The sequence below is a fragment of the Papilio polytes genome, unplaced genomic scaffold (assembly GCF_000836215.1).
Source record: "Papilio polytes unplaced genomic scaffold, Ppol_1.0 DF824191.1, whole genome shotgun sequence".
Lineage (NCBI taxonomy): Eukaryota > Metazoa > Arthropoda > Insecta > Lepidoptera > Papilionidae > Papilio > Papilio polytes.
The window spans coordinates 3,480,136-3,534,611 of record NW_013525013.1 but is presented as its reverse complement, the minus strand read 5'-3'; the positions used below and the strand labels follow the sequence as shown (position 1 = coordinate 3,534,611).

Sequence of the window (54,476 nt, the reverse complement as noted above, 5' to 3'; positions counted from 1 at the left end):
GAAATAAAATTTGAGCTCACAATTGTGTTACAAATACCTTGAACTGGACCTTGTAATGTCCAACCAAACTTTGTTGGTATTGCTACCAAATCCACAACAGTACGTAAACTGAAAAAAAATGTCGCGATTCTGAAAGATGATTTTCTTTTTATATTTATTAAACTTTTCCAACATTTTGGATTAAATTGCTTGTTTTATGACCGAAAAGTGCTTAACTAAATAGATCTGTATTTCCGTAGGTAATTTTGGTTCATGTAGAAGCAAATTAAAAGTTCTTTATGGCAACACAGTCCTTTCAAACTTCACTTCTTTTAGAAAATTGTGACCATGGCGGTAGGTTGATTTCATTTACCGGAATATAAAATCGTTTTGAATCGCAGATTTACCAATGAATAAACTCTTTATTAGTGGTGCAATATGTGAAATATTATGTTCTCTAAGATGTAAATCAATTATTTTTGGTGTCCTTGTATTTTACACAGTGTTGTGTTGTTATAACCTATCTCGATGTTTCAAATGTTAGTATTTGTAATTTGTTTAAGTGTTATTGAATTATCATTGTTCAAATGGTTTTCAGCGTGTACCACCGCCCGCACCTAAGAAAGATAAAAAGGAGAAGAAACCTCCTAAAGACAACTCCAAAAATGTTATGAGAAATCTGCATATCAGGAAGTTATGCCTGAACATCTGTGTAGGAGAGTCTGGAGACAGACTGACACGTGCTGCTAAGGTTTGTTATTGATTGTATAAGTTAACATACAATTTCTTAAAGTGTAAATGTGAAATGAAGTTTAAGTTGCACTAGTTATCTATGTAAAGAATCATAAAAAAAATTTTATGTTTCTTCTTAATTTGTGCAATATAAATATTTTGAATTGCAACTTCTGGGAACTATGCATTACTTTCCAGAATACTAACAGAAATAACATTTGTAAAAAACTTTTTGAATAACGAATTTAAAAGTGAATTGTAAGTAAGGTGACAAAAATCGTTGGTTTCAGGTGTTGGAACAACTGACTGGTCAGCAGCCAGTGTTCTCCAAAGCGAGGTACACTGTCAGATCTTTTGGTATCCGTCGTAATGAAAAGATTGCTGTTCATTGCACGGTCCGTGGAGCCAAAGCTGAGGAAATCCTTGAAAGGGGCCTTAAAGTATGTACATTTTTAAAAGAAGTATACATTTTTACTCAGTATATAAAATCTAGTATATGTGTATACTCTATATGGAGTTGGTAGATGCTAACCACAACTCCCAAGATTCATTTAGCCATTCTAGTTGTAACAAACTCCATCCATACAAACTTGCATTATTACTAAGAATGATATGATTATTTGTTTTTAATAACTTGTATTATAATGTCTTTAATGTTTTAGCATGATTTGTTCAAGGATTATCATATAATATGTTTTCCTTTGTAAAATACATGCAATAGTAAAAATTTTCTCGCAACTTTTGAGTACCATGTTTCATACTGCTCAAAATTCTAATGGAAATGACATTTGTAAACTTAACAATCTCATATATCGCAACTAAAATTTGGTGATAAACAAGATTACAAATAATGAGATTTAATTAAATTGTTTTAATGTTATGGTGTTACTAAAGTTTTCAATGGAGGGTGTAATGATTTGATTCTCTTGAAAGCTTATCTTTATATAGTAAAACTGATGAAATAATTTTATGCATTTTCTTCAAGGTAAGGGAATATGAATTGAGAAGGGACAACTTCTCCGCCACTGGCAACTTTGGTTTTGGTATTCAGGAACACATTGACTTGGGTATCAAGTATGATCCTTCTATTGGTATCTATGGTCTTGACTTCTATGTCGTTCTAGGAAGGCCAGGTATGTAACATTATTAAATTGTTTCATGGTAACAAACCATACTATTATACAACATAGTATTAATTTAAAATTGAGTCATGTCGTAATATTAAAAAAATGTTTTTAGTTTTAAACTATTTGATAAACATGTTCATAAGATATTTGTATATAGTTTTAATATTCAGCACATAGGTTCAGGAGTGAAAATATCCTAATTTTTACTCTGTAATACATGTGCAATATTAATCTTATCTCATTGAGGGTTTTGACTGATTCATTGCCCTCATTGAGGCTGAGGTACAGTTTTTTTATTTAAGAAATTGATAAACTTTGTAGTCTGCATTCTTGCAGACTATCATCTATATGTCAAATTTCATGGAGATCTGTTCAGCTGTTCTGATATAGAAGTATATGGATGGCTTTGAAGAGAATTATTTTATTAAATTTTATTAAAAAAGTAAAATTTACAATGTAAAAATATTTGCATCAATTTTTACTTTGTTTTTTAAACAGTGCAATTATATTTCCCATGTTTTGAACGTTATTAAAAATTTACTGTGTTTGTTCTAGGTTTCAATGTTGCCCACAGAAGACGCAAAACTGGCAAGGTTGGTTTCCCCCATCGCCTCACGAAGGAGGATGCCATGAAGTGGTTCCAACAGAAATACGATGGTATCATCCTTAACAGCAAAAAGTAAAATAAGTAATAATAAAAAATTTATAAAGATCCTACTTTGTTTTATTGTTTAAACTTTTTAATGAATTACAAATGAAAACATTTTTTTTTATCATGTATAAACCAGCGCTTGACCACTATCCCACCTAGACCAAAGTGATGATGTGGTCGAAGTTTAGTAAGTACCTACCAATATACACTGGCGAAACATGTCTAATAAAAGATAGTTAAAAGTTGTTGTAATTCATTTATAACAACACTTATCTGTTTTTCTTTCTAGAAAATGAGACTGGTAGAATGAGAATGAGTCGCTGAATTTTTGCATACATTAGTGTGAAAACTAACGTGATGTACATATACTAAAAAAACTGATGTTTCATAAGAAATATGAAAATGGTATAAGTAATTTTAAAGATAGTATTCCTCTTCCTATCCCCCTAAAACAGGGAGGTGATGTTTAACATAGTTTAGAATGTTTGTCTACTGAATGAAGGCTATTTTTTTTTTATTTTATCAAAATTGTCACCATGACAACAATCAAACATCAGATAAACGTTTTGATTTTTTTACGCGTAGTAAAGTGGATATATTTTTGTTAATGTAATGGCTGGAAACTTTAGAGGGTTTGACGAGGAAGAAGACGTACTTGCACCTAAAGAACCGCAAGTCACTTCGCAGGACCCCAATGAACGTAAAGCTGGGAGAGCCTTGCGTATAAAACGAAGGCAAGAAGCTCTTAAAAGGTAAACAATGTTAAGTAGTGAAATAAGAGACATATACTAAACTCTTGCTTTTTTTTTGCGCCAGTTTCCAAGGCAGCTTTATTTCTGGGATTGACTTTCTTTAGAACCATAGGACCCATAGCATTAGCACTTTGTGGTAGATACAAACTTGTCAAGGTGGTCATAAAGGGTTAACGACTAAAAGACGTCTCCCCTTAAAGCAGCCTTACCTATCTATGTAGTATAAAATATATTTGGGTTAGAGCGGAGCAAGCCGCCGAGGAGGTAAGAGCGGAGGAAGAACCTGGGCCTATAGAGCAGGCGACTGCGACTGCGGCAGAGGAACTCCAGCGATTAACGCTAGATGGTGCGGCTAAAGTTACCAATGTAAGGGTTACGACTGATGAACGCGAAGTTCTACGACGTGAGCTGTTCTCGGAAAAGATGAAAGGTAAATATGAATTAATAATTAAGAAATTCAAAAATTTCTTCGTCAATCCTAGAAGGCTAATCCATATATTTATTACAGAGGCATTAGAAAAAATCGAGGAAGAAGCAGCAGAAGCACAACTACAATATGACGCTATCACCTCTAACTGGGATGCAATGCTAAAGATTAAGGACCCTTTGGATATCGATTTGGAAATTAATGAACAGAGAAAGAAATGCGATGCGTTGTTAGAACAGAAGAATAAACTAATTGAAGATTTAAAACACGAATTGAAACGTACAGATGACGCTTATTACGATGATTTGGATAAACAGGTAAGAATAACTAACAGGAAGTTTTCACTACCAAAATACTGGTACAAAAATATGTCGTTATCTTATTTATTCTTCTTGAAGAAACTGAGATACCAGAATTTTTAGCACAGATGTTTTATCGATGGAAACTTACAAGGGCAATATTTATTCTTGATTTACCATAAAAGGATATACACTACATGAACTTTTAGTCAATTTTTGCACTTATCTCAAAACTAGTTCCTTTTATGTGTATGAATTTTGTTATAGGATAAAGAAATTAAAGAGCTGTCTGATCGAATTGAGAAGCAAGTGACGATAATGCAAAGGGCTTATGAGAAGCAGTTGTCTCTGATAGAGCAAGCTATAAACTTGGAGCGCGACGCGTTGGTGGAGCACAACAACAAGCGTTGGGAAGCGCTCTACAAGCAGAGGGACAAGGAGGAACTTGTACATATGGAGTACAAATATGAACAAGTATGTTTCAAATCCTACATTTCACAAACAAAACTTATTTGCTATGATATTTCGAACGTCCAGTTCTGACGAATATATTAGTCGTTACATTGTTGATTACTGGTTAACGCACTCGCCTAGAGAATAAAACACTGATTTTTTCTCGAATATTCAATTTCTTCTTTTTTGGATTGCAGTTAGAGGAGCATAAGAAAGAAGTGGAAGCCATTATGTGGGACCACCATACTAAATATCGCGAGGCAAGAATTGAACTTGAAAACTTGATTCAAGAATTGCAAAAGGAACAAGAGAAATTGAAAACCACATGTCTTATAAATACGGAAAAAATCGGATACAATTATCAGGTAAACTTGCCCTCGTGTAATAAACATTTATTATTGCGATTTTTGTGTCTTTATTCACTATTGTTTAAAATTCCCAGGTTTTAAAAAAAAGGGAAGAAGAAAACGTATTTGTTCGATCTCAACAGAAACGTAAATTAAACAAGATGTCTGACGTCGCGAACAGTTTGCGCGCCAAAATTCGAAAAGCGGCCGAAGATGGCGCTATAGAGGAGATGAAAGCTGACGCGGAGATCATAAAACTGATGCAGGCGATGGATGATTTGGAGAAGAAATGTAGACATTTCTCCAAAGTGAATAATTACAAGTTTACTCAAGTGTGGCGAATGTCGGAGTCGCAATGTGCGCAGCTCAGCCGCGACATTCGTAATACGGAGGTGGCGCTGCACGCGCACATCTTAGCGGAGCCTCCGCCACCGCCGCCTCCAAAATTCCCTAAAAACCCTTTAACTAAATATGGTAACTACAATAAGTAAACCTTGTTCTAAGAGTTGCGACAATAATTAAAACATTAGCTGTCCCTGTTACCTTTACCTTACTTCATCTCACTTTATCTTGTAAGTTTCTGGTTCGTCCATTTCTAAATGTATTTATTACTTTCATAAATTGTAGAATATGAAGGACCACCGATAGTTCGTCGCGAGACAAATGAAGGCAGTGTTAATGCGGTTACCAAAGAAGCTAAAGATAAATTGGTAAAAATTTTATATATTTAACATGATGATATTGTTAAAGTCCGTCTATCATATAAACGTTAAGTTCTAAAATATTCTTTTGTAAAAAACATTGATAAAAATTGGTATTTTTGTGCTAATATTAGATAAAATACTTCTTTATTTTGACACTGACTTGTTTCAGATTCAGCATATACTGAAATTAGTATCGGACAATTCTGGGTTTTTGGTGGAGGATCGTTTATTAAAATTAATCGAAAAACATCAACCTTCTTCTAGAAATTTATGTACACTGGATTCAATATTTATGGTAAACATTATCGAGAAAACTGAACGCTCCTTACGGCTAGTATACATCGCTTAGGAAGGATTAACTGATATATTAATTTACACTAAGGATTGCTTAAGTGAATGTTTTCAACTTTAAATGTAGTAAATGTGTGAATATTGAATTTTAAATTGATTATTTTAAGGCATTGGAGATTCAAGCTGAAGAAGACATCGAGCTGCTTTGCAAGACTTTTTTGAATTATGCGTTTTGTTCGATTTGCGTTGGAATGGAATTTGGTACGATGTCAGATTCGTTGGAACAACTTTCCGGAGTTAGCATACCTGTTAAGGTTCATATTTTTAATTTCAGTTAAATTTGTAATTTTCAATTTATTTAATTAAAACATAGTAATAATGATTTTTTTATTAACAGGACGAATCACATCCTAGTGTGTATAAAGGTAGTCGAGGTATGAATTATTAAAATTCCTTTTATATTAGCCAATTAATATCCTTCACCAGTAAAGATGTGCTGGTCTTCCATACATTGTTATCAGCCGTCATATATGAATCCAATCCTTTCTTAAGCATATCTGCTATTACACAATCCATCCATACTTTATTTATCTTCAGTCTTAACACTTTCTTGTTTATGTCTACGTCGTGAATAAAACATAAACTTACTAATATTATAAATGCAAAAGTTTTGATGGATGGATGTTTGTTAGAGTTTGTAGCCTAAACGGCTGAACGGATCTCGATGAAATTTGGTATAAAAGTAGAGGGATAGTCTGGAAGAACACATAGGCTACTCACTTTTGTTTTTTTTTAATTCTACGCGGACGGAGTCGCGGGCGAAAGCTAGTTTGTAATGTATTTAAGTAATGTTTATCTTCAGTTGATAGATCTTCTACGAAGGTGAGGAGCAGTGTGATAGCACGCAGTGTGTCGGCCTCCACGTCGCGGTCTATACACGTCGGATTCAAGTATTATATATTCTTATACTTTATTAAATAAAACACATTTATCTTGTAAGTGGCAAATCTTCGCGACAAGATTTGAATCATGTGATTTGAACCTATTACAGGAAGATCGACTGTGCGTATTTTTAACTACGAGGGTATTGGCGCTTTTTTATAATCATGGCTTTGAGGTTTCGTGCCCTTTTTACTTAGTTTTTATGTAATTAAACAACGTTCATGTGGCAGGAGTCATGAGCTGTCAGCGGACGAACGTCAGCTGATGCAAGAGGCGGACGAGATCATACAGAAGTGTGGACAGCAACAAGGTTTTTATTACAAATCTTTTTTTCATAATAGAAGTTTGTTTTTGATGTAGAGCTCCATGAAGAATAATAAGACATAATTTCATCCCCATTGTATTTGAAATAGGAATGTTATGAGCTATTAATTTTACACAAGCTTCATTGTCATTTTCCTAATATCTAAACTCGAAAATTTGGATGGATGTTTATTTCTAGTTTGTAACCTAAACTGCTGAGCGGATCTCGATGATATTTAACACGGATTTAGAACGTAATCTGGAAGAATACATAGGCTACTTACTAAGTTTTTGTAAGGACAGAATAGTGAACGAAAGCAGGTATATCATACAGTTTAACCGGTCACAGTTGGTTAGTCTTGATATCTTTTATAAATGTCAGGAAGTTCAACTGCAACTGGCATAACATCAGAGACGGGCGCGTCTGCGCCGGGGAGGCGCGCGGGCCGTGGCGTTACCGTCTCTTCATTCCAGACCCTCGCCATGGACAAAGACCATCCATTCCTTTGCCCAGGTAATAGATAAAACGTGTAGCTTACGCATTCAACTTTGAACTTAATTTTTGTCAATAGATTCATTTTTCAGTGGGACATTTGCTTGAAATCGAACCCATGCAAGTACTGACTGCCCTCAATGAATTCATGTCTGTATTTGTTCCCCCCGACAGGAAGATATTGAACGACATTATGTAAGTAAAAATACATAAATCCTTTGATATTATGATTAAATATTATTCAATAAACTACTGATTTTGGAATACTTTGGCTAAATACTGCATTTGTGTTGTAGGGACAGTGTTAAACCTCCGGACTTCACAACACCGTCTCGAAGATTGACTCCAGATGAAATAGAACAGTATTGGAGTCAATGCAAAAATGTATTTTCACCTGATAAAGATCGTTTTTGGGAGGGCTTGTTGGCTGGACTAAATAGTTATCTGCCAATATTACAAGGTAAAAAATACTTTATTATTGAACCAGGTGAAAAATCTTCCGTTTACTCGAGAATTCATTTTTTACCTATGACATTTCTAATAAGTTTCAAAAGGAAGATTCTCAATTCAATCGATATTTTTTTATGTATTTACTCGATTATGTTGCGATGTATGATCCGATTTATGCCATTCATTTTTACTTGATGCAGAATAGTTGCCAGTTTTGTCCTACTTTTTTCGAAATTAAAAACTGTCCAGTCGTTTTTGAGCGTTTAAAAAGCGTTTTCATTTTTTTGTTTGTTTTTACCTGTTTGGTAGAACGAGAACGTCTGCATGAAGAAGTTGTGGAGCTGAGAGATCGCAATGCGTCGCTGCGCCGGCTGGTGCGCGGCGCTCTGCCCGAGCTGCCCGCGCCGCGCCGCCGCAGCCTGCGCCGCGTCTTCACCGCCACCATGCCAGACTTAGCGCCTCCATCCGTCTTCCCGCCTATATCATAAATTATTATTTAAAGAAACATATCAAAATTAAACGAAATTGTTAAAGTTAGCGCATTTTTCTTTGGCTAGAAGTTTTCGATGTATTTTTATTCAAGTTGTCCTGCCTGTGTTACCTGTCCAATTTTAGAGGTCAGTGCTGTTCATCGACCGAATGGCAACTGGCAACATTGAAATAAAATCAACTTGTCATGTCATTGTATGTTAGGGATGACCTATCCAAGTGCTTTATATCGATACTTTGGATGGTAATGCATTGTATCGATCTAGTATCGAATAAAATATATGTAAAGTACTGTTTTCTGGCGACGTCCACTCCTGTGGGTGGCTCGTACTCGGGTAGGAATGTTTAGCTGGCTATATTTTTAATACTCTTTAGTTGGCATAACGCAAGAACAGTAGACAACAGGTTTACCATACACTACATGTAGTTTAAAATAAGTAGTTTTTGTTTGTTTTTTAAATCATCAAATTTTTAATATATTTTTTTAGTTTTTACCAAATGTGGCTTTTCATAACATTTTTATTCACAATACAGACACAAAGTTAACTTTTAAGACAGTAGAATTTCACGGTAAAAAAAACAAATAAGAAAAGTAAGCAAGCAGTGGCACAAATACGTTTCTTGATTATTGAGATATTTTACCAAGTTACTGATTAATTCTACTATAACGATACAAAAATTGACTCGACCGTATGCTATTGGATCGATCTACTAAAGCATTGAATCGGATTGTCGGATTGTGCATCCCTATTGATTTATTATGTGCCAATTTGTCACTGTCAAAAGTTGATTTGAATTTTGTTTGGCTTGGCTTGTGTTGTAAATTTTAAGGAAATTTTATTTAAATTATAATTATTAATGAGAGTAAATAACACAAACATAACGCGTATGTCTAGTTGATTGTAGATCCGTTTTAAGTCGGTTCCACACATTTGTCGTAACTACATTATTACAAGTTTTCAATTGTTTCAGTCTGTATAATTAAAAGGACCCCATTATAATTGTACAAGATGATAAGATTAATCTTCCACATCGTTGGAGCGATACAATTTTTCTATGGGTGCTATTATGATCATACATATGTGAAAATACCGAGTACTTCTACGACTGTCACCCCATTTGCTGGCAAGTTGAAATATTTAACATTTCTGAACGCGGTAAGTGTATTTAAATAAATAAGTATTGTTCATTGTTTAAAACCAGTTTAATAGGTAACTTTAAGATTCAGATTCAAATGTTATTTTTTTTCAGATGTTACAAACTGTGTACTTCACTATTGCTGTATCAAATGATATTTTTGGTACAAATGAACCGACGCCATCACACAAACCAGTGTTGAGACGCATTAAAGATACCATGTTTAGTACCTTAGCATTTCCTATGGCTTTGTTTGTTGGTGTTACATTTTGGGGCATCTATGCTGTGAATAGGGAATTGATTCTCCCCAGAGCTTTGGATCCATTTTTCCCTATTTGGTTGAACCATGTAATGCATTCAAATATTGTATTATTTACTCTTATTGAACTTGCCACATCATTTAGAATGTATCCCAGTAAGAAGAAGGGTTTGACTATACTTTGTACATTTATGTTGTCATATGCTGTTTGGGTGCACTATATTTATTTCAGAACAGGTAGCTGGGTCTATCCGATACTCAATGCATTAAATTGGCCACTTAGAATAGCTTTCTATGTGTTCAGTTTAATCTTCATATGTGGCTTTTATTCTTTGGGTGAGAATTTAAATAAACTTGTGTGGTCTAAAGAAGTGGAATCCACTGTAAAGTCTGGGAAAAAGAAAGCTAAATAATGACATTCACGAGTCTTATTTTTAATTTAAATTTAAATTATAAAGGTGCATACTGCTGCTCAATATAAAAAATCTTATCTTATTCAATAGATATCTCATGCAAAAAGCAATAAAAATCATACAAATATTAAAAAAAATTAATATTGCACTTCTGCAAGTAATCATAATCAATATATCTTGGTGTTATAAGATGTTAGATTTAAAAGTTCTGTCTTTGTGCTTATTTGCTAGCAATTAAAAAGTTATATGGTAAAATCTATAGGGACTATAAATGTAGTTTACTATTAGCAAAATATGGCACAAGTGAATCTGAAAGTCATACTGCTGTGAGATTTATATAAAGTACTTTGTAATCTCACTTTATAAATGGAGAGATAAAATGTTTGATGTGAAGATTACATTAATATGAATACACTTTTATGCAGTAAAATATAAAATACTGTATAACAAATATATGATTATTTCAAAATATGTCACTATGATTAAGCATTTTTATGATAATTCTGTTACAAAGGTATAATTTCTTTATCAAGTAATTACTATTATTATTGTATAAAAAGTTGATGTATTAATGCAAAACCATTGTCTTATTTTTTATATTGAAGTTGTTTTTTTAACGTAAAAAAAATATAGCATTTACTTGTTTGTTTAAACTTGATTTCTGAGATTTCAAAACAACTCAGTATTAATTGCATTTTTTTTAAATTGTATAACATTGGTGGTTTACTTTTTTCGGTCTGAATGGTATTAAATGATAATAATTGATATTTTCTAGTTTAAATTCATTCAATGTTTAAGATTTTCATTTGTTATATGGTTTTTGGGACTTATCATAATTAATTTGTATTCAAAATGGTGGTTTTAAGTTGTTTTTAATATTATTATAGACTAAGATTTTTCTATTTTGTATATTTACCTGTAATTGCATTTAGTATAGATAAATTTTATCTATTTATCTTAAATTGGCATACTTACTGTTAAAAGGCTGGAGTTAGCTAATTAATAATTTTCTTTAAGAAATGTTTACCATAATTTATGGTATGCACTGGTCTATTCAATTTTAATGTCAAAATTATTATCTGTAATACTCTACATTACAAATGTCTATGTTATAGAGAGAAATGCACAATGCAACATTATCTTGCATGCACAGCTAATTATGTGGCTTCAAAAAATAAATGTAATTAATTGTAAATTGCCGCGAAATCGTCCTACGTGTCGAAATGAAATTGACAAGGAGCGAGCGAGACAAATACAACGGAGCTGGGTGTGAAAGAGAAAGCTGCGAAATTGCGGTCATCTATTGTTTTTGACCAATTTCCTGCGATTTTAAATTGTATTAACGTATTCAGTGTTTCGTAGTAACTGTTAGTAGCTTGTCATTGTACCAATGTTGAAAGCAATAATTTTTTATATTAAAATGTAATGCAGGACTTTGTTTTTTATTTCTATCCTTGAACAATTATAAGAAGTCTTTTTAACGTTTTCCTGACCGAAATAATAACAACCATTAAAAGCAACCTACGTTTTATTAAATAATATGTCACTAAATAATACATCAAATAAAATATAAAATGAATCTTTATGTACGTTGCTTACGCGATACATTTTACAATCACAGTACAAAAGGACATTAATAAATTTCATTACGGCTAAAATTTGAACAATAATTTTAATTTCTTCCAACAATCGAAATTATGGATATCATTTTAAACCAAATATTGCACACAATATAATATTAGCCGTAACACATTTTTATTATAATTCGACTAGATAATAAAATTATTATATAAAGCAATAATTAAAAATTACAAAATGCTAATAAACAATAATTAACTTACCAGTATATTTTAGGGCTAATTATATGTGGCAGTAGTGAATATGAAACTATAGTTTTTAATGAATCAAGATGTAAAAGATATTCATTCACAATATTCACATACAGGTTGTAAAAAAATAGATATAATAAAAAGAGAACAATAACCAGGTTTTACGTTAGAAAGCGAACGTAGTATTAAATATTCAAAAATCTTGGCTGCTTGGAAGTTTGTAGCAATCCCTGCACAGAATATAAAGTTTGTGTGGCAGAGCGCATAGTGATGGGAAGGCACTGCCTAGCGTACTTCTTGAGCCGCCAAGATATATACAAAAACAATATACTTTTATCTGTGAGCACCACTTGTACGAAGCAATGTTGCGATAGAAAGTGATGTTTTAGTTATTTTTTCCTATACAAATAAGTAATACCTATTTTATTAAAATACAAATCAGATTTACATAGATTATGTAGCGTTTGATAAAGAAATATACCGATGTACAAGTTACATGTGAAATTATAAGCAAATAATGTTACATATTAAAATACTTTTTGTGAGAGTAGATAAAGCAAAGTTTTTCGTTTTAATAAAATTTCACATTTTCTTACATTAAGTCTATTGTACCATTAAAACATTTATCTAGCGTTTACTATTATACATACAAATAGAATGGTATGTCTGAAATTCAAAAATACTTATCGTAATTTCACATTATTTAGAACGGAAAGTTTGGATTTGCATTAATAAGCAAACTTTATAACGTGATGCCAACATATTAAAAAAACAAAGGAACACTACAAAAGAAAAAATATTTTTTAAATTCGAATTTTGAATACTGCAATTGTTTTATCGTTAGCCTTTTTATTTACACAATTTGTGAACAGCCTCTTTGTATTTAAATTACGTCTACATATAAACTATGTATTTGACTTGTCTACGAACTATATGTATGGTTTATTTTTGTTTTTAATACTTTTTAATACTAAATGCATGCCACATCACAATTACTTCGGCATTGTGAAACTGTTTAAGCTCAAATCAAATATTTCACAGCTTAATTTCGTTTAAACACCTATTCATTTATCCCCTCCAATATTGAAGTTGTAATACTTTGAGACTGCGAGAGACCCTTTAGGGTTTCTAAAACCCTTTATCCACTAGCGCGTGTTATTTATATGAGCAACTTATGTACCATTTCCACTAGAGCAAATATGTAATGAAAAATGTTTTAGTCAGCTTAAAAAATCTACAGAGTGCTCCATTTTAATAAGAAAACAATTCTACAGGATCGTTTCTGATTGTTGTTTGAACACAACAAGAATTGTATTAACTTATTATGCTGTTTCCAACTATATAAGGGCCTGTATTATTTACACTATATAATAAATACAGGATGTTCCCTTGACACACATTATCGTTATCAATTAAATTCTATGAAAACTTCGGTAGCATAATATAGGCACATTTGTCAATAACGCCTCTTATAATATTTTAAAAACATACATTTACTAAATAAGATTTTTTTTCACCTATCAGTTATGGAATGTAATTTTGGTCAATTTTAAAATTTGCAGTGGTTTTGTCGGACTTATCTGAGATCATAACTTAAGTGTATACATATTTTAAATAATAATATATTATGTTTCTTGCAAATTTTAGTAATCCGCGGTAATTCGATATACTTTGAAAATTGTATTACAAGATATAGTAAATCCGACAAGTATTTTGTAGAAAACATGTAATTAATGTAAAATAAAACGTATTTAAAATTATCTCGGTAATAATAATTATTAAATTTCAGAAATAGATATAAAAATAAAAAATGTGGCAAAACCTATACCAATATTATGACGAAGAAAAATTTGTATTGTTATATATAAATATATTGAAATAACTCAAAAGCTACTGGGCCGTATGTAAAAAATCTTTTACAATAAATAGCTACATTACACGGACGAAGATGCTAGCAACAGCTAGTACAATATAATATAATAAATGCATATTCTACATTTGTCGGATAACCTATATTTTGTCGGATATCGGATTACCGTGGATACTATAGTTACAATTTTATAATATGTATGAACATGTAATAATTATGTTTTCACTTTACGGGAAGGTTTCAGTCCGTTCTTCTTCCATCCGTTGGCGACGACGTCCCCGTTGTTGGCGCGGCTCGAGAACAAACTCGATTTGCTCTTAGATTCGTACAACACGTCCGATTCCGTATCCGATTCTGACACGTCTTTGCTTGTAACTGAAATTTGACGTATTTAATTAATTATTTACCATTTAATTTATCAATACTAATATTATAAAGAGGAAAGATTTGTATTTTTGTATGTGTTGAAATAACTCAAGAACTACTGGGCCGATTTCAAAAATTCTTTTATCATTAGAAAGCTACGTTATCAGTAAGTATGTTTTTATTTTTATTTTTTTAAGTTCACGAAGGCGAAGTCATTTTTATGCAGTATGGGTTTATATATTAAGTGCTCGTTCTGCATGTTTACTTTTAATGCATAAAAATCCATGCCTGCTAATAATTCTTGAAATATTTTAGTGTTGTTCATTTTTCCTTGTTGGTGTATCTTAATAAATATAATATACTTTGATGTTAAGATTCAACGGCCGAATACAGAAACGTATTCTAATACTTCACTTCGTAAGCGCCGCTTATAATTTGATAAGCAAAAAAGTTGTTTGGAATAAGTGTGGCTTTAAATAATTAAAAAAATAATAATTTAAGACGCTGTTACGTATTTAAATGTCAGTATTTCAATATTCGATCGTTAGTCATATTCTAAACCGGCTTAATTAGAATTGGATAATTGATCTTAATCGATTGATTAAAAATATAATAGAGGAAGGAAAATATATAAAAAGTTTTTTTTATCATAAAATTCGGGCTCCGGCATACACACTTATCAGACGAAATGCGGAATTGTACCCACTTGACTGTCTTCTGTGTGGTCGTGGTAATGCAAAGGGCGAGTTGGCCATACAGTATGATGTTAAAGCGGGCTTTACAAGTGATATTAACGTTTTGTTATGTATGGTATACCGCGTTTCGTCTGATGAATGTGGTGGCGGAGGTCTAATTTTAGTCCCTTTTCCTTTCCAATCTTTTCTTAAGAGAATAGGAAGGGAAGGAAAAGTGGATTTGACAGTGGAGGAGACTCATAGGAAGGGGAAATATCCTGTTTATGTGTGTCTTTTTTCCGTCAATTAAAGGTAGGCAACGCATCTGCAATTGCGGATGTCTATGGGCAGCGTTCGCTTTCCATTTCGGCAGATTCAGGTGGCCGTTTGCTCGTTTGCAACCTTATAATATAAAACAGTAGTTAGTAAGAGAGTTAGAGACATGGTTTGTGTTCGTCGGCGCGCGGCAGCAGGCGGTAGTGCGGGCGCGCGCGCGGCTTGCGAGGCGCGCACACGCGGCGCAGCAGCCGCACGGCCGCGCCGCACGCCGCGCACGCTGCGCACGCCGCCGCCACGCCGCACAGGCTCGCGTACACCACAGACCACTCTGCCAACCACAATACCTCGAATCTTACTTCTTAATATCATAAATGTGAAAGTTTAGATGAATGAATGGATGGATGTTTGTTTAAAGTTTGTAGCCTACACGGCTGAACGGATCTCAATGAAATTTGGTACAGATGTTGAAGATAGTCTGGAAGAACATATAGGCTATTCACTTTTGTTTTTTTAATTCCACGCGAAGGGAGTCGCGGGCGAAAGCTAGTTTAACATATTCATTTAAAACCCACGTTTAGGTATAGACCGCAACACATGCCTGAATGAATTCATATTCTGAACAAATAAATTTATTTCTATATAGAGAAGGTATAGACAGCACTTGAAACTTTTTGAACTCGTAAAATACAAATGCGAAGTCATTTTGTGATAGTAAAATACCAAGTATGATTTAGTCTACAGTGATATCTTTTCTCCTTTTCGTTACGGTACATTTTTCTTTAAACAAATCTCTACAATTTTTGTATTTTCGTATAAGTCAAAACCTATTGAGCCGATTTCAAAAATTCTTTCAACATTAAAACCTGCGTAACTAACAGAGATTAACAGACTTTTTATCTTCACGCGAGTTAAGTAGCAAGCAACAGCTAGTATCGTGTAATAACCTAAAATGGGCAAGAGTAACGTGCGTTTATGAGTGTCTTACCGCAGTCGGGCATCGCATCAGGGTCGAACTGTGTGAAGAGGCTCTGCATCCAGAAGGCGTCGCAGCGGCAGGTGCGTGTGGCGCGGTCGCACACGCCGCGGCCCGAGCACGCACTGAGGCAGCGCAGCGAGCGCAGCCGCGCCACGCCCAGCCCGCCCGCGCCCCCGCCCACACCCCCACCCCGCAGCAGACCCAACGCGCGCACGCCCTCCACCGCCACGCCCTACACACACATTAACCATACCCTCTATCTTCTTCCTTTTTAAATGAAATAATTACAAACTAAGACATACTTAGATGTAATTTGGTAACTTCATAAAGTTTTATCTTAACAGTTCGCCTTCAGTTAAAACTGTTAGTAACAAATTAACTTATGTAACGGATTTTTTATCGCTTATTTTAGTTTGGAGTTTTAGAGTGTTCACATCTAACTAGGGGAGGAGGTCGCGAAATTAAATAAGTATAATCGATTATATCGATATAATAGACGACATTATTTTGTAATGTGGAAAAAATTAAGTGTTAAATAGTGTGTTAAATAGGTTTCAAATACATACCTTTTCCGATAAAAAGAATATAATCTGCGTATTTCCAGAGTCGACTTCGCTTCGTATTTGAGTGACATTAACTTTAATATCATCTTTGAGTAGCAACGTGATCTTCTGCACGAGGGTGTCCAGCTGACTCTTGGTGAAGGCGGAGGCGGGCGTGTGCAGCGTCAGCTCCAGTAGGTTCATCTCTAGGGGGTCCGGTTTCACTTGAACGCTGACCGCGTCCCGGTCAGACTCGCCCTGGTCGTCCGTCACTGTCAACTCGAACACGTATCTACCCGATTCTATGTTTGTTAACTGAGGGAAATAAGTGAAAATAATGTTACACAAGGTAATAACGCATACTAATATTGTACACTAGCTTTCGCCCGCGACTCTATTCACGTGGTATTAAAAAAAACCAAGTAGCCTATGTATTCTTCCAGACTATTTTCTGCATCCATGCCGAATTTCATTGAAATCCATTTAGCAGTTTAGGCTACAAACTCTAACAAACATCCATCCATCCATCTAAACTTTCACATTTATAATATTAGTATGAAGTATGATGAGAGCGTTATTTGCTCAGGGGTTTGAGCACTTATCTTGGAATCTACAGGTCCTGGCTTCGAATCCTGCCATTTAGCAACGTGTTTTTCGAACTACCTATGTACATAATTTACCGACGTCCTTACGGTGAAAAATTGTATCGTATCGTCATTACGATACGATACAATTTTTCTTACTTTACAATTACAATTTTACTTTACAATTTTTACAAGCTGCACATAAGAAGAAATTCAAAGATGTGTGTGAAGTCAACTAACCAGCAGTGGACCAGTTTGGTGGACTATCTCCTAGCCATAGCTTAGTATTATAAATGTTATTAAAAAAGTTTGGATTGATGTATTTTTAAAACGGCTTAAATTTATCAAAAGACACAAATGTAGAACATAGTCTGCAAAACCATAAAGACTACAATATGATAGTTTTATTTTAACATTTAAATACTGAGGCAAAAGCTAGTAATATAATAGTTACCATAAGCACGGGCTTGGTGTCAGAGTCGAGTATGACGGTGCCTGCGGCGAGGCCGGCGCCGGCGCGGGTCCACTTCCAGGACACGATGCGGAAGTCGTCGTGCGAGCGACTGCCGTTCAGCACCAGCACCGCCAGCGGCAGCGCCAGCACCTGGTCCCCGCCCGCCACCGCTTTTGGGGGACTGTTCTTATCTGATAACACAAAATAGACCACATTATAACACATTATAATAAAATTGAAAGGTCTGTTTGTAATATAACAAAAAATCCAGATTTCGGGAAGATGGTGTATTTGCGTTGCTGATAACGAAAATCGCATTTAAAACATTTTTGTCTCTCTGTCTGTCCACAAGCCGCGTTTGTTCCGGGTAATCTCGGAAACAGCTAGACCGACTCCGACAGGACTATCACTGAAGGGTAACTGCCATAGACGGGCATAGGCGAAATTTTTTAAATTTCCGCGCTGTTAAAATGGCGGCCGGACCGCTATCTCTAGAACAGGTGGACAGATTTAGACGGGACTTTGACTAGAAGGTAGCTGGTAAAAAGTAGATGCACGCGAGAATGTTATAGACGACCATTTTTTTTAATTCCACTCTAACGAACAAAAGTGAGTAGCCTATGTGTTCTTCCAGACTATCCTCTACATGTATACCAAATTTCATCAAAATCTGTTCAGCCATGTAGGCCACAGACTCTAACAAACATCCATCCATCTAAACTTTCGCATTTATAATGGTATGAAGTCTGATTTACTTACTCTGTGTGACAGTGACGGTGACATTCTTGGTGGCCGAGTTTCCATTGTCATCGAGCACGGTGAGCGAGAACACGTACTGTCCTTTAGTGAGTGCAGTGGCGTTAGCGAGCGACTCGTTGTGGCGGAGCAGCGTGGCGTTGGTGGGTCCCGCGACGCAACGCCACGTGTACGCCACTATGCGGTGGTCGTCATGGGAACCGGATCCGTTTAGTGTCACCCACGTTTGTGGCAGCGAGATGAACTGCAGTTATTAAAGTTTAATCAACGCTATGTTTATAAAAATACTAGCTTTCGCTCGCGACTCCGTCTGCTTGAAATTTAAAAAACAAAATAAAAATGAGTAAGTGTTCTTTCGGACTATCCTCTAAATCTATACCAAATTTCAACGAAATCTGTTCAGCAGTTTATTCTACAAACTCTAACAAACGAAGATCTAAACTTTCGCATGAATAATATTAATAAAGAATTTAAAAGTGTCTAGATAGTATTAAACCGCTTGCCCCCTCTGCCCCTCACCTTAAACCTAGCTTAGATCATCGGTTTGCGATGCTCGTGAAATATGAACATTCAACTATTGTTAAACAAACAGAGCATTCGAATGTTGTTGAGTACTTTTTTAAATTGCTAACATTAACACAAAAAAAGTCTTTTAAAATATAGCAATCACTTGTATAGATAGAAAAAAATCGTAATTAATAGAAGTCTTAGAAAGTGGCTTTAGGTATGGACTACAGAACTGGCTTTTTTGGGTTCGATTCCCAGATATCGACTATGAAAAAAATGTACTTGTGTACAAATATTTGTTTTCTCACAGTATCAGGTCCGGCGTCGGCGACGGGTGGCGTGTTGGTGGGCGGCTTCACGAACACGTGCACTTCCGCGGTCGACACCTGCCCCGACGAGTCCGTCACCTTCAGCACGAACGTGTACACGCCCTCCGATAGATTTGATAGCTGTGGAATTTAAATATTTCACTATTACTGTATTAAAACTTGACTTGAAGTGCACAGAGCAGGCATCACGATGTTTTCCTTCACCGTAAGAACGTCGGGTAAATGTACATATGTTCGAAAATCACATTGGTATATGGCAGGATTCGAACCCAAGACCTGTCGATTACAAGTCAAGTGCTCGAAACCCGAGAGCGATAGACGCTCTTAAAACTTAATAGTTTTACTTCAAACAAAATTTGCAGTATGGCAAATTTGAGAAAATGATTAAAAGTGTCACAAAATGATGGCGAAAGCTATTTTAAATATCTACTTTTTTGGAGCAAACCAGCTGGAGGTATATATGTATTTGGACCTGTAAGTATGGAGAATGCGTGTTCTGCATATCCACAGCTTTATTCTCGTCCTCGGCTGACTTCGTCCACTCCCAGGATGTGATCTCGTGGTCGTCAGTCGACAGACTGCCATTCAATGTCAAGTTGTTTTTCGGTAAATATATTATTACATCTTGACCTGTAAAATGATAAAGTTTAATAGAAAAAAAACATTCGATTTTTTTTATTTATTAAGATAAACAGGACGAAATTATGACACATACATTTTTACACAATACAATAAGTAACATGCAGATAATTTGTCCTAATTATAGGTTTACACGACATACATAGAAAAATAACAACAACAACAACAGTAACAACAGTAGACAGAAAATGTTTTTATCTTTTTTTTTATTGAACTCAAAAAGTAAAAATCAAATTTTTAATCTGAAAGAACTGTTTTTGTTATTTTTTTTTTAAAGAAAAATTGAAAATACCTGCATTAGCTTCTGGTGGATAATCAATATGATTCAAAACAGTTATATTGGCGGTTGTAAAATTTTTGACATGGTCAGAATCTTCTACGGTCAGTTTGAATGTATAATTGCCGGGCTGCTTCAAGTCTTTCAACACTAGTGTGGGTCCATCCTGCAGAGGTGGTTGGTAGCCTATAGGTCCGGCAGTTAAGTCCCAATGCCAAGATATTATTGCATCATCATCCTAGAATAAAAAAAACATATTACAGGATACAAAACATATAAACCAATATCAGCTTAAAAAAACTAAAAAAAAGCTAAAAAAAAACTTGGTCCATAAGTCGACCAAGTTTTTTTATTTCGTTTTGTAATTCTTAATGTTTGGGCTTTAGTAAGATAAGCACAAGTAATAAAATAGTAAAATATCACAAAACTTGATAATTTTCTTCACATTGTGTTTCAGAATCAAATATCCATAAGAAATATTAGTAAATTCTTCTTTCAATACGGAACTATTTCCACGTACCTTACTCGCACTGCCATCTAGCACAGCAACAGAATTGGGAAGTTTCACCGTCTGTGCTTGTGGTGTGATCACCACCAATGGCGGCGTGTTTGTCCGCTTCGGTGGTAAAACTGTTACATTCGCAAAACCTTCACCATACGAATTTGTACCGTTCACTGTCACTTTGAACCTATACTGTCCTTCGGTTAAATCTGTTAAAGTGACTGATGCTCCATTTTGATTCATATTACCTATTAGAATATAATAACATTAGTTTTACATTTTGTATGAATTAAAAAAAATCTTAGTGTGTGTGTTTAGACCATGTTCTACATCTGTGCCAAATTTTATCTGGATTTCTTAAGCTATTTTGAGAAGTAATAGCAAACATCCGTTTATTCCAGCTTCCCTATCATAGTAATCATAGTTCATACTAATATTATAAATGCGAAAGTTAAGATGGATGGATGTTTTATTAGAGTTTGTAGCTTAAACGGCTAAATGCATTTCGATAAAATTTGGCACAGATATAGAGGATAGTCTGGAAGAACACATATGCTACGCAGTTTTTTTTTTCACGTCGACGTAGTCGCGATCGACAACTAGTTTACTATATTAATATAAACAATGATTAAATAGTTCTACCAAAACAATGCATCAATTAATAATACAAAAATGTTTTAAATATTGCAGGATATGTTTAAAAAAAAAAAAGACCGTACCAGTAAAACCATCCTTAGGTTGATCTACAAGGGTCCACACATAGTTGTAATGACTACCAGTAGACTTTTCATCAGGTATTGTGTATGCTGCCAAAGTCACCTCATTATCGGGAAGTTGAACCTAAAATAATGTATTGCAAATATAATGCATGTACAAAATACACTTGTGACTGATAAACTAAAGGTTATCTTTGAATCTATACTAAGGGTGTTTCCTGTTGGGATTCAATAAATAGAATAAATGAAACCAATGGAAAATAACACCATTGGGCTTTTTATCAGCAGACAAAAACACCCTATAATCATTGTATTGTCTACATCAGTAAATTTTGTTTGAATCAATAAGAGTGTGGATACACCTGAAACTAATTTATCGCACAACTGTTTAGTCTCGTTTTGATTCCTATGACCTTAAATGGAGGTGCACACACTACTCAATTTTTAGTTGTGCAACTAATCAGTTTAATTGGCTGCAAAACAATTGACAATCGTAAAACAGTCATGCAATAGTTTTATCAAAGGTGTGTGTCCGCTTTTGAATACTAAAAGCAAGACAAAGTAATAATTACCTGTTTTGATAATATTGAAACAGTTAAATTTTGCCTAGGCGCTGGTGTATCAGATTTTGTATCACTGAGTTTTGTAACAGCTAAGTCATCATCTTTCTTTGTATCCAGTGATATTGTAGTATCTTTAGAGTATGGTCTTATTGATTGAATACAAGCACCTTGGGCATTCTCTTCAGTGCCAGCAATACATTTACATATGCCATTACGTAATTTTAACCCTAGTGAGACACATTCAGAGTTAAAAGGGCAGTCATCAGCTACACCCACAACACAGGGTACTTTTTCCAGATAATTTGTTGCATCCATTATCATTTCATTGTCAGAATTCTCTCTAAACTTGCTGAATGTTTGAGTACCCTCGTCCTCATTGTTGGGTAAGTTGTTAAGGAAATGAGAGAGAAAATCCTCATCCTCTGTCAATAGATCAGTGTATCGCCCTGTATATGGTGGGTACACTTCATCTTCTTGTGAGAAGTTGTTAGTTACTTCTCTATTATTAGATTGATCTAAAATTTCCAGCCAGTTTTCTGTAGAAAAAAAAAATAAATAAACACATGGTAAAATATGACAACTATTACTGTGATAAAGTTCTACATTTTTTTTACTGTATTCTAGACAGAAAATAACAAATTATTATTAGAGTAACATGTCACATAAATTTGCTAATATTATAAATGCAAAAGTTTAGAAGGATAGATAGATGAATGTTTGTTACTACATATCTCCAGAATGGCACAATAGATTTAGCTAAAATTTTACATAGATATAGAGCATAAATTGTAAGAACACAAAGGATACTAATTAAGTTTTGTTGTTGAGCTGACAGATATTCGGGCAACAACTACTGTTATATAAATGTAATACAAAGTTTGTATTTACCATTAGGTAAAACAGGTTTAACTAAAACCATAGCAACATGTGAATCCCACTTATGTGCCCCAGGTCGAGGCAGGGGTAGGCAGAGTTCATCACTCACACATTCTATATGATAGCATCTAGAATCCACAGTGAAGGCAACATTGCACAACTCGGCAAGGCAACAGGCCATCACACACTGCTTAACACCTTTCAATTCCTTCTTTTCTGAGAAATTTCCAGCTGTGAGATTTCCTAAAACCAGAACAATCATTTAACAATCATGAGATGTACATATGGCCTCTTTAATCTATTTTTATTGATGAACATACGAATTAAAAAAAAGTCATATTAATAGTACACTTACCAGCCGGTGAGTAGTTTCCAAAATATTTAGGATATAATTTTGGACACATATTTTCATACTTATCATTCCAAGGTTTGTTAAATTGCGAGAATGATATTCTTATATTCACAATAATAAATATTGCAAGTATTTGTACAGTATTAGTAGTAACGTACATTATAACGCACAAATATAAATTCAACAAACATAAAAACTGTAAAAATTAAATAAAATTATTGTTCAGTATCCGTTCGTTCTGATTAAACAACCGCTTTAATTATGTTGCAGCTAACATTTATCTCGTTCGGAGGAAATTAAAAGTTAAAGATAATATTTAGTATTAGCGTGGGTGTAATGATAAAACGCATATCAAATGTTTTGAAACAATAATCATTAAAAATATTACTGTTTGTAACATACGAATTACGAAAGCAATACGATTGACGTTGACTTTGACAGTATGACAGCTGTTTTCTGATCTGTGAAACAGATAGTAAAATGAAATGTTAACTTTTACTTCTTACTCTTAATATAAATGCGCTTGGATGGATGTTTATTAGAAGGTATCTTCTAATCGGCGGAATAGATCTCCATGGCACAGATGTAGTGCATAGTCTGGATGAACACCTATGTATTAACAATTTGTTTCAACGTCGCACGGGACAGAGTCGCTGACGAAAACTAGTTTTACATAATACTGAAATTATTGCACCGATTATACGATCGTTATTATTATTATTTGATACTACCATTAATCTAATAGCATACCTGCATCTCGAAGAGTAAAGGGGCTGTGCATATCTGGACTGGATGATACATGGCGAAATGGGGTAGCAGGACATTTGTGCTTACATTATGTCTTTAAACTTAATTTCCTAATAACTGCAATTCATTATTTTTTAATCTTATAATTGGTTACTTTGTTTTTTCATGGCCATGCCTTCGTAATCAAAACGATAACATTGCTTTATAATTTGTATAACGCTTACTAACTTCTGTTTCATTTAGAATCTTATTCACAACACAGGAATATTTAGATCCAAAGATGGGGGCAGGTCAGATTGGTGGAATTTCGACATTACGTAAATATTTTAATTATGTATTTTTAGAAGATAAGTCCGAATAAGGAAGTTAACTTACTGAAACATTTTTCATGCTTTTGATGCGGATAATATTTTGTCATTTTCGTTACTAACTGTTGAAACCTAATCGTTACAGTGGAAATGGATTTTAATAATGCGGCGGGTTTTCTCGGCAAGAAAGCCGACAATAATGAGGCACAGTACATTGTAAGTGGGCTTTTGGTTGTTTTCAAAAATAGACGGTTTAAAAATAAGTAAATAGCAATAGTAACCATAAGAATTTAATTTAAATAATTTTGCTTCAGGTTTATTTTTTATCGCATGCTATGGTTTTTTGCACTGGCGTCATATTAGAACCACACGTTGTGCTTACACCGGCTAGTTGTGTCTTCGGTGAAAAATATAGGTTCGATGTATTTGCTGGTACTCATATGTTTTTGGAGAAAACTGGTATTAGCAGATCGGTAAATAACCTTTGTGTACATCAAGGTGAGTTCTATTTTCTGCAAATCCTAAATAAAAAACAAACAGCTTTAATAAAATCAATTTTATTAATATTTCTGCACATTCCGCGGCATATACACTTATAACAGGATACAACCATTCGTTGCGATGGAAGGATTGTCAGCCGGATAACCTGGCATTGCTGATCTTAAGCGACCAGTTTTCATTCCATCAGCCAGAGGAAGGCGCAGATTACGTAGTAAATAAGGTCCGGTACGGAGCTGCTTCACCTCGTGTTGAAACCAGACACAGGGACCGCTCTTGCCGCCTTTACGGTTGGGGAAGCAGGAGAGGAGTAACTATAATACATTAAACTAACTATACTTGTTAATTTAACGCATATTTTTAGTTACTTATTTTCTAAACAATTATAAATCTTACAGGGTTTATTGGTCCCAGTATTAATTCATCTCTATAGAATGGAGATTACTCTGTTGCCGTCGAAATATTGCGTTAACTTGTGGAATTATGACAACAAATATCTTTGTATTCGTCAGCCACCTTGTAAGGTATGTAAATACTAAATATGCTTATAAATAATCCATAATCTAGAGGAATAGAAAGAGATCGAGCATTTCCAATTGAAGATCCAAGCACGCCTCTCGTCTTACATGTAAACACAATCTTCAGAATACGAATTAAACTTATTAAAATAAACTAAATAACGAATTCTATGCGGTCTACGAAGATAAAACAGGTGGAACCAAATTAGGTTAAGGTTAATAAAGTTATAAAAAAATTATTTACGTTTTCTAGATAAAATTGTAAATAGTAAAAATAATAATTATTTACTTCACAGAATGAAAAGTACGGAGCATTGTGTCCAGTGAGTATGGTTTTTTTTTACTTTTTCTTGATGAAGGTAACCCAGCTGATATCAACCATGTCGATACCAGTAGGTAACTAGTTACAAAGAATTGTATTATAAAATCGACATGCCCCAAATAAATACAGCTCGAAAGGAAAGTAGAATTTACATTTTTTTTTTCTTAAGTGTCTTTTTTAGTACATTATAAAGCGATATTTTCAAGGACGATATTGGTTCGGTTGTCGTGTGCTCGGGCTTCGTCCTCGGCATGATGACGTCACGTCTTGTTGATCGGCCGTGCGGCGTCGGCTTCCTCGATCTGACGAAGTACGCCAAGTACCTGACTTGCGGCGTCGACGCCTCCCGTGACGTCATCGACCACGAAGCTATCATGGAGTTCGACTATACCACGGAACCTCTTATCACACTCTATACAGTCTCTCCCGATAAGGCCAAAAAGAAGAATATTAAAAATGACACGGACGACACAAAGGAATTAAATACATAAATATATTTATTTAAGTTATAAAAAAATCAATTGTAATTAAACGTAAAACAATATATAAATAAAAGCTAACATTGTATTTTTATTTCAATTCATTAGACATGCCTAAAGTTACGTCTAAAATTTTCACATTATTATTTTTTTCTTGCGAACGGTTTCGAAAGTACAAACTCAAGGTAATAAGGCGGTTGTTTTCTACAATTAGGTAATCTAAGAAGTATTATAGTTCATCTCTTTGTAAGGCAAACTTGATGCCCATTAATAGGAAACAATAAAAGTTCCATTTTCAACGGTCCAATTTCTAAAGCTTCCATTTTGTATGATCTAACAATGCTCGAGATTAAGCTCTTCATTATAATCATACCGAAATTCCGACCTGAAAACAATATTATGATCACTTCTAACTCATAAATAAAAATAATACAAATTAAATGTTGTTAAAACTTGCCGATACAATTTCTGGATCCATAACTAAAGGGTAAAAAAGCAGCAGGGTGTCGACCAATTGATCTCTCTGGCAGAAACCTATTGGGATCAAATTCATCAGCATTCGGACCCCATTCTACTTTAGAGCGATGTACAGCGAACGCTCCTACCACCGCGCTTGTTCCAGTAGGCAATGTAACACCGGAGAAAGCTGAAAAAGATATTTTCAACAACTTTAATTTGTATGGAGTAAGAGTTACAGTGTAAAAGATCAATATTAACCGTGGGCTTTCATTGCCAAAACATCAGTACTCACGTAAATACAAGTCTCTATCGATGTTCCGAGCAACGATAGGCACCACACAGTACAGACGCATGCTTTCCTTTATCACCCTCTCTAAGCAGTGCATGTTCTGAACATCTTCTTTTGTAGCATTTCGTCTTGATTTGCCGAATATAGAAAGTTGCCTGAAATAACATTACAATTACAAAAACCTACTAAGTCTTCAAATATGTTGGTTTTGGCAATCCGTATAGAACCCTAGATACAAAGTAATGACGTACTCTTGAAAGACTTCCTCTTGTACGTTCTGATGTAGGCCAAGTAGGACCAGGGTGTACGCTGTGACAAGAGCAGTGGTGTCATTGCCAGCAATGGTGATAGAGTCGATGTGTTCTCGTAGCTGCTCGTCGGTGAATTCTATCTCCCGTCCGAACAACATGTCTAATACGACACGGAGATTGCCATCTGTTTACAAAGTATTTCTATCATAGAAGAATACAGGATGTCCGGAAAAGCGTACAATAGAATCCTTAAGAAAACATTTTTATTACCATACTTCTATCCAAAATGATTGCAATGCAGTTAAAAATTAAAATTGGTGGGATAATATTGATAAAGTTCCGCAATTGGGTAGCGTGACATGGTCCTACACAGTTAAATTACTTATGTAAAGAGTTTGAATAGCGTATTAAAATTTAAGTACCCAGAGATAATAGTCCATTAACCTATATCAAGGCACAAGGACATGTGAATTAACGGCACGCGTTACATTAGTTCACACCAAATATTTGGGCACAAAAATCATTCACACCTCACGACCATGTAAATACAATAGCTGTGATTAATATTAATTCAATCGATTTTAATGCAATATTTGATGACTAATTCCAAACCGAGGATGTTCTCAACAAGTTTGTCTTAAGAAGTAAATAAGCAAGGTGATTCTTTGATTGCATAGCGAGATGTGCCCATTGTGTACCAGTACCGTAATATGTTGTTAAATTTTACGATTTTTTCACTTACGTAAGCCGTAAATGTGTTGAATGATGTGCGACATTGTTATCTACAATGCACAGAACAGAATGTGCATGCACATAAGTGTGAACTTGATTATCTGCTAGTAAAATTGCATAGGATAATTTGTTTTGTAAATACATTGTTTACTTTTTTACTTATACCACGTTCATACATATAAAAAGTATAACTATTTAGTGGTATTTTTGTACCGTACCTGAAATTTCATTTGTCGTTTTTGTAAATTTACTTTGCTCATATCGTAGTCTTCTTTTCCGGACCACCTGTAAAAGTTGAACTTACTAATTTACCTAAGACAGAAAAGGAATGGTATTTAAAGGGACTAATCTACAATTCTTAAGTTATTGCATAGTTGATTTATTGTTTTATCTCGCTGCATTAGCAGTATCAACTGGTTCTACTGGAAGCGATAGTCGCATAAAATGATTCGTTTGATTGCTTTCTTTACGTTACAAAAGAAAACTTGAGTAACTTACCTCGTCTGTAAACTTATGTGTTAGTTTGATATTTTCGCTCTGTTGTTTAGCGTATGACGTCAAGTTGAAGAGGCAGTCTGGTTGGAGCCACACCTTGAAGAAGCGCATATTAAGTATCGTCATGACGGTGTGTCGCGCGCGCAGGTACGGCGTGTCCGGGGAATGCTGGATGTCCATGCGTTCACCCATCGCTGTTTCTGTTGGTAAATTAACAAGCGGTCATCTATGTCCCTATTTTTTAATACCGTTTATCACATGAGCGTCGTCAGTCAATGATCTAGATATAGGGATGGAGCTAGCTGCCCTTTCTAGTCTCCCTGATGACGCCCATGTTTCACGTATATCTTAAGAAAGTCTTAGATATTAAGTATATCAAATTTTAATTTTTAAAGTCAAGTTACATTACGTGATTTATTTAGCGAACACAATGCACATACTCGTATACCTATTTGTTTTAATAAACGTGATCAAACAATACTATTCCGAGTTCCGAGATTACCTTCTTATAAGAGTTAGTAAATAAACTCTATACTGCGCCTAACTTAACTAGTATAATACGGATATAATAGCGGCTAGGGCATCTCAATGCAATCAAATTTACCGATTTTGTTTTATCGAAAAATCATGTCTGGACTATTCTAACAGAAAGATATGTTAGCACTATTGCGAACCAGTAACATATCTAACTCATTTGTTCTTACCCATGTTTAAAAAACACTTACCAAATACAATGTCCAGTGTACAAGCGGTAATGTATCGAAGGATGTCGAAGTACCCCTTGCCGATTTGTTCTGAAAGTCTTTCAACCAATATGTCTGCTTGTTCGCCAATAACTCCTAAATAATCCTCTACAACTTTATTATTGAATACTGGTAACAGCACTTTTCTGTGAGTCCGCCATAAGTTAACTAAAAATATATATAATGTTAATCTAGGAGTACGAAAGGTAAAATTAAATTGCTTTTAGTCTTGTTTATACTTACGCGGGGCGACAAAAAGTCCATGTCCTAGCCACGGCCGCAGAAAACGATACACGACATCTTTGTCTAAACAATTTTCTAGAATTATCTTCGCGTCTTCTGCATTACTTACAGCTGGAAAATATTTATCAATCATGTTATATCGGATCGTATTGTTATAATAGCATTTTAGTCTTAACTGTATTACTTACCTACGTATAGTTTTGGACCAAGCCAAAGTTTTGCAGCTCCTTTATGCTTGTAACTCAATTCCGCTATATCATCAAGGGTTTTAACAATTTCTATAAAGAAGTCAGGGAAAGAATATTTTATTTAATATTTTCGGATTCAAGATACGTATAAGGAAGTTTCATCTCGTGATTCGAGATAATGCACTAGCTCTTGTGAATAAATAAAGCAAGTACTAAATAAGACGTGGGAAATGACTAATTGTTGTTTCATTACATTTTCATTAAAGGTTGTTTTTAAAAACATTAAACGTTGGCCTACCTATATTGTCTCTTTATCTAATACTAACTATATTGCTATTGCTCGCGACTTATATTGAAATAACTAAATAAATATAGTCGCTATGTTAATTACTGATAACGTAGTTTTTCAATGGTGAAAGAATTTGAATGTGAAATCAGTCATACAAAAATACAAATCGTTCCTCTTTATAATATTTGCATAGATAGATTACAGTGAGTATGTAGTTATTTCAAACTTACTTTCAGAGTTACCAATAAATAGCATAGCATTTCCCAATAGCGGCAGAGTAGGTGGGCAGGGCAGAGCGGCGGTGGCCCGGTCCAACCGCTTAGCTCCTGCGCTCCAATACCCCCAGTAGCAACAAGCGAGGATCAGCAACACAACCAAAATAATCATTGTTTTGATTTACTGGACCTAAACATCCCGGAAATTGTGAATTTGTTTAATTTTGCATTCGTATTTCCTGTCAAGTTATGATATACATATTATTACCCTCTTCCTATCATTCATTTATCTCAATACAGGGTGTATTGCGACAAATTAATGTTCAATTTGCAGATGACATTCTTTTGTTTGTTTTTCTTAATAAGTAGAAAATATTTAAATGTGAAGAAAAATAAACTAGTTATTACCTTGCGCACTAGAATGGTCCTGTAAAAGTGCAGATTTGTAAATATGTTAAGAGCATGTGATGCTACTGATGTGGAACAAACGTCGACAGTGACTATCGTATTGGTTATCAAGTTGAGCTATTTAACTACGCCATGGAACCTTAACAGATCAAATATTTAATAATGCCATGAGTAATACATAAAAGCACTTATAAAGCTATTCGAGTAAGTTTTTCTTTTAACTGCTTTTAAAACATTTGCTCAGGAAACAAGTTTATTTATCTTAAAAATGTTTATCACCGAAGAATGTGGTGTTTTATATTTATACGAGCTGTTGCCCCCAACTTCGTCCGCGTGGTATTAGAAAACATACGAACCATATAAATTATAAAAAGCTACGTATCCCTCGGAAACCGGTCACTTCTCGGGGATGAAGCTTATCCCATGTGTACTCCAGACTTTGTTTTATATCTGTGCCAAATTTCAATAAGATATGTTGAACCGTTGCAGAATGATCGAGTAAACATTAAAAAAATAAATTAATTAATTATTTAAATAATTAAAAAATAATTATTAAAAGAACCTATTCCCGGGATAAAAAGTAGCCTATGTGTTCTTCCAGACTATGCTCTAAACCTGTGCCAAATTTCATGGAGATCCGTTTAGCCGTTTAGGCTACAAACGCTAACAAACAGCCATCCATCCTCCATCTATCCATCCATCCATCTAAACTTTCGCATTTATAATATTAGTAAGATTAGTAAGATGTGGTGTTTTATATTTATATGTCTATTATTCACGTAAGAAAATACTTTTTAATCAATAGATTGGGACAATAGTCCCGTAATAATAACTAGGTATCGAAAATCAATGAAAACATTTTAAGAACTTTAACTAACTATTACGTAGGGTTGAATGGTACAAAATGATTTTTAAAGCTTTAATTTAGACGCAGATGTTGAATACGAACATAGGTCGTATACACAGTTATATCACATACCAGCTGTATATAAGTGTCTTACGTTAAAAAAATCATAAAACGAATGGCGGGGTTACTACGCCTATAGTATATATTTTTATCTAAACAAATCTTATGATCTCATCTCTTTAGAAGTGCGGATGTTGTCAGAGACCCTTGACTTCTTTTTAAAATAATAAAATTGATATACACAACTTATTCCTAAAAACGATAGAAATATTTTGCCATCCATTATATGTGGAAAAGAGTAGGAGAAACAAAATAAACGGTGAATCGATATTGTGTTGGATTAAAGCGAGAAAGGTTACTCGAAGACCATTTAAGTATGATACATATGGTGACGCGATACTTTGGACGTAAATGTTACTTTTCTAGGAGAGCCGATCTATTGCTGGACGGTCGGTGGACCTTTGTGGGACACTTCCGACAGCTGGGGCCCAAGCTGATGCGTACGGCTGCGGCACTAGGCAGGTTACTGCCGAACGTCGGCGGCCCGAAGGCGAAGTGCCAGAGACTGTTCATGGGCGTCGTTGGCTCCATGGCGCTTTACGGGAGGGCTTTTGCCCGGACCCTACCACCTTGACCGTACTCGAGTGGCGAACCAAGGGGAAGTTCGCCATTCCGATTGAGTAGCAGAGGGCGCGTGGTTCTCCGCGCAAGAGCGGTCCAAACAACCGAGGAGGCGTAACAGCCAGTCACCAACGGGGAGTGGAAGAATATTTGCTGTGTGCCCACACCCCGGTGCCCGGTGAAAAGATGGAGACAGTGGGGTTTTAGTTGGTATGCTCCCGCTTATCGGGTGTGAGTCCAACATAACCTCCGCGCCTTTCCCCTCTTAGGGCGCGGGGGTATTCGTAAAGCATTTCCCCACTATAAAAAAAAAGGAGAGCCGATCTATTCATAAAACTGTTTCTGCTCCCATATAACTTGATTTAGGTACTAGATGTGTGAAAAACTGTTTGACTTTCAAAAGATCAGCTCATATATTCTGGAACAGTTGAGTTACGGCTCAACAACTCCAGGTCAATGTCATCAATTTTTGTTGGCCTACTACATGTTGTTTCATAAGAAAAAACTTTCGTTCTAAACAAAGATATAATAAGTAGGTAGTAAGGAAGTAAATAGCTCTGATGCTGAGGTGTGCATGGTATAGACGTATTCGTATAGACCACCCATATTAATCGGTAACTCTGCAACAGATTAAGAATAGTAGAAATTGAATGTTCGCACATGGCAATACTTTTAACCAATAAAGACGTTGTCAATGTAGTTTTCTTTACAAAGTTAAAGACTGATTCCCGAAAGTGTGAAATTAAGTGAATTAAATAATTTTAAAACCAATTTACAGAAAAAACTGATATAAACACATCTTTTAAAAACAGTCACAATTTTTTCTCTCCATCGACTTCAATTTCGTTATTTTGTAATTTGTGGTTTGTCTGTGGTGAATGAACATGGCTGGCTTGGTTCGTTGGCTATGTAGTTTTCGGTAGCAATCTTTAATCTTCCCAAACTGTTTAGTTTATTCAATAGGTTAGATTACTTTGTTTTATTTTAATTCCTCTCATTCATATATACATTGTGATAAACAAAACTTTTGTGTTGTATAGTTGAAGTGAAAAGTGAAGTGTAACATGTCAACCTGTAGTTTTTAAAAACAAGGTAAGATGAAAAGAATCCTCAGTTTTACATGAATAACACTGTAGCAACTTTGTTATGAATGATTTAGTAATATAAATGTTTCTCTAATTAGGTATCGAAGTTAAAACATGGATTTCGGACATCCTCCACCAAATATGAGCATGCCTCCTCCCGGCATGGGTGGTCCTATGGGCCCACCTGGTCGTAACAACATACGCCATAATTTTAGGCCTTTCAACTACCAGATGCGCTTCCCACCTCAGGGTCCCCTCAACATGACTCAAGATGATTTCGATGGTAAACGTCTTCGTAAATCTGTTATGCGTAAAACTGTTGACTATAATGCTGCTATTATAAAGGCTTTAGAATGTCGTGTTTGGCAAAGAGACTGGCGGGACAGGCACGCACTGCAACCGGACGCTATGTACACTCCTGACCTGTTACCGCCGCCCTCTTACCCCGATAATCCTATTAACGCTGTCACAACACGTTTCGTTAAAACCGCCACTAACAAAATGCGATGTCCAATCTTCGCAGTAGCGTGGACGCCAGAAGGTCGTAGATTAATAACTGGAGCATCTTCTGGAGAATTCACATTATGGAATGGTCTTACGTTTAACTTTGAGACAATCTTACAAGCCCATGATTCCCCAGTAAGATCTATGGTATGGTCACATGGCGAAGGCTGGATGGTAACCGGTGATCATTCTGGCTTTATCAAGTACTGGCAAAGCAATATGAATAATGTTAAAATGTATCAAGCTCACAAAGAAGCAGTCAGAGGAATTAGTTTCAGCCCTAGTGATTCAAAGATAGTTACTTGTTCTGATGATGGCACATTACGTATATTTGATTTCTATAGATGTCAAGAAGAAAGAATATTGCGGGGTCATGGTGCAGATGTGAAGTGTGTTCAATGGCATCCAACAAAAGCTCTTATTGTGTCAGGAAGTAAAGATAATCAACAACCAATCAAATTGTGGGATCCTAAATCTGGAACTGCTTTATCAACTCTTCATGCTCATAAATCTACAGTTATGGATTTAAAATGGAATGATAATGGCAATTGGCTTATAACAGCTTCAAGAGATCATTTACTAAAGTTATTTGATATACGAAAACTTGGAACTGAACTGCAAGTGTTTAGAGGTCATAAGAAAGAGGCCTCAAGTGTAGTATGGCATCCAAATCATGAAGGTCTATTTTGTTCTGGAGGTTCTGATGGCGCTATTCTGTTCTGGAATGTTGGAACTGATAAAGAAGTTGGTGGCATTGAAGGTGCTCATGAGTCTATTGTATGGACTATGGCATGGCATCCCTTAGGACATATATTATGTTCAGGTTCTAATGATCACACATGTAAATTTTGGACTCGTAATCGTCCTGGAGATCAAATGAGAGACAAATATAATTTGAATACTCTACCACCAGGTGTCCAAGATGATCATGATTTAGAAGAACCAGCTGTGATTCCTGGTATGGGGCCAGAAGACAAAGTTGAAATATTTTCTTCTGACACTGATAAGGTTATACCTGGCTTAGATTTGGACACATCCTTTGTGCCCATGGAATTTGAAAAGAAAATAAAGAAAGTACCATATAGTAAACCTATACCAAGGAACTTCCAAGCACAGTGGAATCATGGCCCATCAGTGGATGAGGCCACCAGTGAAGCATTAACTCAAGCCTTAGTGGAATCAGTGCCCGGTGCTGTACCACTTCAACAATTGACACCATCTGCTATTTATATTTATGGAAAATTAATCACTGTTGAAGCTGGCTCCAAACTAGAGAAAGCAATCACAGAAGGACCTATTGCTTTAAAAAGATACATTGCAACTGGTGAAATAGAAGAATTACATGATATGATGCCTCATTTAGAACATGATGCTGATGATGAAAATTTCACACCTTTTGAATATCCTATTCAGGATCCTGATGCTGAAATTCCTGATGATGAGGGTAGAGAAAAAGAAAATTACATTGATGATCAATTCTATGATGAAGAAAATGACATTTCACTAAAAGAACAAAATAATCAAGAAGATTATAATAATTTTGATAATGGCTCAGATATGAACAACATGGGACCCATGAACAACATGCCTCAAATGGGTATGATGGGTCCCCCAATGCCTATGACTATGGGGCCAATGGGACCAATGAGTATGCCACCACCTCACTTGGGTAATATGCCTCCGATGGGTAACATGCCTCCAATGGGTAATATGCCTCCTATGGGCAACATGCCTGCTTTTCCTGACAATGGTTATAATAAAAACCATTATGATTCTGGCTTTGAAAACCAACAATTTTCTCAACAAGAAGATGAAGAATACAATGAGGAAGAAAATTTTGAACAAAATTATGGTGAGGATGGTGATAATGACATGAATGATAGTTTTAATAGAAATCAAAGGTGGGGTGGTAATTATCGAGGAAGAGGCCAAGACTATGGGAGAGGTCATGACCGTGGCCGAATTCAAGATAGAGGTAGGGGTCGTGGTATGAACGGACATCGTGGAAACCGTAGAGGAATTAGTAACCCACGTGGTTCCCCCTGGCCCCGTAGGGGTGGCGGCGCTCATCGTTCTTTTAGAAGGGGTAGCAAATCAATTTCTAACTAGCACATGTTTTTGGTAAACGCATGCACAGACTATAAATTTTTCATGAATTCAACTGTAAGTGTCTTAGTGTAAAAATATAGTGAAGGCGAAAAATGGTTGTACATAATTATTTACGGCTTTTGTTATTATGGTAAGATTGAAACATAATAAATTTATATTATGTCAAAAAATTATTTTAAAATTACATACAGGTGACCTCCTTAACTTGGAATTTCTGGTGAGTTGATCAGTTGCTTTTGTTTATTAATTATAAAATTGAAAAGTTCTTAAACTATGTTGTTACTGTGCCAGGTAATTTACACATGGAATTAGTAAATCATCTCACAAAAGCTGCAGATTGGAAGAATGAAGAACTGACCAACATTTTCGCGGAGCAAAAACCAGCCAGGGCGGAGAAGTTACTCAACGTTTTTATAGTAAGAGACTGGTATTTACTTGAATTATGTTATTAATAAAGAAATAAAAATAAAAAAAAACACCTAATTACCTTATGTAAATTATAATATACATTTTTGTTTATGTGGGAATAAATGAGTAAAAATAAAGAAAACCTGTCCAAGGAATATCCTATCCTTGTTTTCCAAATTGGTCAGTACAAAAGATCAGATTTTTTTTTCTTTTTATCTACAAAAACAAAAAATGATACTTGTGGGATAAATTGTGCATGCAATGACTAATTATTAGTAAACTCTGTTTTATGTGGTTTAGTTAATAAAATTGAATTAGGATTCTTTCATCGAAATAAGCAAGGGGATTGAATAGAATTGCCAGTTTTAAAATGAAAATATCTCAGTTACTGTTTCTAAAATAGTTTTGGTACATCAGAAGTCTACGCTACTTGTACCAATGATAAGAACCTTATTTTAAACACTTATTTCATTATTTGCTTTATTTTAAGCAATTTTGTGGTTGTAAATGATTTTGTACTGACTTTTAATGCATATCCTTATCACATTCCTTGGACAATAAACCAAACTAGACAAAGGTTTCTGTAACATGTTTAGTGCTTCGATATAGAACTTTGATTTATAGCACAATTTGTAGTGAAATAAAATTATAAAATTTTCAAGGGTTTCATTTGCTATTGCCCTCTAACACCTACATAAATAAAGGAACATTTATAAAATGAAAGTGTAGTTTTCATTTAATATTTATTTTATTTCAACCCTTTTAGTTTTTTTTTTATTTAGGCGCTCAATGAGGTGTGTTTGTTGCAGATGCTTTGGAGATGGGCGTACTGGCTGGTGACAGTTTCAGTATGTGCGGCGAGCCAATATGACACCGGAGGGGACAAAAATGCGATAACAGACATTGGAGAGAATGCAACAGAACGCTTAGAACCTATCAATGGAACACCAAACTTTAGACTGATCAAACCGGAGAAGGTTACACAATGGTTTCCAGAACGAGAAATCAAACTTGATAGTTGTGTTCGAAAAGCAAGATGTGAAACATTGGGCAAAAACACTTGTTTAGGTATTAAATTACCATACGATAAAACGAGTGTACACCTTACTTTCTATGATACGCAGAATAAAATACAAAATCAATTGGAATTGTACAGGGTGTTGATAAATGTGCCAAAATGTTGGGCTGTGATTCAACCTTTACTGTGCGCTGTGTTTATGCCAAAATGTGAACGGATACTTGGACAGGATATGGTGTATCTGCCTTCATATGAAATGTGCAAAATAACAATGGAACCTTGTGCTATTTTATACAATACTTCGTATTTCCCGTCGTTTTTAAAATGCAACACAACAAGGTTCCCCTCGAAATGTGACAATGCTGCTAGAGAAATGAAGTTTAATACAACTGGAAAATGTTTATCACCTTTAATACATACTGACAAAACTGTACATTTTTATGAAGGTAATTTTTTTACTTTATTATATTTCTTTAGTAAAATTTGCTGTAGTAATGTGTAGATACATAATTTAAAGTTTGAATTGCAGAAGTCAAGGAGACTGTTTTTTAATTTCTTTCCTATTGATATTGCTTGATAAAAAGTTTATTTTTAGTACACATTTATTTACTGTTTTAATTATTCCAGGTATATCAGGATGTGGTCTACCGTGCCGGGATCCGTTATACTCTGAAGACGAACATCAACAAATACATCGACTAGTGGCTTGGGGGGCTGGAGTCTGCTTGGCTTTCAATTTGCTGACTGTCGCCACGTTTCTTATAGACTGGCGTAGTGCTAACAAGTATCCTGCGCTTGTCATCTTTTATATCAATATGTGTTTTGCTGTTGCTTCAATGGGGTAAGATTATTGAAATTAATTTTCTGAAACAATCGTAAATTTATATCTAAACTAGCTTTCGCCCGATTTTCCGTCCGCGTGGAATTAAAAAAATATAAAAGTGAGTAGCCTTTATGTTCTTTCAGACTATCCTCTACATCTATACCTAATTTCATCGAAATCCGTTAAGCCGTTTAGGCTACATACTCTAACAAACATCCATCCATCTAAACTTTCGCATTTATAATATTAAAAATAGATTTGTCATTTGGTGTTGAATAAGTAGAAAATCTATACTAAGGTTCATCTTTTCTTTTGTTATTTGATTTTTTAATGCTTTATTGCAGTTGGTTGGTGCAGTTTGGAGTTGGTTCGAGGGATGACATAGTGTGTTCAAAGGATGGTACCAGACGACGCGGGGAGCCTTCAGCTGAGGAGAATTTGTCCTGTGTGGTCGTGTTTGTCTTGGTAAGAAAAATTACATATGAATTTTCATACTTAGACTTTTTTAAATAGTATTTTATGTGTGAAAGTGCTTGTTAGAAAAAGAGTGAATATGCTGAATCGTTTTGATTAAAAATTTCGTATTCTGACCTATTTTTGCATTTGCATTATAAGATGTGATTAAAGTGTGTGTTAATTAAATGTTTTTTTTCTTCTAGGTATATTATTTCATGATGGCTGCGTGCGTTTGGTTCGTTATTTTCACGTACGCGTGGCATATGAGTTTTAGAGCATTGGGTGAGTGAAAATATTTTTTACATACTATTTTAATTTTTAATACCATATAGGTTACTCATTTTTGCCTTTTTAATTCCACACGGACAGAGTCGCGGGCGAAAGCTTGTATGTAAATAAAAATGTCGCTAATTGCGTTTAAAGCTGCACTTTATTGATAATATTGATTACAGGCAAGATCCAAGACAGGATAGACAAGAAGGCGGCGTACTTCCACTTGGTGGCGTGGTCGCTGCCGCTGGTGCTCACCATCACCACGATGGCGTTCGGCGAGGTGGACGGCAGCAGCGTCACCGGCGTCTGCTTCGTGGGATATGTCAACCACCCAATGCGTGCCGCCTTACTGCTGGCGCCACTATCTGTTGTCTTGATACTTGGAGGATACTTCCTTTTACGTGGTAAGTAGGTTTACTTCAATCTATTCAAATTATTGTGAATTTTATATATTCCTTGTGGGGTATCTCTCAAAATGGCAATATGTTTATATTTATTCACTTTTCGCCCGCGATTGCCTTCGCGTGGAATTAAATAACTTAAAAGTAATCTGCCCATGTGTTGTTTCAGACTATCCTCTACATTTGTACTAAATCTCCGTACAGCAGTTTAGGCTACAAACGTCCATCCATCCATGTATATTTCTCATTTATAATATTAGTAAGATTACTTAGGGCCTGTCACACCGCTGCCTGATAGAGGTCCAGATAGCTTAAAAGTGACGTCACTGTCAGAGTACCAAAATCCTATACCTCCATCATATTTTATCCGTTAGGCCCTTAAAGTTTTGTATTATTTTGCGGTATTCCTTATTTAAAGAATATTATCGAAGGTCCTCGATCATCAGGCCAAAAACTTTTGATATCGTGGGTATAAATATCAGCCGCTCTTTTGAAACTGGAAATTATTTAGCCAGAATATCGATGTTCCTCATTTCTTATCGATTTGTAGTAATAAATGAATTGTGTGTTTAAGGTGTGTTTTCACTGATCGCGGTGCGTGTGTCGAGCAAGGACGTGATATCGGCGCGCGCGGCCAACAAGATCCGGCAGACGATAACGCGGTGCTCGCTCACCGCCGCGCTCGTCGCCGTCTTCATCACCGTCACCGTCGCCTGCCACGTCTACGAGTTCAGGAACGCGGACTCCTGGAGGCGAGCCTTCATGAACAATATCATGTCAGTATCACTACCACTAATAAACAAATACCATCTTAAGGGTTTAAAGCAGAGAGTCAAATAATATATAGAGAAAGCATAGTTGACATTTCACATGATCTACTAACGCTATTGAAAGATCCTCAAAACCACATGTCAATATAATTAAATGCCAATAGGTACCGGTCATATTTATATTTTTATTTTGTGACACTGGTTATTTTATAACAAAATATTGAGCTTATTATAATTTTGAAAAATATTTTATAACATGTGAAGATAAGGACATGAGGTGGCGTACTAAATTTGACAACTAACATAGTACTTCAAAGAAGGTACCGGTGAAAATTTTTATACTATGTCTAGTCTCTATTCTTAAATGTCTGGTTAAAAGGCATTTTAAAGACGATAAGTTCGAAAAGCTGGTGTTTATAAAGATGGATCTGTTCCAGCTGTCGTCTGGAGGCGCTGAAGGAGCCTGAGATGGAGTGCTCCGCGGGCGCGCGGCCCTCGGTGTCAGTGCTGCAGCTGCGGCTGCTGTGCTGCTTCGCGGCCGGCGCGCTCATGGCCTCCTGGACCTGGACCCCGGCAGCCGCCGCCGCCTGGAGGAGATACATGGCCAGGTAAACAAATGGGGATAAGGGACGGATACCTACATACATAAATTTCAAACCGGAAACGTAAACGAGTTTCTGCAGCTTTGTAAATGTATGCATAATTATGCAGTTTACTGTAAATAGCGTTACTTTAAAAATTTTGTATGTTTTCTTTTAAGTATCTTAGTGCAAGATAATGCAATTTATTGTCCCTGTTTAATTTAACAAAACATTACTGATATTATCTAGGCTTGTGTTTAACATATGACAAATAGATTATTATCCTGAACAATAGCTTAAATACAAAGATATTTAAAAAATATATAGATGAGGCATAGTGAAATCTTTTCACCTGTACTTTCCGTGAAATGTACTGTCAAGTTTAGTACACCATCTCGTGTTTTAACATGTAATAAAACATTTTACGAAATTATAAGCTCCATTTTGTAACACATTAAACAGTGTTACAAAATAAAAATTAAACATATAAATTTTCTTTAACCATGCTTAAGTAGCACTCAAATTCCACTCAGCGCCTTTTATTACTGAAGGTAGCTGATAGTAGATAGTAGGTGGGGTATCAGTAGGGTGTAGTGTGCGCGATGTGTCAGGAAGTGCGGGTGCTCGGTGGAGGCGGACGGCACGCGGCGCGCGCGCAAGGACGAGCTGATAGCGCGCGCGTACCGCCGCCGCGGCGAGTTCGCGGCGCGCGGCCGCATCTCCATCTCGCTGGGCGCCTCGCGCCAGGACCCCGTCGGCCTCGGCCTCGACCGCGCGCCCATCGACTGCCACACCGACGACAAGCACGAGAGGTACCCTACACCATCACATACCATCACACAACATCACACACCATCATACCACATCACACGACATCACACACCATAACATACTATCATATTAAAAACTACTAAATCTACTTTACTACTTTATTTTATTATATGTATGTTATTACAAAATCTCTTACAAGACTTTAAATTATCTTTATTTCTATACTAATTTTATAATGTGCAAAGATTTATAGTTATAGATTTTTGTACGTATAACTCAAAAAAACTGGGCCGGTATTTAATAATTCTTTCGCCATTAAAAATCTACGTTATCACTGAGTAAAATAGGCTATATTTTTAAACTTCACGTGGACGAAGACGAGAGCAACATCTAGTTTTATATAAAGTTAAAAAATGCGTCATATATACTTTAGGATGTTAAATGTATCAGGCTATTTCCTTGTAAAGAAACCAAAACTTTTATTTTTGATGTCGTGGTACGAACAGTGGCTGTACGTCCGTGCAATCCTTTCCCGCGTCCATTGACCCCGATCAAATCTATTCGATACACAACGACCCGTATCTAATCATAAAGCGAGACTCGCTTACAGCCACACTTTTTGTAAACGATTTGAATCGACTCGACGCGCTTCACAGACATCGCGTTTACATGTACAAAATTAATTATTTGTACATGTAAACGCGAGGCAACCTTTCTTAAATACGATATGAATAAAGATTTGTAAAAAAAAATATTCTTTCCATTGCAATATAAAGAAAATGCTTATCTTAATATAGTGGGAAATTCAGTCTGAAGGATTCATCTATATCTATACTAATGTTATAACGAGAAAAGATTTGTAATTTGAATGTATTGAAATAACTCCAAAACTACTGGGCCGATTTCCAAAATTCTTTCACTGTTAAAAAGTTATGTTATCGCTGAGTAACATAGGCATTTTAGCTAGCTAGTGTCGAATACAAGGTAGACTGGTTCATTGTTTTACAACAAAATTATTAAAAGTTTATAAATGATTATTTTCTCATTCCAGTGGTGAACTATCATCATCATGGGCGGCCAATCTGCCGCGCTTTGTGCGGCGACGTGACGCGCTCGTGTTGCCGGCGCACGCGCACCACTCGCTCAGCTCCACACCCGACAGGCGCAACTCACAGGACTCGCAGATCAGCATCAGTCTACGTCACGTATCCGTCGAATCACGTCGCAACTCACTCGACAGCCAGCTGTCTGTTAAAATAGCTGAAATGAAGACTAAAGTCGGCAGACGGAGAACCAAACATAGTAAAGCGAAGAGAAAGGCACGAGCCGCGAATGCGAGAAAGGAAAGTACACCTTCCATAGAGAGTCAGATAAGTCGATACTGGCTCCAGGCTATGGCAGCTAATAATGACCCCTCTAGAGAAGAGGTCAAATTCAGCTTCGATTGAGTCATATAGTTTTAGCTTTTAGCACCGAAGGTAACTCACAAAATACAAATCTATTTTTTAACACATTTACTAACAGATTCTTTAGAATTTCAAGTTAATATAAACAAGTCAATAAGTTGCATTAATTTTTTCCTTATTAAAAGGATTTATAAGTATTAAATCAAACATTTTTTATCTGATCAATGGCATTTCTGCAATATTTTTCTAAAAACAATAGTATATAGTAATAGTACAAAAATATGTTTTTTTTTTAAATTTATGATTTCACTTACTATGAGCTTTTAATGTTACGCATTTAACATTTCCTACTATTTTTAATAGCTGCTATTTTGACTTTACATGAATTTAAATGAAATTCTTATTTACAGACAATTTTATCTAAATAATTATGATTATATTTTTATATTTCGTAAAAAATTCGAAAAATGAATTTGGATGAAAAATTATATCATTTAATTATAGGTATTAACTAAGGGTTTTTAAGTACTAAATATAAGGTTATGGTTAAGTGAAAAAGTTCAAATAATTTACGATTTAATAGCGCAAAACTGATTTGCTTAATTAAAATAGGATGCAATTTTACCTCATAATCCGGCCGCTAAACAGCAAAAGACTGAACAGAATCTCTTATCTTTATTCATGACAAACACAAGATAATCATATAATTGTGCCATAAATGATAAATGCCTTCAAAATGTTTCGTAATATGAAAAAACGTGCTTGTTCATGTATCTTTATATGAAGTTTATATTTTTTACGACGGTGTTTTTAGATTTTTTACAATAAGAGACATTTTTAAAAGGCAACACTGATAGTTTTAAATTTGTACAAAGATCGTAGATGGTTGTGATAAATCTATGTTGTGAAATGTGGTGTAATATTTGCTTCAGAATGCTAAGTGTATGAAATATGTGAGAGAAATGAGAATTTATAAAGCTTATTTGACTTGGAATGAATGAGTTTTTCTACAGAAATACTAGAAATGTATGTGTTGTCTGTTGGATGGTCACTGATTTTTATAGTTGCTTTTTATCGCAATATGACTGAGAATTGTTTTGAAAGGAGAAAAATAGTGTTGAATCCTGGTGATTGTATTTTTTATGATTATTCAGGGTTATATTTTTTTACGACTGTACATGCGTAAAAAATCGTAGCTAACTTCACTGACTCGAGATTGCAATATGAACGTTGTGAAGTTATTTTATGAAGCGTTGTGTAAAACAATATCGGTCACGGAGATTGCGTTGCCGCGTGCAATGTTTGGATAATTAACTCTGCAACATGTTGGCAATGTTAATTACGGTGCGTTTCCACTACTGAAACATTTGAACATAGACATTCTTAACTCTATTTCAAAGGGAATGAGAGGGAAAGCAATATGTTTAAGTGTTACCGCATTAGCTCTCATTCGCACGGACGCCTTTTTAACGCTCTCGCTTGTAAAATGCATTTTTTTTTTATTGTAAGGCACGTTGCAAAAACGCCCGTGCGAATGGGAGTTTAGAAGCATAGGGTTGACACGCATGTCCGTAAATTGGATATTACCTCTAAAGTCTGCACCAGCTTTAAATTTTGAATTTTTTTGTGTAAAATTGTAATGAATTGATTACCAACAGTTTAGGATAATAAATAATTTTAATCATTTACGCTAAACCGAAGTTTTATTTGATCCTTTTTGATATAAAATGTGATCCCTTCTAATGTATTTAACATAGCAACATTTTTGCATATGCTGTAATCTTTTAGAGGATTAAAAATAAAACATTTTTTAATCATTCCTCGTTTATTAAAAACAAAGGTAAAAGTAGGGTCACAAAAACAAATCCGACCAGCGACTGTCAAACGACAAAGAGCAGAAAAACAAAATACCTAATTAACTTAGGTACTAGATTTCCTAGATAATACTTAATTCCGATACTTATATTTACTACTCTATTATTTAAATTGCTATTATGTTAGAGCAGGCAAGATAATGCAAAGTAAAGGAACTTAGATAAATATTATACTTTAGCCTCTACAAGGTCTTAAATCTCTTTCATTTGACATGCATAGAAAATTAGTAATAAATCATCGATCATTCCTATAATAAAATCATTTTAAAGTAATTAAGTGGGTATTTTGATCAATATTTGATGGTATTTTTAATCAATACAACATAATTTTCTTTGAATTTCAAATCAAAAAGAGTATAAAAAGTTATTATGGCTTTAATTTATTGATATAAATAGATCACAAGCACTAATCACAGACAGCGTACGTGGCAAGATTTAAGTAGCTTTTTAATATGTTTTATTTAATTAACTAATAACTTATGAAGACAAATCAGAATAACAAAAAACCTAAGTAATTATTACTTATTTAAAAATTAACATATGAAAGCATAGAGATCGTATTGTGTTATTCGAAATCAATCTTCAATGTTATAGTGTATCAACATTTTACAATGTTTATAACAGTTTAAATTATGCGATATTGTCATATTTTGGCTTAATAAATAGTGATGACATGCATTGTGAAATCAACAAAATAAGAATAAAACTATAAAATAAAGGAACAAACAAGAGGAATAACGCTTAAAAATACTGTCAAATAAACGTAATTTATAGTAAAATGTACTCTTGGAACCTAAAAATAAAGTCAAAATTGCACAATTTAAATTTCAGGAATGTATCTTTGGCGCTTACAAACTACAAGAAAATAAAATCACAAAAATGTGTATTATAATTCGTATCAAGAAATTTAGACTAAAAGATTATATATTTTATAATCTTTGCTAAAATGTTCATGTGCATTACATGCTATAAAATAATATATCTTCTAACTTAAATAAATGAAGTGCTCTCAATAAACATTATTATGACATTATGTATTGTCTCTTAAGACATGCTAAATAATACTTCTAAGTAGCAAATAAAAATGTACCCTACTTATGGAGAAATAATTATCACACTTTCACAGCAGTTCACCGAATCAACTTATGTAGCTCTGGCTTTGCGAATATTCTTTTTTTCCGCTTCGGTGAAGCCGAGAATATTTTCGATGGCATTGAGATGACCTTGATGATTCTCTGGGTCGGTGAGAAAATAATATATAGCGGACTTCAGGAACTGTAGTGTTACCTCGGGGTCTACATTGGACTTATTGCCTTTCTGCGACTCCACGATACGGCGGTACATTGCCTGAAAAATAATTACATTTAAAGGTGCAACTACAGGATATAGAGTGCTACTAATATATAAAATAATTAGTTATTAGTATGTTAAAGTGGTATGAAGGCAAATAAGGTACTAGGTTCTAAAGAAGCTACACACTGATGGAAAAAAGGAATTAATTAAAACACTCAATCATACATAATACTACAAAACTACTCAAATCAAAGTAAATTTATACCTATATGGATATTCTCAAGCACTTATTGAACCCAAAAACCGAAAGAGGCTGTTTCATAATTTCACATGCAAATAAATTATTAGCATTAAACTTGTGTTAAAAGTAAAAAGCTACAAGTTATTTTTACCTTATTAATTAAATAAAATAAAGCTAAATATCTTATTATTGTTAGCCCTTGAAGTATTATAAAAAATATTATTAGTGTTAAAATAAATATGTACTTAATTTATATTAATAAATTGTTACAAAAGTTTTATTTTTGGATGGACATTATTACATACAATTGTATTGTATTACTTTGTTATAAAAGTTTTCCTAATTCCTAATTACCAGCAGATTAACAGAATCCCACACCACCTTCCACCTATGAGAAATAAAAAAAATTTACTCTTAACACAAATAAAGATCTCTGACCAGTGCGGTGAAGCAAAGTGAAAGAAATAATACAAATAATGTGAACAAAATTTCTTTCTTCCGATACAAAATTCCAACCTTGCGAGCTCCTAGGACCCATAAAGAAACAGCCTCCTTTGCACTTAGAAGTGCTTGTGACTTTGTCGAGCGGTCCGTTGTGAATGCCGTATCCTGTAATTCACTACACATTAAAGCTGTTCTGGTTAATTGCAACTACATGTGTCATATTTGTGTTTTACTTGACACCAATGTTTATTTGCTGATCATTAATAAACTATAGTTTTAGCACCAACAAATATTAGCATATCTAATAGAGAAGAATGAAAGTTATAATGTAACTTGTACGTTTTGGAAAATGATAGTTAATAAATTAGCTAAACCTCTGATTAATAAGGAAGGTTAAGATAGAGGAAAGTTTACTTCTATGTTATTGTTAACTTACTCGGACATTTTCGAGCTCAGTCTGTGTAATTTGTAATTGCGTCAGTAATTCTTCTACTGATACTCGGTTTAGCTGGCCTTGTGCTACATCAGTTTCGCTTTCCTGCAAAAGATAAATACAACTTAATAATTTACAAATAAAATCTGTAAAAACGACTTAAAAAGACTAGAGTCATTCTCTCACTTTCTCTGTTTCAAATTTAGCAGCCTCAACTCCTTTGTTGTACATCTGCAGATACATAGCGCGGTGCCTGCCTTCTTCATCTTCTAGTTGTTTGCTGGCATCCTCCAATTGTTTCTCCAATGTATGAATTCTCTCTTTAGCTTGCTCATAATTAGGCAGTAATTCTGAGTAGCGAGTATTAACATCTGCCAACTTCTGCAATAATGCTTCAACTTTATCATTATGGGCTTTTTTGAGTTCCTGTGTGTCCCCTACATGAGATCTCATCATTGTTTCAATCTTACTTTCATAATGAGAAATTAGGATGCGGCGTTCCTCTTCACTGTTATTCACTTCGGTCATGCAAGATGCATCATGTGTAAGCAAAACAGACTCCTTGGAGTGAAGTGATGAGTTTGTCAAGTCTTCAAAATGTCCAGAGTCAGTGAAAGAACCTTGCATATCATTGCGACATCTTGTGGGTGTCTGATCCTTGAACAGAGGGCTGTCGGTTACATCATACTGCCTGCAGGACTCTTTGCATTTGATACTCTCCTCAATTGAGGCTTCACCAGCATTTTCCCTAATTGTCACCATTTCACTAGAGTTTGATTTTTCATCAGGGGAACATATTGATGCTTTGTACAATCGTAGTTCTACTACTTCTTTAGTCAGATGGAATATTTCACTATCCTTTTTTTCCAAATCCTTCTTAGCTTGACAAAGTAAGGCTTTTAACCGACGGATTTGTTTCTGTGCTCTTTGTGTTGGTGTAAGATATTCATCACCTGCCAGTCCTGCATGAGATGAGCAATGTAGGACATATCGCATAGATCTACCGCTGAATGTGGTTCCATTAAATGGGGCATAGCCTGCATCAACCGAGGCAGCAGTGGCGGCACTGCCATAACTATGCAGAGATTCATCATCGGGCAAATCTTCTGGGGAACCTGGTGGTGTATGAGCTGAATCGGTCATACTCAGATTTCTATCTAAGCAAGGATCTTGTGGTTTAAGGCAAGATTTTCTGGGTTTGCCCTGATTATTTGAATTAAATGACTGAAACAAAGGTTATACATTTGGTAGAAGTTGATATGTGTTATTCGTAATAACATAATGGATTGATTGACATTTAGTTTGTTAATAGATATTTTGTTAAAATATTACATTTGGAAACATTACTTCAACAATTCCTTTGGGTTTTTAGTCAATTTATAAGGTATTGCCTAATAAACATTTTGTATTAATTACAATTATGTTAATAGCATTTAAAGCAAGATTTCTTTTTGTTATAAAGACGACACATCGACATTGTTGTAATAAGTTGTTTTAGCGCTATACTTACATGGCTCCGAGGGCGATGGCTTGGCTCTGGTAGTCGAGAGCCATCGCTTCGTGTCTTGTGGTGTGAATTTTCCGTGATTATTGGTATTAATTTTCTTGTAGATAATGGTGACCGCTGCACCATTTTCTCGCCGCGCAGTCGCAGTGAGGAAGAGCGTCGGAAATTGCCGATGACATTTCCCGTGCAACAGTGGTCATCGTGAAACTCGAGAATTCTACGTCCTGAATTTCGACTCATTTTCTTCTTTAATGAACATTGACGTTGCGTGCTGAAAATGTAACAGCTGGTAAGAAACAGCGCGAAAAAATAAGAGGTTATGTTAAGAAAAACAAAGTAGAACAGATAAAAAATAAAATGAATTGTTAATATTTTCTAACAAATAAAATAGGAAACCAACCTTATATTTGATACACTCAATAGTGAATTTTATTAAAATTATAAATAGGTATACTGCGCAAATACGTTTAATGTTTGCATGAAAATCTTACAAGAATTAAAATATACTAGAAAAAAACACAAACGTTACATTTAAACAGAGAGGTGTCATTTAACGTCACAGTTAATTTTTAAATGACATTAATTAAATCACAATTAAAGTGTGGACATTAAAGAAAATTCTGCCATTTAAAATAAAATAACTAAATTCTATTTCTCTTAGCGAACAGTTTTGAAGAGTGCACGGTTTGCAGTATCGCCGATATGTGTTTGTAATATTAGCCAACTGTATTGTGGTTTAAAACTAGGTTCAAATATCCAATGTGAAATCAGGTCAGTTGCAGTAGGTATGTACTTCACAGGTAAACGTACGTGTGGTAAAAGTATTATATAACAGAAAATGTACATAATATCACGATAAGTATTTTATTTATATTATTTATGTTAGCTATACATACTTATATGAATACACACTTTTTACCACTAGTGGGATTCACGTTTATCAAGGATTTAATTAGGAATTAAATTATACTTATTTGCCTTGTTTGAACCTAAAAATAGCGTTCTCCGATAATAGACAAGGATTAAAAATCAATTTTACAAACAAAAACAAAAACGCTAAATATACTGATGTACAAAATATGAAAGTATGGTTGAAACTTGATATGAAATAACTTCTACTAAAAACAAACACTTCGAATATTGCCTAATCGAGCTATTGCTGTAGTACCACATTGTTCCGGCGCCAAGTAAAATTATTTCTATTTTTTTTTCATGACTCAGGTGTTAGATTTCGACGAAATTAGTTCTTCGTCTTTTCCTATTCTTACTGCGCTTTCTACTTAATTATATTTAAAACTTTCCTGCGCTTAAATGTTCTTTTTAATGGTTCGAAGCAAAAGTAAGAAAAGTTGATTGAATTGATCGAATGCCTTATTGGTTTGTATGTTTAAACAAAATCATCGCGTGATGGCAATTGTTCCATGAAGTCATTGTTATTTATCATTTATTCTGCATAATGTGGACATGCGACAACTTTCCTTTATTATGCTTCTTTTTGTCCAACTAAATTAGCTTGTGTCTATCAAAGCAAAAAGCAACCTATACCGATTGTAGTATTTGATGTGCCACATCTAGAAAATAAATATTCTTGTGCATGGCGCACTGACTATAATGTCCTCTAAAAATAATTTAAAAATAACCGTTATCTGCACAAGTCTTGTTTTCTAATTAATAATTAACATTCCATACGTAATATGACGTAAGCCCGATGTTTATAGTCCATAACTTTGGTATTTCAAATGAATTGTGTTTACAAAATAATGTAAAATTTTTAAAGACCCGCAAACTTTGTTTAGAAGTTGTGTTACAACATCGAGTGCGGTATTGCACAACAATCTAAGAAACAGCAATTCAGAGTATTACAAGAACGTACAACAATCAGTGAGCCATGGTTTGTACTTCTTTCGCGATTGTGCTGTGTCATCGACCTTATTCCGGTTTTTAGATGCTCCACTTACTTCAGAATCATATTTTACACCAAGTAAACATTATTATTCTACTTATTACTGTGTTACTAGTCTTAAATTAACATAATCTATTAGGAAATTAATTTTATTCGTATATTCATGTGTGATTTTATAAAGTTTTTGTACGTGAGAACATGTTTCTTTGTTCAACCTTTTACTTGATATATCTAGTAATTGTGATGACCTTGATGTTTTTGTTTGTAAGCAAAAAGTGCGCGCGTACATTTATGATGGAGGCAATTAAGTTACATACGAATATAAAATGTTTCAGTACAAAAATAGCGCGAGTAAAACAATTATAACATTTTTCGTAACTGAATATGACTTTATGTTTACAAATAGAGTAAAGAATGTTAAAATTAATTGAATATTATAAGGAAAAGATATGTACAAGGTACTTATTTTGCGTCATGCCTCATAAAATATTACGTGCAATGTAATTTACTGTCTATAAATTAAATTTTACATTGTACGTTCACTTTTACTTATCAATCCTTACGGATATAGGTATATACCGTATACAATATCGCTGCGTAAAAAAATTAATAAAAATATGCATTTATGACTATTGTGTGTAAATAGTTCTTTACGTGCAATTGTTATATAATGTGAAATTACTTACTAGTATAGTTAAATCTATGTTAGAAATAAAATTATAATAAAAAATGGACTGAAAATAAATTCCCACTGAAATGGCAACACTATTTTATTTATTATTAAAACGTAGGTAGTCAAAATATTATTCTTGTAATGGTGTTCTCAAGAAGATTTTAAAGTAAGTAAAATATATGTTAAGGAACTTTAGCAATAATTTTAAAGTACTTACTAATAATTGCGCGCTGTGTGAATTTTTCAACTTGCATCATTTTCATTGGTAACACATTTTTCGATTCAGCAGCACTCATCGTGCACAGAGGTTTTATAGTTTCGTTATATGTCAATAGTTCGTTCGCACTATATTATTCGATAGAAAATCCTAGAAATATCAACTCGAATCGCAAATTACATAGAGTAAACCATTCACGTTAACTTTTACGCTAAGAATGTTGCGGCGAGCCGTCGGAGCGCAGTGCGTGCTTGGTCAATGTTTGTTCACGGTTGCTTGTGCGCGACACTAGCGCTGTGGTGCGCCGAACGGCAAACATTAACATCGGAAAGAGTTTCCATTGTTAACAGTTTCAATAGACCTCGACGTTATGTAGCACTCGATTGTTACGAAATTATCTATTTTTTAAATCATATTTTTAACCACCAAGTCTGTGCTACGCTAAGTAATCGTTTATTAGCCGTACATTGAAACAATAAGTCACGCCATCTGGTGGCTTAACGGCTTTCTCACAGATTCCTATCGATACATACAGTTTCAGATGCTGGTGTTAATAATTGATTTGATATGCATTTTTGTATAATAAAATAAAAATATTGAGGCGCAGTATATTGAAATATGAAGTAGTTTTAGCGCGGAGTGCAACGTCAATGGTACTATTTGGTAATACTCTACCAATAGAAATCGTTTCACTAACAGCAATGCGGATGGAAATTGTGGCGGCAATATTTTTTCATCGTCAGCAATTACGACATAGTCTGATAACGATACAAACGTGCACTGTATAGATTAGGTACCGTGTTTTGGTTTTACAATTTCACTTTTTTTTTTCATAAATTGTAACCAAACATAATATTTACCATACAGCACCAATCTCCGATTTATAAATTACTTAGATAAATAAAGTCTTACTTTCCCCAGGTCTAAATATACATAATTTGTCCCATCTTATAGAATCAGAAAATATTCACCGGACAGCGCGTGCTGTTGATTTGTTGGTTAAATGTAAATATTTATATGAAGAAATCGCATTCTTTATCCATTTTTATATTTCCTGTCGCTTGGATATATTTACTTATGTATTTCCGAACTGATATATCTTAGGGCGCGTACATACTAGCGAACTAATAAAAATAAAATAAAAATAAAAATATTTTTTATTACACTTTCTATCATATCATATGTACATTTGGTAATACGAATGGATTTTTACGTACATAAAGCAAATTTTCTTCCTTTTCCTTTCTCTCGTAGTGAAATGTTTGAGTTTATATTTAAATCAGATTTATGCCAACATACAGATATTTGGTCTTGATAATTATATTTTTCTTTTTAATTTGGAATCTAATTAAAATTCCGAGGTTATTTCCTGCCAATGAATTTTATACCTTGAAATTGTGATAGCGCTGTACGCAGTAGGTCATATGTTGAAAACCATTTATAAAGTTAAGAGGTAACTAGTTACCTTTTTTATTTACCATGAAGTTGCATTAATTTTAGTTATTGTAAATATCCTTATTAAACTAGTTTAAGTGTCATGTTAATGTTGCATATATTGTTATTATTTAAAGACATACTTATGTTTAGCAATATTTTCATTTACCTTATCACTTTTTCGTAATCACAGGATATACTTATCTACATGAAAGGATGCTAAGTTACGTGGCATTGAAATATCTACAATAACATTGAAGAAAAGTGATAGTCTTCGAAATTCGTTGGTAGATTACGTGGGTTCATAATGGAATTGTCTTAAATACTAGTTAAAAACTGCTGTTGGAGAAGTAGGTTTTTTTCATATCATAAGGTGGCAAACGAGCAAGCGACCACCTGAATCCGCCAATATGACGAAGCGTCCGCTGCCTAACCTTAATCGACGTTGGAGGAAACGTACATAAAGAGGATATTTCTCCTTCCTATGCGTCTCCTCCAGCGTAAGATCTACGTTCCCCTCCCATCGTTAGGGACTAAAGTTGGGCCTCCAGCACCACACTCAGACGAAACGTGGAATTGCTCCCATTTCACGCCTGTCTTCTGTGTGGTCGTGATATTACACCGGGCGAGCCGACACACTCGTACGTAGACGTTAAAGCAGGCTCTATCACTGTTAAAATTTTATTATTTACAAAATTTTTGAAACCAAAATTCACTTACGTATAGTGATTCATTTTTTAATAATTAAAACCTTGCCACAGTTTGATGCAATGCACTTGTTATCCGTAAGTTGCACTAACTCTAATTTGTCTAATTAACACATTTCCTTCGTAAACGTTACGTACACTGCACATTTCGACAAAACAATTTTTACATAACCGTCTTACAGCGTGGAATTGTTCAAAACATGCACGACCTCTTTACACTGCGTTGGAGTGTAATATTGTGTACGACAAGAGTTTTCTTTTAATGTTATCTACAGATATCATATAATAAAATAACACGATCGCGTTTCTTTTGTTTGATAGAGATATTTGATAATTTTTGACTCATGAACTTGAATAAAAAAATGTACTTAAATTAACATCTTACTTTATTTATTTTATATACCATATATCATCTTGTATTTTATTTTTCATTTATACTGGAGCAATATATAATTCATAAATAATACCGAAACGCCGTAAGAGTAGGTTTTTAATAATGTATGAAAAGATTTTTCGAGCTGTTTTCGGTGCCCACGATACAGGCATTGCCTAGTGTGGGCATCACCAGATTAATCGTATATGAACCACAATTTGTAATTATCTTTTAGATGGTATAACTGCTATTGTAATTGTTAATCTCTTGTTTTTCAATAAAATTATTTTAAATTAAAAATTAAATTAATTAATGCTTTCATGTAGATAAAATAGTTTTGAAATTTGCAATTGCCATAATGTTTTTAAGTTACTGCATTTAGATTTTATTTTATTAATATTCTATATGTTATTAATATACCTATCGATTAATTTAGTAAAGTTATTTTATCCATACAATGTATGAAAATGAAGAAGATGTCGATGTTATTAGATTACATATTATCTTTTAAAATGATTCTTATCGAGAATGTGACTTATCATCCTCGATAAATTTTAATCATTTTTTATAAATGAATTTCTAAACTGTTCTTGTAGTTATGGTCTACCTACGTAGATAAGCCATAACAAAAACAAAATACACGAAAAACAAAAAAAAATGCACTAAAAACAAAACAAAATACACCAAAAACAAAATATTCTCAAAAAAAACAGTACACTA

At 34.5% G+C, this 54,476-nt stretch overlaps 9 protein-coding genes across 13 annotated transcripts; 6 read left to right on the top strand and 3 right to left on the bottom strand.

Annotated features, from left to right (window-relative positions):
* Positions 1-233: 233 nt before the first annotated feature.
* LOC106110819 (60S ribosomal protein L11) lies at positions 234-2,552 on the top strand. The gene is made up of 5 exons (XM_013292741.1): positions 234-333; positions 578-730; positions 1,002-1,151; positions 1,697-1,844; positions 2,394-2,552. The coding sequence occupies exons 1-5, from the start codon at positions 328-330 to the stop codon at positions 2,519-2,521; spliced, it is 585 nt and encodes a 194-aa protein (XP_013148195.1). The 5' UTR covers positions 234-327; the 3' UTR covers positions 2,522-2,552.
* Positions 2,553-3,014: 462 nt separating this feature from the next.
* Positions 3,015-8,488, top strand: LOC106110759 (dynein regulatory complex protein 1). Its single transcript, XM_013292658.1, has 16 exons — positions 3,015-3,242; positions 3,485-3,672; positions 3,751-3,986; positions 4,236-4,442; positions 4,619-4,786; positions 4,864-5,242; positions 5,396-5,478; positions 5,642-5,767; positions 5,931-6,077; positions 6,161-6,197; positions 6,626-6,713; positions 6,936-7,015; positions 7,391-7,522; positions 7,594-7,696; positions 7,798-7,961; positions 8,261-8,488. Exons 1-16 carry the CDS (start codon positions 3,103-3,105, stop codon positions 8,437-8,439), a joined length of 2,457 nt encoding a protein of 818 aa, XP_013148112.1. The 5' UTR covers positions 3,015-3,102; the 3' UTR covers positions 8,440-8,488.
* Positions 8,489-9,267: 779 nt separating this feature from the next.
* Positions 9,268-11,070, top strand: LOC106110755 (androgen-induced gene 1 protein-like). Its single transcript, XM_013292652.1, has 3 exons — positions 9,268-9,326; positions 9,413-9,597; positions 9,692-11,070. Exons 2-3 carry the CDS (start codon positions 9,451-9,453, stop codon positions 10,247-10,249), a joined length of 705 nt encoding a protein of 234 aa, XP_013148106.1. The 5' UTR covers positions 9,268-9,326; positions 9,413-9,450; the 3' UTR covers positions 10,250-11,070.
* A 2,865-nt stretch (positions 11,071-13,935) lies between these two features.
* On the bottom strand, positions 13,936-23,765 carry LOC106110907 (dyslexia-associated protein KIAA0319). Its single transcript, XM_013292857.1, has 14 exons — positions 23,344-23,765; positions 23,001-23,231; positions 22,122-22,648; positions 21,553-21,673; positions 20,852-21,081; positions 20,347-20,569; positions 19,888-20,045; positions 19,395-19,535; positions 18,583-18,823; positions 17,824-18,014; positions 16,810-17,100; positions 16,253-16,475; positions 15,431-15,595; positions 13,936-14,323 (listed from the first exon to the last, which is right to left on the bottom strand). Exons 1-14 carry the CDS (start codon positions 23,498-23,500, stop codon positions 14,163-14,165), a joined length of 3,060 nt encoding a protein of 1,019 aa, XP_013148311.1. The 5' UTR covers positions 23,501-23,765; the 3' UTR covers positions 13,936-14,162.
* A 792-nt stretch (positions 23,766-24,557) lies between these two features.
* Positions 24,558-26,224, top strand: LOC106110729. Its single transcript, XM_013292626.1, has 6 exons — positions 24,558-24,611; positions 24,710-24,893; positions 24,998-25,203; positions 25,292-25,417; positions 25,708-25,734; positions 25,940-26,224. The coding sequence occupies exons 2-6, from the start codon at positions 24,731-24,733 to the stop codon at positions 26,222-26,224; spliced, it is 807 nt and encodes a 268-aa protein (XP_013148080.1). The 5' UTR covers positions 24,558-24,611; positions 24,710-24,730.
* A 108-nt stretch (positions 26,225-26,332) lies between these two features.
* LOC106110788 (cytochrome P450 4V2-like) lies at positions 26,333-30,605 on the bottom strand. The gene is made up of 11 exons (XM_013292695.1): positions 30,525-30,605; positions 30,132-30,306; positions 29,613-29,702; positions 29,425-29,535; positions 29,164-29,349; positions 28,442-28,638; positions 28,162-28,228; positions 27,212-27,395; positions 26,964-27,115; positions 26,670-26,858; positions 26,333-26,597 (listed from the first exon to the last, which is right to left on the bottom strand). Exons 2-11 carry the CDS (start codon positions 30,286-30,288, stop codon positions 26,449-26,451), a joined length of 1,482 nt encoding a protein of 493 aa, XP_013148149.1. The 5' UTR covers positions 30,289-30,306; positions 30,525-30,605; the 3' UTR covers positions 26,333-26,448.
* A 2,259-nt stretch (positions 30,606-32,864) lies between these two features.
* Positions 32,865-35,875, top strand: LOC106110827 (pre-mRNA 3' end processing protein WDR33). The gene is made up of 2 exons (XM_013292749.1): positions 32,865-33,144; positions 33,236-35,875. Exon 2 carries the CDS (start codon positions 33,252-33,254, stop codon positions 35,748-35,750), a length of 2,499 nt encoding a protein of 832 aa, XP_013148203.1. The 5' UTR covers positions 32,865-33,144; positions 33,236-33,251; the 3' UTR covers positions 35,751-35,875.
* LOC106110828 (protein smoothened) lies at positions 33,331-44,352 on the top strand. Of its 2 annotated transcripts, none has more exons than XM_013292751.1 (10): positions 33,331-33,420; positions 36,968-37,622; positions 37,804-38,017; positions 38,344-38,464; positions 38,659-38,737; positions 38,908-39,132; positions 39,704-39,905; positions 40,337-40,507; positions 41,092-41,292; positions 42,303-44,352. In XM_013292751.1, the coding sequence occupies exons 1-10, from the start codon at positions 33,409-33,411 to the stop codon at positions 42,697-42,699; spliced, it is 2,277 nt and encodes a 758-aa protein (XP_013148205.1). In that variant the 5' UTR covers positions 33,331-33,408; the 3' UTR covers positions 42,700-44,352. The 2 variants fall into 2 exon arrangements, with proteins under 2 accessions (XP_013148205.1, XP_013148204.1); XM_013292750.1 differs by lacking the exon at positions 33,331-33,420 and adding an exon at positions 35,948-36,166.
* A 113-nt stretch (positions 44,353-44,465) lies between these two features.
* LOC106110830 lies at positions 44,466-53,608 on the bottom strand. 4 transcript variants are annotated; one of them, XM_013292752.1, is made up of 6 exons: positions 53,397-53,608; positions 48,453-48,720; positions 47,129-48,166; positions 46,946-47,047; positions 46,582-46,674; positions 44,467-45,878 (listed from the first exon to the last, which is right to left on the bottom strand). In XM_013292752.1, exons 1-6 carry the CDS (start codon positions 53,408-53,410, stop codon positions 45,675-45,677), a joined length of 1,719 nt encoding a protein of 572 aa, XP_013148206.1. In that variant the 5' UTR covers positions 53,411-53,608; the 3' UTR covers positions 44,467-45,674. The 4 variants fall into 4 exon arrangements, with proteins under 4 accessions (XP_013148210.1, XP_013148206.1, XP_013148208.1 ...); XM_013292754.1 differs by lacking the exon at positions 53,397-53,608 and adding an exon at positions 48,850-48,930; XM_013292753.1 differs by lacking the exon at positions 53,397-53,608 and adding an exon at positions 51,243-51,517 and having other exon boundaries at positions 44,468-45,878.
* Positions 53,609-54,476: the final 868 nt, after the last annotated feature.

Coding starts and splice junctions, on each gene's coding strand:
- LOC106110819 (XM_013292741.1), top strand. Junction 1,152..1,696: donor TCCTTGAAAGGGGCCTTAAA/GTATGTACATTT, acceptor ATTTTCTTCAAG/GTAAGGGAATATGAATTGAG. Junction 1,845..2,393: donor TGTCGTTCTAGGAAGGCCAG/GTATGTAACATT, acceptor TGTTTGTTCTAG/GTTTCAATGTTGCCCACAGA.
- LOC106110759 (XM_013292658.1), top strand. CDS start 3,103: ATGGCTGGAAACTTTAGAGGGTTTGACGAGGAAGAAGACGTACTTGCA. Junction 3,673..3,750: donor GTTCTCGGAAAAGATGAAAG/GTAAATATGAAT, acceptor TATTTATTACAG/AGGCATTAGAAAAAATCGAG. Junction 3,987..4,235: donor ACGATGATTTGGATAAACAG/GTAAGAATAACT, acceptor ATTTTGTTATAG/GATAAAGAAATTAAAGAGCT.
- LOC106110755 (XM_013292652.1), top strand. CDS start 9,451: ATGATAAGATTAATCTTCCACATCGTTGGAGCGATACAATTTTTCTAT. Junction 9,598..9,691: donor ATTTAACATTTCTGAACGCG/GTAAGTGTATTT, acceptor ATTTTTTTTCAG/ATGTTACAAACTGTGTACTT.
- LOC106110907 (XM_013292857.1), bottom strand. CDS start 23,500: ATGTACGTTACTACTAATACTGTACAAATACTTGCAATATTTATTATT. Junction 16,476..16,809: donor TATTCTTTTTATCGGAAAAG/GTATGTATTTGA, acceptor ATGTGTGTGTAG/GGCGTGGCGGTGGAGGGCGT. Junction 15,596..16,252: donor TGATGCGATGCCCGACTGCG/GTAAGACACTCA, acceptor TGTGGTTGGCAG/AGTGGTCTGTGGTGTACGCG.
- LOC106110729 (XM_013292626.1), top strand. CDS start 24,731: ATGGTTTTTTGCACTGGCGTCATATTAGAACCACACGTTGTGCTTACA. Junction 24,894..24,997: donor TAACCTTTGTGTACATCAAG/GTGAGTTCTATT, acceptor CACTTATAACAG/GATACAACCATTCGTTGCGA. Junction 25,735..25,939: donor AGTACGGAGCATTGTGTCCA/GTGAGTATGGTT, acceptor GATATTTTCAAG/GACGATATTGGTTCGGTTGT.
- LOC106110788 (XM_013292695.1), bottom strand. CDS start 30,288: ATGATTATTTTGGTTGTGTTGCTGATCCTCGCTTGTTGCTACTGGGGG. Junction 28,639..29,163: donor TACACTGGACATTGTATTTG/GTAAGTGTTTTT, acceptor ATTTACCAACAG/AAACAGCGATGGGTGAACGC. Junction 26,598..26,669: donor TGGATCCAGAAATTGTATCG/GCAAGTTTTAAC, acceptor TATTGTTTTCAG/GTCGGAATTTCGGTATGATT.
- LOC106110827 (XM_013292749.1), top strand. CDS start 33,252: ATGGATTTCGGACATCCTCCACCAAATATGAGCATGCCTCCTCCCGGC.
- LOC106110828 (XM_013292750.1), top strand. CDS start 36,053: ATGGAATTAGTAAATCATCTCACAAAAGCTGCAGATTGGAAGAATGAA. Junction 38,018..38,343: donor TTTGCTGTTGCTTCAATGGG/GTAAGATTATTG, acceptor GCTTTATTGCAG/TTGGTTGGTGCAGTTTGGAG. Junction 38,738..38,907: donor TATGAGTTTTAGAGCATTGG/GTGAGTGAAAAT, acceptor TATTGATTACAG/GCAAGATCCAAGACAGGATA.
- LOC106110830 (XM_013292752.1), bottom strand. Junction 47,048..47,128: donor CTAAATTTGAAACAGAGAAA/GTGAGAGAATGA, acceptor TATCTTTTGCAG/GAAAGCGAAACTGATGTAGC. Junction 45,879..46,581: donor GGGTCCTAGGAGCTCGCAAG/GTTGGAATTTTG, acceptor ATTATTTTTCAG/GCAATGTACCGCCGTATCGT.